Source organism: Hoplias malabaricus, chromosome 8 (assembly GCF_029633855.1).
Source record: "Hoplias malabaricus isolate fHopMal1 chromosome 8, fHopMal1.hap1, whole genome shotgun sequence".
In the NCBI taxonomy this organism is placed as follows: Eukaryota; Metazoa; Chordata; class Actinopteri; order Characiformes; family Erythrinidae; genus Hoplias; species Hoplias malabaricus.
In genome coordinates, this window is record NC_089807.1 from 37,460,862 (window position 1) to 37,532,950 (window position 72,089).

A 72,089-nucleotide genomic window follows, 5' to 3' on the forward strand; every position below is an offset into this window, starting at 1 on the left:
CTAGCTCCTGACCTCAACCCCAATGAACACTTGTGGGATCAGCTTGGGCGTGCTGTTCATGCCACAGTGACCAACACAACCACATGTGTGACCAGCAGTGTGTAACCAGGATGGTGACCATCATGAAGAGAAAGTCCTGGGCTGTTTTGCCTGTTTATGGTTCTTCCACACGCTACTGAAGCTCCTATTTGTTAAAAGAATACATTGTTAAATTGCCAATATGTCTTGTTTTTTCAAACTTCAGTCAGCCAGTCACAACTCATTGAACGAGTCAATGGCAGAATAAGCTCTTTGGCATCGGCAGAGAGGATTGGGCTAATGTTTCATTGGCACAACCCACATACTCATCTCTACTGCTCATCCCACAAATGCATGTTCCTTATAAATGTGGCACCATTTCGAAGGGAAATTAACATGATTCCAACAGTATAAGATTTATTGCCAAGAAGCATTGTTACAACAAATATATAATCTACCAAACAAAAATATCCTTATTTTTGTGCTATGTTTAGTTTTAAAATTTGTCTTGCCCATGATGTCATCTGATCTTCCCCTTACTGTATCCTCTTGTGTACAAAATTTTTATTGCAACTTTTTTGTGCCTTTATTTCCACATGCTATGTTACTAACTATGGAATTTTTATTTTTATAGATGCCTCATTGGTACAAATCCCCAGGGGTGGTCAACGTAAAGAGCAACCAAGAAGTCCTGAACCATGCATCCGTGTGTATCCTCTCTTTAAAGGAACTGATGGACTTTGAATGAAATTTTATTTACAACCCGGATTCCAAAAAAGTTGGGACACTAAACAAATTGTGAATAAAAATGAATGCAATGATGTGGAGATGGCAAATGTCAATATTTTATTCGTAATAGAACATAGATGACAGATCAAAAGTTTAATCTGAGTAAATGTAACATTTAAAAAATATATATGTTCATTCAAAATTTCACAGTGTAAACAAATCCCAAAAAAGTTGGGAAAAGTAGCAATAAGTGGCAAAAAGGAGGAAATTGAGCATATAACAAACAGCTGGAAGACTAAAATATTCAGAGAATCTGGAACAATTGCTGTGCATAAGGGTCAAGTCCGTAAAACTCTACTGGATGCTTGTGATCTCTGGGCCCTTAAACATCACTGCACCTCAAACAGGAATGCCACTGTCAAGGAAATAACAGAATGGGCTCATGAATACTTTCAGAAAGCATTGTCAGTGAACACAATCCACCGTGCCATCCGCCGTTGCCAGCTGAAACTCTACAGTGCAAAGAGGAAGCCATTTCAAAGCAAGCTCCACAAGCTCAGACGTTTGCACTGGGGCAGGGGTCTTTTAAAATGGAGTGTGCCAAAATGAAAGACTGTTCTGTGCTCAGATGAGTCACGATTTGAAGTTCTTTATGGAACACTGGGACGCCATGTCATCCGGACCAAAGAGGACAGGATAACCCAAGTTGTTATCAACGCTCCGTTCAGAAGCCTGCATCACTGATGGTATGAGGTTGCATGAGTGCTTGTGGCATGGGCAGCTTGCATGTCTGGAAAGGCACCATTAATGCAGAGAACTATGTTCAGGTTCTAGAACAACATATGCTCCCATCTAGACGTCATCTCTTTCAGGGAAGACCCTGCATTTTTCAACAAGATAATGCCAGACCACATTCTGTAGCAATCACGTCATCATGGCTACGTAGGAGAAGGATCCGGGTACTGAAATGGCCAGCCTGCAGTCCAGATCTTTCACCTATAGAGAGCATTGGGCGCATCATAAAGAGGAAGGTGCGACAAAGAAGGCCCAAGACGATTAAACAGTTAGAGGCCTGTGTTAGACATGAATGGGAGAGCTTTCCTTTTTCTAAACTTGAGAAACCGGTCTCCTCTGTCCCCAGACACCTTTTGAGTGTTGTAAGAAGAAGGGGGATGCCACACAGTGGTAAAAAATGGCCTTGTCCCAACTTTTTTGGGATTTGTTGATGCCATGAAATTTTGAAACAACATATTTTTCCCTTAAAAATGATACATTATCTCAGTTTAAACTTTTGATCTGTGATTTGTGTTCTATTCTGAATAAAATATTAGATGTTGGCACCTCCACATCATTTCATTTAGTTTTTATTCACAATTTGTTTAGTGTCCCAACTTTTTTGGAATCCGGTTTGTATTTAAAGGGTCATGTTCAACACAAAACTGACTCTAAGTAAGTAACATGTTGGGTTCACTGATGATATCTGAAATACAAAGTTTTAGTAATCCAGATTAAATATTTTTTATTACATTTTTCATGATGTTTTACGGTCACTATTTGTGTTGTCTGGTAAGATCAAAAGTCATGTGATATAACGTAATGTTTTACTATAAAGATTTGGGCACCTTTCTTGTAATTCATCAAGGCAATAATGTAATTGGATATTGTGAAGTATTTTTGGTTAGAAAAAAAAAGCAAATATCATAAGGGGCAAAAATATAAAGTTCAAGTAAAAACATAAATGATTTGAACATGTTATGTAGTACTTGAAATTTGTCCACATTTTGCATATATTCAGTTTTAATAAAGCGTGTTACTGATTTTAATTCCGAATGTAGATTTGGACTTCTTTTGTGTATGTTATGGTTATAGTATTTTTAAAGTATTCATGCTTGGCAGACTTGATTTTTTTTTTTTTTTTTCAATAGTAACACTATAATCTTAATACAAAAATATTACGTGCTGGTATTGTTCAGTATATATAAATAATTGAATGTAATTTAGATACTGTTTGTAATTAGTGTTCCTCTGTAAAAAGGTATTGTTTCTGAAAAAAGGCAGTAAATGGCTGGCAATTCTGCTGAAAGTATTACTGTACATTTAAATATTTAGAGTAAAACATTGTATTATGCAATTACAGTAGTATTATGTAAATTTTAAATACAATCTTGTACCTGTACAAATGCAGTAATTGGCTGGAAACTCTGTTGCCAGGTATTTACTGTAAATCCCAATATTTACAGTTATGTTTTATTCAATTACAGTAGTATTTTGTAAAGTTGAAATGCATTAATGTTCCTGTAAAAAAACAGTAATTGTCTGGGAGCTCAGCTGCCAGTTATTTACTGTAAATCAGTTTTTACAGTAAAGTATTGTACTATTTAATTACAGTAGTATGCTGTAAATGTGAAATACGGTAGTGTTGAGTCTCTATGTCACACCAGTGTTGGGTTTAGACGTTGACCCGATTTTCATTACAACTAAAACAACATTGGAGCTTGACGTCAACCCAATTTTCATTTCCAACTAAAAATCAACATCTATACAACAATGGAGCATGACATCATCCTGACGTTATATTTTGAGTAATATCTGACTTTGATTACTAACCATAATTCAACATCTAACCAATGTTAGTTCTTGACGTCACATCAATGTTGGGTTTAGATGTCAACCCGATTTTCATTTCCAACTAAAAATCACCAACTACACAACATTGGAGCTTGACGTCATCCCAACGTTAATTTTTGACTGATATCTGACTTTGATAACTAACCATAATTCAACATCTAACCTACGTTGGATCTTGATGTCACACCAATGTTGGGTTTAGACGTCAACCCGATTTTCATTTCCAACTAAAAATCAACATCTACACAACGTTGGAGTTTGACGTCATCCTGACGTTAATTTTTGACTAATATCTGACTTTGATTACTAACCATATTTCAACGTCTAACCAACGTTGAGTCTTGACGTCACATCAATGTTGGGTTTAGACGTCAACCCGATTTTCATTTCCAACTAAAAATTAACATCTACACAACTTTGGAGTTTGACGTCATCCTGACGTTAATTTTTGACTAATATCTGACTTTGATTACTAACCATATTTCAACGTCTAACCAACGTTGAGTCTTGACGTCACATCAATGTTGGGTTTAGACGTCAACCCGATTTTCATTTCCAACTAAAAATCAACATCTACACAACGTTGGAGTTTGATGTCATCCTGACGTTAATTTTTGAGTAATATCTGACTTTGATTACTAACCATATTTCAATGTCTAACCAACGTTGAGTCTTGACGTCACATCAATGTTGGGTTTAGACGTCAACCCGATTTTCATTTCCAACTAAAAATCAACGTCTGTCCAACGTTGAAAATTGTTGTCAAGGCAACATCGGGCTATGACGTCAACCCGATTTCATTTCCAACAAAAATTCAACGTCTGTCCAACGTTGAAGCTTGTTCTCAAGGCAACGTTGGGTTTAGACGTGAACCCGATTTTCATTTCCAACTAAAACTCAACGTCTGTCCAACTTTAGAGACCAACGCCTTTCTGACGTCAAATTGACGTCCTGTGCCTGCTGGGCAGTCTCTGTAGAGTGCAGCACTTTGAAGTGAAACTAGATCCTGTTGACAGTGACAGATGGTAGCAGGCAGAATTTTGAGGAATTTTTGGGAGGGAAGAAAGAAGAGAAACTGGTCTCTAGTTGATGCCCAAGTTGTCAAGAGTTGTTATGGCAACGACTCTGGCAGTCTTGAAGGTAAATGATAAATCATCATTAAAACTAGGAGCTGTTAATGATTAAAGTCATAAAAAGAAGGAAGTCAAACAGTCCAAAACACACAGCAAAAAAAAGCAATGTACAAAGTTTACAGATTAGGTCGAGCAGTCAGCAAGAAAACGAAAGCGAAAGCAAAAACGTAGCTTTGCCCATCCGGTCTCAGCAGTTTTTTTTTTTCCCTCTTAACTTAAATGCAGCATAATTCTTTGTTCCCTTGTCTTTTCTACTTTTCACCAACTGGATTAACACACGTTCCCAAAACTTGGTAAGAGCATGAAATAACTAATGTTTTGTAAATGTAAAATGTAAACATTATGAATTTTATGAATTGAGTTCTAAATTATTTTCTAATAAATTAGAAATGTAAAAATGTATTTAAAGTGAATTTTGTTTGAGAAAACAAAACAAATTTTTAATTTTGTAGTTGTCATTTTGCAATGAGCTAAATCTCAAACACAGGGTCTAAGTTTGGATTTACAAGTACGCTTTATATAAGTGTATTTTTACATTCTAACGTCCTATGCAATGGACCTCATGCCTGAAAGGACATTAAAGCAAGTTGTATTTGCTTCAGTGAACTGATTTTATCGTTATAGAACTGCTTTTATCGTTATAGGTTTGTGAGGTACAGTGTTATTATTATGCTGATTTTCTCAAAATTACTGGTTTCTCTGCTGTGTGTGGTTGTTTATTAGAAAACTTCATCTGTGTGAAGATCACGATGTCTTTGATCTGTGCTTTGCTGTTTCTGTTGACAGTTTCTTTGTCTGAAAAGAAGGTAGGTGCCAAATATCTACACAGTGATAAAATCTCATCTCCATCCTTGAAACACTAACAGTGACAGTTTCCGTGCCAAAGTATTTTTGTAACAGTAACATTTAGAAATGTTTTGAAAACATTGCCAATGAAGGATATGGAAATGGGAATTGTTGATAAAATTTTGAGAATAATGAAAACATTCAAAAAATGGCTTGTTAGCAATTCAGTTTTTGACAAAATTTGGGAAGTGCCTTTAAAGCCGATTCTTCATGTGAACATTAACAGATTCATTAACAGATACAAACCCTATTTCTGGAAAATTATTAATTTTTTTTTGTTAAAGGCCAAGGGTCAAAATAACAAAGGTTTACAGACTACTTAAGTATCAAGGCATACTGTTTAAAAATAGTCTACTATGATGTAAATGGTATAAAAGGAGCATACACTGAAGGCTCGGTCTTGGCAAGTCTTTTAGAGAGTTTTCAATAGTCACACGGATCGCAGAGTACTTTGAAAAGCTGATGACAGTTAACACAACAAGAAAATCAACTGCAACAAGAAAATCAACTTGGAATTTTATTATACAAGAAAAACACCATTCAATGCAGAAATGCTCTCATGTACTCAATTACAATAACAGAAGTAAATTTAATTAGTTACTTTCTACCTCAGTAAATAACCATACTTACTAACATACTTTTGTTGTTGTTGTTGACACTACACTTCGTAACACCCCAACTTTTTTGGAGTGTGTTGCAAGCATAAAATTAAAAGGTTGTTTACAATCAAGTTTATCAGTGAAAATATTTAAAATTTTTCTTTGTATTTTCAGTTAAATAAAATTGCAAGGAAAAAAATAATCACAGATTCTTGTTTTTGAATCCTTTTTATTTCCTATGTAATACAATACAGAAGTCAAGAAAACATCTAGAATTAAATAATTCACTAAATGTTTGATAGCGCGTCACACGACTAAATATAAATGATTTCCTGTTGGGTGTGGGAGCATAAGCCATTGTTTCAGGAAATACATAGTGCAAATACAAATAAGGTAACTTATTTTAAAGGCAGCCTGTTTTAAAAGAAATGCTGTAACTTTTCAGCACTTCAGAAGAGAGTTGTGTCAAAAGTGGTCCAACAGTTATTCATGACAAAGAAACATGGCCTCTAGCATCACAGACAATATGGCAAAACAAATAAGAAAATAATAATTAAAAAACATATAAAATATACACAGAATATACTCATAATTTTGGGAATGTTTCATCTGATCTGAAATTAGAGGTGGAAACATGTTATATTTATTAACCATTAACTAGGCAACAATGTTTATGGCAGAAAATAACAATACATAAAATATTTTATTGCTACAAACATTGATGTATAAAGCCTTTATTATTAAAGTTGCTGTTATGTAACACATTAAAAGTAACACAGAGCATCTGACTGTGTTCTCTTGCAGGTCAGTGGTCAGGGTCTTCCCTTGGACATGGCTGACAACTCAGTGGATGATTGCTATAATGGCTGTAGAGAAGCCATGAACAAATTAGTGGTGTCAAAGTACAGTGAACAAGAGAAAAAAAACACTCCTGGATTCTCAGCTGCCTGGGAATCTGCACTTATTAAATGCAACAAAAATGGACTCGGCATAAACCAGTCTGCTGCCATATACATGTATACACAGCAGCCTCAGTGTAGGAATGATTGTTCCTATACAGAGTTTAATATAGCAACACGTAATGGATCAGAAGCCTACAAGTCAGGTGACTTTCAGTTTTACACACTGCATTTCTTTCTGACTGATGCCATTCAACAACTCAAAAGAAATCAAAAAGACTGTGTGACCACATTTCGCCGAACTAAAGTTAGGTTTGTCACCAATGTTCTCAATAGAACAGTGAAATTTGGGTCTTTTACTTCCACCTCCACAAACCAGTATTTGACCCAGTTTGGTGAAGAGTCCTGTTTCAAAGTGAAGACTTGTTTTGGAGCTGCAGTGGATAAATACTCAGCTTTCCCAAGTGAGCAGGAGGTGTTAATCCCTCCATACGAGGTTTTTTTAATCACTGCCATTAAAGAGAAAAACGAGCAGAACAACCTGTGGTGTAATGTAGTGTATGAACTCGAAAGTGTAAATACATATAGTAATCTCTGTTGTGCAAAAGTCACCAATAACTTATTAGGAAGTCAGTGTTACAACAGCTCACAGGTGCTAGTTAATTCATTTTTTGTGATGGCTCTGCTGATTGCTGTTGTGTTGGCTATTTTAAAGAGTAATGAATAAGTTTTTACAAACAAAGGTTACCAAACAATTTCCTTTTGCGCCTTTTCTGATATATATTTTATGAATTGTGCAAATCAGATTTGACCAGTGGTCTACATTTTTTGTTGTCTTTGAATGAAATAGTTTATGCTCATACTTTATGGTGTGGGTTTCCCTCATGGACATGATTAAAATATCATCACTGTCTTAATAAACACATGTATCTCCCAAAATAGTAACTTTACAGAAGAAGGAAATAACCTTGTTAACCTTCAATAGAAGTAAATGTAAACAGATTTAATTTCAAGTTTTTGAAATTACTCTGTAGTGCTCTTTAGTGGAGCATTCCCTCTTGTAATAATAAAAAGAAGAAACACCTTTATTGATCCCCTTAGGAAAACTGATTCTCTGCATTTAACCCATCCATGGCAGGGAACACACAAACACACACTAATGAGCAATTCTTCACACACACTAGGGGTAGTGAACACACACACAACCTACAAATAAATTATTGTATATAATAATATAATAATAACATTATTACTATATTGTTGAGTTTTAATGGGTTTTTACTGGTTGGAGTTATTGGGCTGAAGTAATGATAGTGTTCATCACATGCTGTCACTGGTTAAATCACCTTATGAACACCCTGTATTCAGATGATTAATTCCTATATGCATCGTTGTTTTGTTGTATTGGTTTATTGTAATCGAGGTTTTAAATACTTCAATGATCAAATGTTTTATGATAAAAATGAATAAATACAAGTCTTTCCTATGAATAAATGTCAAAATATGTGTTTAAGAAAGAAACAAAATGGTCTATTATTTCCATCTTTTTATGTAAATTACTTTTTCTAATTAATAATTATTCAAATGTCAGAAAAAAACATGGCTGTGCTCATGTTTTTTTCATATCTGTTTGCCAGTTAGTTGCAGGGCATGACTAATTTGCTTTTTACTGATTACTCTTTTATTATCTTTAAAACCTCATGTGTCTGCTTTGCTATATACAAATATTGAAACTTTATTTACCCCCCAGACATTTCCAGTATATTTTACTTTATCTGTTATCATAAATTCTGTTGCATGCTAAACATACTTAAAGACATAACAATATAAAACAATAACACAGTTAAAACTGAACAACACAAATGGAAAGAAATGTTAGATTAGCTAAAACAACCAAACGAGCTAACAAACAAGAAAACAAACGCCAGCTTATGTGAGTTGAACACTAATATCAGAGGGCTTCTGTTTCGATAAGGACATGTCCCACGTTGTCATGACATTTGCGTGAACTTCACTACACACCCATTTGACATGTCTAACCTTTGCAATTACCTTTTCTGTAGTTAAGCAAGTAACAAAAGAAATTGTCATACTTTATATGACACTGATTGCAATAGACATATTGAGTTGAAAGCAGGTAACCAGTCTGACTAGACTGTGTGGCCATACAGAATACAGGGGTTGGAGAATGAAACTGAAACACCTGGTTTTAGACCACAATCATTTATTAGTATAGTGTAGGGCCTCCTTTTGCGGCCAATACAGCAACAATTCGTCTTGGAAATGACATATACAAGTCCTGTACAGAGGGATTTTAAGCCATTCTTCTTGCAGGATAGTGGCCAGGACACTACGTGATACTGGTGGAGAAAAACGTTTCCTGACACATTCCTCCAAAACACCCCAAAGTGGCTCAATAATATTTAGATTTGGTGACTGTGCAGGCCATGGGAGATGTTCAACTTCACTTTCATGTTCATCAAACCAATCTTTCACCAGTCTTGCTGTGTGTATTGGTGCATTGTCGTCCTGATACACGGCACCGCCTTCAGGACACAATGTTTGAACCATTGGATGCACATGGTCTTATTGGTGCAATGTGCAATTAATGAAGACTGGACACCAGGCTGCTCCAATGTAGCCATGAAACCTCCCACACTAAAATGACAGGTGTTTCAGTTTCGTTGTCTAACCCCTGTAGATGCAGAGCCAAAAAAACGAAACCTGATATAAACCAGTGCTCAATAAATACAAGCCAAAATAAGGCCATGTTAATACGCCTGGCCAGAGGTCCTACAAATTTTTCTTTAGTGAGTTGTACATTTTGAATTACCCTTGTGGGAAAAGGGTTTAATAATGTGTGCCAGTTTGCTTTCTTTCTCTGCTTTATCTCTAAGCTTTAACCCTCTCTTTTACAGTTTGGCTTTATCAGCTTTCACTTGCTCATACTGCTTCTGCAGCCTTTGGATCCTCTCTTCTTTCACCCTGAGATCACAGTCTTTTAGTTTCAGCTCAACCATCATCTGCCAAAGCTGTGTCTCCATGTCTTCTTTTTCCTTCAATTCTTTCTCATATTTTAGCCGCAGTTCATCATGTTTCCCACAGATGGCGCTTTCCACCTGCTGATACATCTCATTAGTGTAGAACGTCCCTTTGTTGTCCTCAGTCATCTGCTTTATCTTATCAAGCAGCTCCAAGACCTGATGTGGGTCTTGGCTCATATTGTTGAAAACATGGTAGCGGTTCTTACACATTTTGAGGAGCTCCTGAAGATCCTCGGCAGCCTTTCTGAGGAACTCTTCAATGTTTACATCCTTCAGTTTATCTCCATTGGTGAACAGGACCATTGTATGCCTGGAAGCTCTCTCTCCAAAGATGTTCTGGATTCGCTCCACAGCTTGCTTCTCCTCCTTGGTGAAGCGGCCCAGTGCAATGACCAGGAGAAAGGCATGGGGCCCTGGAGAAGAGAGAGCGATGCACTCCACCAGCCGGTTCATGAGTGAAGATTCTGAGAGCTCTGTGTCAAAAAGGCCAGGTGTATCAACCACTGCAATCTTGCTTAGTGGAGTTCTCCACTAAGACTCTGCCATCAGTTTGATGTTGTTCTACAAGAAATTTTCCTTTGTAAATCCTTTGGTGAAATATTTTTATGAATTATACTCAGCATTTTTATTCAAATTGAAAGTTTTAAGTGTCCAGATACATTTTGGGCCTCTGTCTCTGTACTGATGGTGGTGGTGTTTTGCTGTGTCTTCTCATAAAAACTTCATTGTGATCATACGGTGTTCCTGCTGTAAATGAAGAACCACACTCTTAATTGTTAGTCACAGAAGTGGGTTAATTTACCCAGCAATTTACTGGACGTTTGATGTCAAAAACTACATTATATTTTATAAACTTCATAAAATAAAGAATTCAAAGTATAATGTCAAAGGTTCTACATGCTACATGTTCTACATGCTGTCTATGCTTGTGTTACGATATATATATATATATATATATATATATATATATATATATATCCTGGCTGTAATTTACATAATATAAGGATATATACAACAATATCTTAACTACACAAATGAGATATTTGATCATTTTTCAAGTGGACACAGAAGGAGAGGGAGACATGTTAAATACATAATCAGAGAAGTTCTGCGATCTCACTCTGAGCTCCAACTTTCAAAATAACTCCACATTTGAGCATGAATGAGCAGAAATGAAGCAGCCGAAAATTAATAGACATACCTGCTGGATTTTCATCTTTTGAAGTAGCCATTATTGTTATTGAAGTAGCCATTATTGTTACATTCACATGTAAATTGTAAGTTACTTTTGATGTACTGTTTCTATCCTTTACTCATTCTTCCATAAGTGGAAGTAACCAATTACTGATTATAAAACCTATTGGTTTAGGTGAAATAAAATAAAACTGCAATAATTAAACATTAATTAGTATTAAATCTGACACACAACCCAGTCACCAAGCAACAGTGGTAAGATCCCTGACTGAGGTGTTTTTGTAATTAGCAAGCTCAACAGGAGCCACAGTGTCAGAATATACAGCCATGATCCACATAATGCGCTTCAAGCCAAAGCCAGATGGCTCAAATGAAATTTACTCGTACCTAAAAGATATAGATTTCTTTTTGCAAAGGTTCCTCGGAGCCACAGTAGATGACAGAATCTACCTGATCAGAATGACATCCAGCAGGGAAGTCAGCAGTTTCATTGAACGGCAACCTAACTATGTCAGGAGACAATATGATGTGCTCTGTGACGCTTTGGAGAAGGAGTTCTCCAATCAGTTGTCACAGGCAGGATTGATGACAGCACTGCAAGTTAAACAACAAAGGCAGGAGTCACCCCATCAGTACTATCACCGCCTTAGACAAGCTTATTTCTGGCCCCGAAATGAACCAGGAATGGAAGAAGAGTTGAATTTCAAAACACTCTTTCTCTTAAATCTCCATCCCAACACTAGTTATTATCTAGGGGTTGCAGCATGTCCACGCACCCTGTCTAGCAAACAGCTGCGTGACTTAGCACTCAAAGTCTTTTTAAAAGATCAACAAACTTTAAACCAATGGCCACAAATGCCACAAACTTTTAGCCATTATACTCAGCCTTACCCTATCGAGCTAGAGGAAGCCCCTAGGGCTGAATCATGGTATCCAAAGTCCACTCCATCTCACAGGCTTACAGAAAATCAGGAGAATAATAAACCTTTACAATCCAATAGGAGTTCTCCTCACTCCAGTCCTCACTGGTCAGGTGAAACCCAACACCACTCAAACCCCTGTGTTAATCAGTTAATGTCAGGGCACACTCAGAATAAATTCCCCCCCAGTAGGCATGAGAGTCCAGCACCCAAAGAAAATATGTAGGACCACGGATGACCCCAAAACTCGCACACACGGGACGAAACCCTAGACAAAAGTCCATGTTCTAACTCGACTAACGAGAACAGGGATGAGAACTGGCACCATTGTGAAAGCTCAGATGATGCGAATGAGTCTGAAGTACCTTGCATTATTATAACAAACACATATTGTTATGTGTTTAGTACAGTAGCCCAGACATAAGAAACAGACATAAGAAACACACTTTGTACATATATTATATGAAAAGGTGTGAGATGACACTTCTACTTAAGTGCTCTTCAGGAAACAAATTATACACATTAAACAAGATAATAAAGAGAAATAAAGAGACATCTGCCTAAACCCTGTATTATGTCTTTATTTTTTAGGTGAAACACTAACACTAACCCTTGTGTTGCACTAAGCTATTTTTTAAATACGTAAGCTCTTTATTAGATGAAAAGAGCTTCAGATCTTTGAAATATATCTGAATAATTCAAATGACCTTGTAACTACAGTCATTGATCATTTAGTCAGCTCCACTGGCAGAAGGTGCAGTTTGTAATTCTGTAATTACAGACTGAAAGCCATACATTGTTACCCAGGAAAGGTTTGGCTGGTGAGACATTCTCAGTAGTGAATCATTCTGTGGTGGTGTGTAAGTTTGTGTTGTACTACAAATGTGTCAGACAATTGTTTATATCTTCTTCAGATTTTTTTTTCTCTTGGCTCTCTTTGTGTAATATAAATTACTCATTAAACAACCTACCGTGTCCCAAATAATGTTTATGAGTGTGGGCCAATCTGGGTAAATGGTGATTTTTAGATTTGATTCAGGTCTAAAGTCATAAAGACTTGGATATGACAGAATATGAAAAAAGCCAAAGGGTTTTATTATTATTATTATTATTATTATTATTATTATTATTATGTAGGTTATACATTTCCCTTGTACTTTAGAATTCAGATATTTCTAAAACTTTACTCTTCATATGGAAAGGAATGTTCATTCATTCATTCTTCTGCTCCTTGTTTTTTCCTTTGAATTACCACAAAGCTCTTGCCCCAAAAAAGTGTTTCATGAAGTATTACATTTTTCTCACACTTGATTATCACAGCTTAACCAAAAACACAGAGGTCTCTCTGCATTTACATTTAAGGCATTTAGCGGACGCTCTTACAGCGACCTACCATAACTAGTGTGTATAGGCTAAGATCCAAAAGAAACATCAAGCTTAGATGCTGCCAAATACCACAGTCGGCTGCCTAGATACACAATGCTCACATTCTACACTTTGCATGAATGTCAAATAAAGTAAGACATGAATACAATTTTAAACCTTTAACAAGTTCAAGATAAGTGCTGATTTAAGTACTCTTGACAGAGATAGATCTTTAGTTGGCGTTTGACGACAGCAAGGGACTCTGACATTTGGATATCCAGGAGAAGTTAATTCCACCTCAAAATTGACAGGACTGAAAAAGTCTGGGTGCTTGGGTCAAGCTGAGTGGGTTGTGGGACACCAGTGGAGAATCTACATGGAACTTATGTGGTACCTTTCCATGTCACCTGAAATAATAATAATAATAATAATAATAATAATAATAATAATACATTTTTATTTGAAAGCGCCTTTCAAGAGACCCAATGGCACTGTATAATAGATAATAAAAGAAAAAATAAAAGGTAAATAAAAAGGTAAATACACATGCATAACCATAAACACATACACATAATATCATCCATATGCATTTGAGTCTGGTTTTAAAAACAAATACAGATGAACAAGCTCGCAGTTCATCAGGAAGACTATTACACAGCTTTGGACCCGCCACACAAAATCCTCTATTTCCAGTGGTACTTAGCTTAAAATGTGGGACCTCAAGCAAATGGAGGCTTGAGGACCGAAGAGTACGCACTGGAGAGTATGATTGAAGTAAACTACTTAGATAAGAAGGGGCAAGGTCATGCAAGGATTTAAGCACCAACACAAGCAATTTGTATTGTATACGATACTGCACTGGGAGCCAATGAAGACGACTTAGGACTGGAGTAATATGCTCCCATGATCTTATATGGATCAGCGCCCTAGCAGCAGAATACTGCACATACTGCCGCCTGCTCAAAGCCCGAGCAGGGAGGTCACACAACAGAGCACTGCAGTAGTCGAGTCTGGAAGTTACAACTGCATGGACTATGGTCTTAGCAGCAGTGAATGAGAGAAAAGGGCGAATCCTAGCAATATTTTTAATGTGGATAGAAGTCCTACATGTGTTGTTAATATGTGATTCAAATGATAATTCATTCATTATCTGTAACCACTTATCCAATTCAGGGTCTCGGCGGGTCCAGAGCCTACCTGGAATCAGTGGGTGCAAGGCAGGAATACACCCTGGAGGGGGCACCAGTCCTTCAAAGGACAATACAGACACATACACATTCACTTTTGAGTAACCAATCCATCTACCAACGTATGTTTTTGGACTATGGGAGGAAATCGAAAGCACCCAGAGGAAACCCACGCGAACACACCACACACCTCACAGACAGTCACCAGGAGCGGGAATCGAACCCACAACCTCCAGGCCCCTGGAGCTGTGTGACTGCGACACTACCTGCTGCACCACTGTGCCGCCCTCAAATGATAATGTAGAATCAAAAATTACTCCAAGATTTCTCACCAGTGTTGAGGTAGAGACAACAAAACCAGGGATACAAACAGTAGTGTCACTAAGCCTCCTGACTGTTGCAGGAAAAGCAATTATGTAGAGAGAAAGAGAGAGAGTTTCACTCATTCTGGTAAAGTATAATCATTTAAAGAGCTCTAGCAAAGTAACAGCTATGCTAGGTTAGCATCTCAGAGAAGACAAGTGAAGGAGTAGAGGAGGATAATAGTTAACCCATTCTGTATAAAAAATTCAAAGTAATATTACATTATTAACAGTAATGTTTTTGACTTATTTCAGCAGGTCTGGGTTGCAGTTACATACAAGACACCTTGCTAACAATGTGAATGTTAACCAAATATCAAAAGAAGTACTGGAAAATAAAATCATACAATAACATTTGCACAGGCCACACTTGTGCTTTTCCAAATATGTGAAAATCAATAGATGAACGGTACCAAAACATTTATATATGATACAATATTTTGTTAGACTGACAATTTTTTTCCCACACAAGTATCCAACTAACATGGAGTATGTTCATGTTCCCAAAGATTTAACTGTGAATTATGAATGTTGTGAGGAACACTAATGCAAGTATGTATTTTATTATATTGTAGAATTAATAATAATATTTTTAAACTTATAAGCGGTGATCAGATTATTAATGAAAGCATACAGGTTTTGAGTCAATACTGTCCATCCTCCAGCACACCTTGCATGTGTCACTCAAGCAAAAGCTAGAAAATGTGCCACTTTTCAATGTTGCAGAGATCTGAAGGTTTCAGTAATTTTATCAGGCAAGGAAGTCAACAGATGCATCAACAGCATTGTCACCAAATGCCCAGTGCTGGTAGCAAGTGAACCAACATCATATAAGTATTATTGTATCTTTTATAATTCTGAAAATATTTATGGTTTTGTACAGATCACAGTGACTGGCATACTAGCTATATATTCGTTTTTTTACCGCAAGACCATTATTAATATTTTTTGTCTACTATCGTTTCCTTATTCTAGCTTATTTGCGCTACACTATTGTATTTATTGATATAATTTATTCCCACCTTAAAACACCATGACATTTCTCCAGAGATGCATTTTAAACATTGCATAGTTGCAGAGTGTGACTCGAGTGATCAACCTCCTGTACTAAACCTTTCATGCCTCCACTGAACCAATGCACACAATTCCTGCATAGAAAGTTTACCTTTGCCAAATTCAAACAACACATTGGCCTGTGCGTGGACATGTACAGTATAACCTAAGGTATATCACTGCCAGTACACTATTTTCTAAGTTTCATTCATACACTGACATATTTTTATTAATTAAATATATTGGGTTAAACAGATTAAAAAAAAGGTAAAAATTTAATGTTTATTTTAAAATGTCAGTTTTGCATATTTCCTCTTCATATGGATTTTTATTAATTCAAAAATTGCTATATTTTTGATTTTGCTTTTTTACTTAAGTAATTGTTTTGTACACTGTTGATTATGGAAGCTTATCAGTATTAAAATTAAAATTAAAATGTAATATGCAAAATGGCAATAAAATCCTAAGTTTGAATTTAAATTTCCCTTTTCGTACATGCAAGTTTTATCTCAAAATCACAATTCAATAATTCCATTTACATCTGGACTTCTATTGACATTTAATTTTTTTAACTGATGCTGTATTGTGCATGTTTACAACTAAATAAAGAGCACAGAAAGTCATTATGAATAGTTGTGTGAATAATTCTGGTACACTTTAGTCAGCCCAGGGTCCAAAATTGTTTGTCACTGGGGTGGTATATATAAAGCTAATGTTAATGATACATTTTAGCCCCTTATGGTTTCAAGTATATTAACTAGTACAAAAACATGGGTATATGAAAGAACTTACACTGAAAGGTACTGTATTGTACCTAAAAGGGGTACAGCCCCAGTGACAAGCTTTTGTACACTCTGTACTTTGTACTTTGTTCAAATCTGTACTTCATTTTCTTAGTATGTAAATTTTTGTTTTATTTACAGGTGTAATCAAATAAAAAAAATATATATTTTTTTATATTTTCATTAAATATATATATATTTCAAATACATTTATACATGTAATTGTGTGCCATATTTGAGTCGCATATTTTGGGCTAATTACAAAAATTTGCAAATATGTTTATAAATGTTTTGCTTTTACCTATGGGTGTAATGTTTTTTCCAACCGGGATTGTGAACTGACAGGTACAATTAAATACTAATAGAAGTGTTACATAATGGAAACTATTAGAGAAATAATGGTTAAACTATTAGGAACCATTAAGTGCTAATGGGTTATGTGAAGGAAACTATTAGATGTAGACACCAGTAAAAACCAGTCTAAACCATTCTAGTCAAAAATTCTTAATGGAACCTACTGTACTTTGAAAGTACATTTGTAATGTAACTCTGTTAGTCGTCTTTTCAAAGTTTATGTTTGGATGTCTTTTCAACTTTAATTCAATGTTTATTGAATGACATTTAGGTACGTGATTTCAACGTTGAAATAACGGCTTTAAAAGAACGTCTTTAACGTGACTTTGTTAGTCATCTTTTCAACGTCTGTGTTTGGACGTCTTTTCAACTTTCATTTTCAACCTTAAGAAAACGTTGATTAGACGACAGTGAAGTACGTTATTTCAACGTTGAATCAACGGCTAAATGTTTAGTGGGTAAGCGGTTACAGATAATGAATTAATTAATTAATTAATGTAAAACATTAAGAAATTCTTTAGTAAACAGTTACCAGAATTGATATGAATATTAAAATCACCAAGCAGCAACAGATCACAATAAACAGGAATAAATGTGGAGGTTAGCTCATAAAACTGCCATAAAAACATGACGTTTGGGGGGACGATAGATAAGCAGAAACAATACTGTTTTAACAGCAGAGCACATTTAATCATGATCATTGATCGGGGCGTGTAGAGATGTTGTATACGTAACATAAGTTCCTGTTATTTATGTGATCAGTTGAGCCTGGCGTCGTCTGGGAAGATTTACAGCGATACGATGCCCACAGCCGTAACAGCCCAGTAAAAGCCAGAGAAATAATCCCGAAATAATCCACATAGCACGGGCAACACAGGTGGTACTCTCGCGGCAGGTGTTAAGCACACAGTCACATACGCTCCACTCTTAAAAAAAGAGCTCAGAGCCACAAGGAGAACTCCACAAGGCTCATATTAGAGTAAATCCAGTACAATTTTCGATACAATGTGTTGGATTCCGCAGCACTTTTGCACACAGCGGGTAGAAAAACCGTTATAAAAACTTTATCACAGGGGGAGAAGCCAAACGCGCCAGCGTATCTCTCGCAACCCGGAAATCACCTTCGAGCATGGTCCAGGTACAGTGCACACCACCACCATTCAAAGCGGATGATTCCAAGACTGCTGAGAACTGACAGGAAAATCTTGTGATCAACTGCATCAAAGACTGAAGAGAGATGAAGGAGAATGACGACTGAAGACAGTCTGACTTATCTTTTACAGAATGGAGCTTTTCTGTAACTGTAATCAGACCAGTCTCTGTAGAGTGCAGCACTTTGAAGTGAAACTAGACTGCGTCCTGTTGAGAAAGAGTGACAGTTGGTAGCAGGCAGAATTTTGAGGAATTTTTGGGATGGAAGAAAGAAAAGAAACTGGTCTCTACTTGATGCCCAAGTTGTCAAGAGCTGGCTTCTTCAATATGGCAACGACTCTGGCAGTCTTGAAGGTAAATGATCAATCATCTTTAAAACTAGGAGCTGTTTATGATGAAAGTCATAAAAAGAAGGAAGTCAAACAGTCTAAAACACACAGCAAAGAAAAGCAATGTAAAAAGTTTACAGATTAGGTCAAGCAGTCAGAAAGAAAACGAAAGCAAAAACGTAGCTTTGCCCATCCGGTCTCAGCAGTTGTTTTTTCCTCTTAACTTCAAATTCTTTGTTCCCTTGTCTTTTCTACTTTTCACTAACTGGATTAACACGCGTTCCCAAAACTTGGTAAGAGCATGAAATAACTAATGTTTTGTAAATGTAAACATTATGAATTTTATGAATTGAGTTCTAAATTAATGCAACGTTAAAAACTGAACTAATTTTTCCAGGAGTTTTTCTTCTGATGTTGCTTACTATACCGAGGTCAAACTGTCGAGCTTCTTGAAATGTTGGCATCTTCTTTTTGGTCTATACAAGCACAGTTAATATTACATTGGCAAAGATTAGTAAAATGGTCAGGTGTTTTGTGATGGATTTGGTTAATCTTGAACTAAAAATATGAAAGAAATGTAAAAATGCATTTAAAGTGAATTTTGTTTGAGAAAACATTGAGACAATTTTTAATTTTGTAGTTGTCATTTTGCAATGAGCTAAGTCTCAAACACAGGGTCTAAGTTTGAATTTACAAGTACGCTTATATTTTTACATTCTAATGTTCCATGCAATGGACCTCATGCCCGAAAGGACATTAAAGCAAGTTGTATATGCTTCAGTGAACTGATTTTATCGTTATAGGTTTGTGATGTACAGTGTTATTATTATGCTGAGTTTCTCAAAATTACTGGTTTCTCTGCAGTGTGTGGTTGTCTATTAGAAAACTTCATCTGTGTGAAGATCACGATGTCTTTGATCTGTGCTTTGCTGTTTCTGTTGACAGTTTCTTTGTCTGAAAAGAAGGTAGGTGCCAAATAACTACACAGTGATTAAATCTCATCTCCATCCTTGGAACACTAACAGTGACAGTTTCCGTGCCAAAGTATTTTTGTAACAGTAACATTTAGAAATGTTTTAAAAACACTGCCAATGAAGGATATGGAAATGGGAATTGTTGATAAAATTTTGAGAATAATGAAAACATTCGAAAAATGGCTTGTTAGTAATTCAGTTTTTGACAAAAAATTTGGGAAGTGCCTTTAAAGACGATTCTTCATGTGAACATTAACAGATTCATTAACAGATACAAACCCTATTTCTGGAAAATTATTACATTTTTTTTGTTAAAGGCCAAGGGGCAAAATAACAAAGGTTTACAGACTACTTAAGTATCAAGGCATACTGTTTAGAAATAGTCTACTATGATGTAAATGGTTTAAAAGGAGCATACACTGAACGCTCAGTCTTGGCAAGTCTTTTAGAGAGTTTTCAAAAGGCAAAAAAAAAAATTATTTGCAATCTTGCATTTACAAATGTTAGCTTTTACTTTAAATGCCATTTTGAACAGATTCATGAGATCAAGAGAGATCTCATTATATGTAGGACAAAGCTGGAAACCAGTCATGCTAACGTGATAAATATAGTCACACGGATCGCAGAGTACTTTGAAAAGCTGATGACAGTTAACACAACAAGAAAATCAACTGCAACAAGAAAATCAACTTGGAATTTTATTACACAAGAAAAACACCATTCAATGCAGAAATGCTCTCATGTACTCAATTACAATAACAGAAGTAAATTTAATTAGTTACTTTCTACCTCAGTAAATAACCATAATTACTAACATACTTTTGTTGTTGTTGTTGACACTACGCTTCGTAACACCCCAAGTTTTGTGGTATGTGTTGCAAGCAAAAAATTAAAAGGTTGTTTACAATCAAGTTTATCAGTGAAATTATTTAAAATTTTTCTTTGTATTTTCAGTTAAATAAAAGTGCAAGGAAAAAAATAATCACAGATTCTTGTTTTTGAATCCTAATTATTTCCTATGTAATACAATGCAGAAGTCAAGAAAACATCTAGAATTAAATAATTCACTAAATGTTTGATAGCGCGTCATATGACTAAATATAAATGATTTCCTGTTGGGTGTGGGAGCATAAGCCATTATTTCAGGAAATACATAGTGCAAATACAAAGAAGGTAACTTATTTTAAAGGCAGCCTGTTTTAAAAGAAATGCTGCAACTTTTCAGCACTTCAGAAGAGAGTTGTGTCAAAAGTGGTCCAACAGCTATTTATGTCAAAGAACATGGCCTCTAGTACCACAGATAAAATGGCAAAAGAAATAAGAAAATAATAATTAAAAAACATATAAAATATACACAGAATATACTCATAATTTTGGGAATGTTTTATCTGATCTGGAATTAGAGGTGGAAACATGTTATATTTATTAACCATTAACTAGGCAACAATGTTTATGGCAGAAAATAACATAAAATATTTTATTGCTACAAACATTGATGTATAAAGCCTTTATTATTAAAGTTGCTATTATGTAACACATTAAAAGTAACACAGAGCATCTGACTGTTTTATATGTTCTCTTGCAGGTCAGTGGTCAGGTTCTTCCCTTGGACATGGCTGACAACTGTCCAAAGCCATGAACAAATTAGTGGTGTCAAACTACAGTGAAGAAGAGAAAAAAAACACTCCTGGATTCTCAGCTGCCTGGGAATCTGCACTTATTAATTGCAACAAAAATGGACTCGGCATAAACCAGTCTGCTGCCATATACATGTATACACAGGAACCTCAGTGTAGGAATGATTGTTCCTATACCCAGTTTAATATAGCAACACGTAATGGATCAGAAGCCTGCAAGTCAGGTGACTTTCAGTTTTACACACTGCATTTCTTTCTGACTGATGCCATTCAACAACTCAAAAGAAATCAAAAAGACTGTGTGACCACATTTCGCCGAACTAAAGCTAGGTTTATCACCAATGTTCTCAATAGAAAAATGAGATTTGGGTTTTTCACTTCCACCTCCAAAAACAAGTATTTGACCCACTTTGGTGAAGAGTCCTGTTTCAAAGTGAAGACTTGTTTTGGAGCTGCAGTGGATGAATACTCAGCTTTCCCAAGTGAGCAGGAGGTGTTAATCCCTCCATACGAGGTTTTTTTAATCACTGCCATTAAAGAGAAAAACGAGCAGAACAATCTGTGGTGTAATGTAGTGTATGAACTCGAAAGTGTAAATACATATAGTAATCTCTGTTGTGCAAAAGTCACCAATAACTTATTAGGAAGTCAGTGTTACAACAGCTCACAGGTGCTAGTTAATTCATTTTTTGTGATGGCTCTGATTGCTGTTGTGTTGGCTATTTTAAAGAGTAATGAATAAGTTTTTACAAACAAAAGTTACCAAACAATTTCCTTTTGCGCCTTTTCTGATATATATTTTATGAATTGTGCAAATCAGATTTGACGAGTGGTCTACATTTTTTGTTGTCTTTGAATGAAATAGTTTATGCTCATACTTTATGGTGTGGGTTTCCCTCATGGACATAATTAAAATATCATCACTGTCTAATTAAAAACATGTATCTCCCAAAATAGTAACTTTACAGAAGAAGGAAATAACCTTGTTAACCTTCAATAGAAGTGAATGTATACAGATTTAATTTCAAGTTTTTGAAATTACTCTTAAGTGCTCTTTAGTGGAGCATTCCCTCTTGAAATAGTAATAAGAAGAAGCACCTTTATTGATCCCCTTGGGAAAACTGATTCTCTGCATTTAACCCATCCATGGCAGGGAACACACAAACACACACTAATGAACAATTGTTCACACACACTAGGGGCAGTGAACACACACACAACCGGAGCAGGGGGCCACCACCTCAGCACCCGGGGAGGTTATGTGCCTTACTCAAGGGCATTTCAGCTGCAAATTAATTTTATTTTCTTGCCTGTCCTGGGAATTGAACCAGCGACCCTCTGGCCTCATGATTGCTTCTCTAACTTCAAGGCCACAGCTGCAGTATACAATACATTATTGTATATAATAATATAATAATAATATAATTACTATATTGTTGAGTTTTAATGGGTTTTTACTGGTTGGAGTTATTGGGCTGAAGTAATGATAGTGTTCATCACATGCTGTCACTGGTTAAATCACCTTATGAACACCCTGTATTCAGATGATTAATTCTTACATGCATCATTGTTTTGTTGTATTGGTTTATTGTAATCGAGGTTTTAAATACTTCAATGATCAAATGTTTTATGATAAAAATGAATAAATACAAGTTTTTCCTAGGAATAAATGTCAAAATCTGTGTTTAAGGAAGAAAAAAAATGGTCTATCATTTCCATCTTTTTATGTAAATTACTTTAACACTCCTGTTTTGTTATGAACTAAATGACTTGTAGAAACATTTTCATTCTTGTAATTCTTGAACTTCAGTATCTCATGATGATTAATAAAATGTAAGGATCTTATATTTTCTGAGGACTTGTACTGACTTGCTGTGTTGATCTTATATTTAATTTGATTTGACAGGACCAACATGAGTCACTGAAGTAAAACCCGATGAACAGGATTCATTCAAATGTCAGAAAAAAACATGGCTGTGCTCATGTTTTTTTCATATCTGTTTGCCTGTCAATTGCAGGGCATGACTAATTTGCTTTTTACTGATTACTCTTTTATTATCTTTAAAACCTCATGTGTCTGCTTTGCTATATACAAATATTGAAACTTTATTTACCCCCCAGACATTTCCAGTATATTTTACTTTATCTGTTATCATAAATTCTATTGCATGCTAAACATACTTAAAGACATAACAATATAAAACAATAACACAGTTAAAACTGAACAACACAAATGGAAAGAAATGTTAGATTAGCCAAAACAACCAAACGAGCTAACAAACAAGAAAACAAACACCAGCTTATGTGAGTTGAACACTAATATCAGAGGGCTTCTGTTTCGATAAGGACATGTCCCACGTTGTCATGACTTCACTACACACCCATTTGACATGTCTAACCTTTGCAATTATCTTTTCTGTAGTTAAGCAAGGAACAAAAGAAATTGTCATACTTTATATGACACTAATTGCAATAGACATATTGAGTTGAAAGCAGGTAACCAGTCTGACTAGACTGTGTGGCCATACAGAATACAGGGGTTGGAGAATGAAACTGAAACACCTGGTTTTAGACCACAATCATTTATTAGTATGGTGTAGGGCCTCCTTTTGTGGCCAATACAGCATCAATTCGTCTTGGGAATGACATATACAAGTCCTACACAGTGGTCAGAGGGATTTTAAGCCATTCTTCTTGCAGGATAGTGGCCAGGTCACTACGTGATGCTGGTGGAGGAAAACGTTTCCTGACTCGCTCCTCCAAAACACCCCAAAGTGGCTCAATAATATTAAGATTTGGTGACTGTGCAGGCCATGGGAGATGTTCAACTTCACTTTCATGTTCATCAAACCAATCTTTCACCAATCTTGCTGTGTGTATTGGTGCATTGTCGTCCTGATACACGGCACCGCCTTCAGGACACAATGTTTGAACCATTGGATGCACATGGTCTTACTGGTGTAATGTGCAATTAATGAAGACTGGACACCAGGCTGCTCCAAATTAGCCATGAAACCTCCCACACTAAAATGACAGGTGTTTCAGTTTCATTGTCTAACCCCTGTAGATGCAGAGCCAAAAAAACAAAACCTGATATAAACCAGTGCTCAATAAATACAAGCCAAAATAAGGCCATGTTAATACGCCTGGCCAGAGCTCCTACAAATTTTTCTTTACTGAGTTGTACATTTTGAATTACCCTTGTGGGAAAAGGGTTTAATAATGTGTGCCAGTTTGCTTTCTTTCTCTGCTTTATCTCTAAGCTTTAACCCTCTCTTTTCCAGTTTGGCTTTATCAGCTTTCACTTGCTCATACTGCTTCTGCAGCCTTTGGATCTTCTCTTCTTTCACCCTGAGATCACAGTCTTTTAGTCTCAGCTCAACCATCATCTGCCAGAGCTGTGTCTCCATGTCTTCTTTTTCCTTCAATTCTTTCTCATATTTTAGCCGCAGTTCATCATGTTTCCCACAGATGGCGCTTTCCACCTGCTGATACATCTCATTAGTGTAGAACGTCCCTTTGTTGTCCTCAGTCATCTGCTTTATCTTATCAAGCAGCTCCAAGACCTGATGTGGGTCTTGGCTCATGTTGTTGAAGACATGGTAACGGTTCTTACACATTTTGAGGAGCTCCTGAAGATCCTCGCCAGCCTTTCTGAGGAACTCTTCAATGTTCACATCCTTCAGTTTGTCTCCATGGGTGAACAGGACCATTGTATGCCTGGAAGCTCTCTCTCCAAAGATGTTCTGGATTCGCTCCACAGCTTGCTTCTCCTCCTTGGTGAAGCGGCCCAGTGCAATGACCAGGAGAAAGGCATGGGGCCCTGGAGAAGAGAGAGCGATGCACTCCACCAGCCGGTTCATGAGTGAAGATTCTGAGAGCTCTGTGTCAAAAAGGCCAGGTGTATCAACCACTGCAATCTTGCTTTCCATCTCACTGCTCTTTTGGCACTGTTTGGTCACCGACTGGGCAGCAAAGTCCACCCTGAACTCATTACTGCCCAGAATGGTGTTTCCAGATGTGCTCTTTCCTGCTCCAGTTTTTCCAACCAGCACAATCCTCAAGTCCCTCACTGCCACAGACAGAACAAAGGCACAAGTTTTATCTTTTTTATTAGGTATTTACACTTTACTGTAATTTTAGTGGCCCCAAAAGTATCTGGACAGTGCTTTTTCTTTCCTTCTTTCTTTCTTTCTTTCTTTCTTTCTTACTTAAGGAAACCCGTTTGTTTCAGATCATAGTGACTATTAACATATTATAAGAAAAACAACCAGAGACTTTAATGTTTAAACCTTTGTGATTTGCAGGTGACTTTAGTGCAGTCATGTTACAATGCTCCACCAGGAGTTCTCCACTAAGACTCTGCCATCAGTTTGATGTTGTTCTAGATGAGATTTCCCCTTGTAAATCCTTTGGTGAAATATTTTTATGAATTATACTCAGCATTTTTATTCAAATGGAAAGTTTTCAGTGTCCAGATACATTTTGGGCCTCTGTCTCTGTACTGACTGAGACTTACTGTATGGTGGTGGAGTTTTGCTGTGTCTTCTCATAAAAACTTCATTGTGATCATACGATGTTCCTGCTGTAAATGAAGACCCACACTCTTAATCGTTAGTCACAGAAGTGGGTTAATTTACCCAGCAATTTACTGGACGTTTGATGTCAAAAACTACATTATATTTTATAAACTTCATAAAATAAAGAATTCAAAGTATAATGTCAAAGGTTCTACATGCATGTCATGCAATCCAAAGGCATTTGGATTAATGTTTACACTTAAGCACATTGATAAGGAATCTAGAAAATAAACATGGGCTAAAAAAACAGGCCAATTTTTTCTTACTTTTTCACTGCATGGTTACGTTTTTCTCTTTCTGCTGTCTATGCTTGTGTTACGATATATATATATATATATATATATATATATATATATATATATATATATATATATATATATCCTGGCTGTAATTTACATAATATAAGGATATATACAACAATATCTTAACTACACAAATGAGATATTTGATAATTTTTCAAGCGGACACAGAAGGAGTGGGAGACATGTTAAATACATAATCAGAGAAGTTCTGCGATCTCACTCTGAGCTCCAACTTTCAAAATAACTCCACATTTGAGCATGAATGAGCAGAAATGAAGCAGCCGAAAATTAATAGACATACCTGCTGGATTTTCATCTTTTGAAGTAGCCATTATTGTTAGGAAATATAGCGCTGATTCTGCAATAGCTCTTGTTGTTCTCTCCAGTATTCTCTGAAATATTCTCGTGACCTTGAATGTGTTAGTATACAGAACATAATACATTAACAATGTACCCAAAGTTAATACATTAACAGACCAAGCGTTGTTCCTTCTTCCAAAGTCTTCTATAACAAAGAAAAATTTGAGGAGGTGAGAGTGGTGAGAAAAATTTCATACAGACTCAGTACTGATTTCACTTTCAAATTTTCATACCATGAAGAACAGCCAGAGAGAAAGAGCATAGTGTCCTGGACCATTAAGGTAAGATCATATTTGTTTCAATTTACGTTCAAGACATTAGGTAGACACTTTCATCCAGAGCAATGTACAATTACAATTGTGTCACAGAGGTAGGTTAAAGAAGTGTTTGCACTTTTAACCAAGAAATAATTGGTATAGAGTTCTGCCTGAGCTGGGAACTGACCCCAGTACAAGGTATACACCAAAGATTTTTTTTAAAGAAACCATGAGGATTAGACCAGCTTATCACCACATTTATATGGGATGGGAGAGCCCAGAGGGTGGGTAAATCACTGTTACAGCAGTTTAAATTCGATAAAGGCCTGGCTCTTCCTAATTTTCTGTATTTTTATTGGTCAGCTCATATCCAAAAAGTATTGTGCTGGCTTCACTCTCCTGATCTGTGGTAGTCCAAATTGGAAGTGTATTCCTTATCCGCTTCATCGGCTTTGGCACCCCACCCCTACCACTTAAACTTTCTAAATACACCTTTAATTCTTTGGTACTTTCTACTCTCCACATTTGGGAAAGTTTAGAAAGTGTTTTAATTAAATCTTGCCTTCCTTATCGCATTGCCCATATTAGGTAATCATTTTATCATTTTTTTATGTGGGTTGGTGGGTGTTAATATTAAAAACAGAGACAGCTCTTGATTTACTTGTAAGGTTTTGTATGTTATGATCCAACATTTTATATATATATATATATATATATATATATATATATATATGAAATTTAAAGAGCCTAGATATACTAAAGAACCATATATATAATTGAATATTATTTTGTATTTCGTTACAGGAGAAGAAATAAAAAAATAATAAAAAGGCTCTGCTGTCACTAGTATGTGCTGATAGTAAGCACCTGAAATTGAAGATGTGTTCTTGGTCATCTTTAAAACCATGGCAGAGGCTGGTAACATTGCTGGTAAGTAGTCCATCTTAGTTTTTGCTGGACCTGCTACCTGCCTAGAAGAGGCATTTTCTCTTACTCACTGACTAACTGATTTCTAATGTTGCATGTGTGAGTAGGAACGTTACTTCACCTTCCGCTGTTAGTTCAGCCGTGTTTTACATAGTGGCGCTACTACACCTCTGTTGTTAGTTCAGCCATATTTCACATTCTGGTTTGTGAACTAAATTTTGAACCATTCGTCGCTTTCCACCGACATAAACTGGTTCTCAAACCAGAAAAATTAGTTCCCAGATGGAAGCAAAGAACAGTAGGTTCTTCAGCGCAAACTGTGGCTTCCTCTGGGGGCATGTTGAGGTTCAGTAACCCAAGAAAGAGCTCAAAGCCTCACACACAATGTTATCGTCCAGTGGAGCTGGAAATTAGACAGGAACTCGCTCCGTTTGTGTGTGTTTCTGGGGCTGTGTTTGGTGCGCTGTGTCCAATTCATAAATACCAGCACAACACACATTAACACACCACTACCACGTCAGTGTCACTGCAATGCTGAGAATGATCCAGCAGTTTAATTATACCTGCTCTGTGGTTGACTTGTGGAGTCCTGACCATTGAAGAGCAAGATGAAAGGGGGCTAAGGAAGTATACAGAGCCACAGATGGATTACAGACTTGGAGCAGAGAAAATATACGATTTTAGGGAAAGGATCTGAGCATCACTGGATCACTCCACAAACTGCATTGTTCTTGTCCTGCAGGTTATCAACACCGGTTCGGAATAGTATTGGTTGGAAAAGTAGGCTGTGGGAAAAGTGCTTCAGGAAACACCATCCTGGGGCAACAGCACTTCACTTCATCCTTCGGTTTCTCGGCTGTGACCAAGTTCTGTACTGGATGTTATGGTCCCGTCTGTGGACGGAGAGTTCATGTGGTGGACACTCCAGGACTGGACCTGCCTGAGCTCAAAACAGACGAACTGCTCAGAGACGTGGATTTGTGGGCTCCGGTGGTTCATGTCTTTCTGCTGGTCATACAACTTGGGAGGTTCACCAAAGAGCAGCAGGAAGCAGTGGAAAAGCTGGGGAAGGTATTTGGAGAAGCTACAAGAGATATCACACTGGTCCTCTTCACCCATGGAGACAGCCTGAGGGGCAGCATAGAAGACTTCATCGCTAAAGCAGGAACTCCACTTCAGCAGATAGTTAAAACACATGGAAACAGATACCACGTTTTCAACAATGAATCTGATGACCACATTCAGGTGGTTGAACTCTTTCAGAAACTTGACCAGATGAGGGACCTGAACAGGGGAAAATTTTACTCTGTAGATGGTTAGTAGAGTCTTGACTCCTTATAGTGCTTGTAACTCACTCAATCGCATTTAACAAAAGCACCACAGTGCTTCGCTTGCTCAGGATGTTTTTCATCGTCTTCCATTATACTGTGCCTATCACACACTAAACACACTGTAAACAAGTTCACACACTAATATTCTATTCATTATACATTTTATCAACTCCACTTACCATATCGATTCACACTAGTTCTACAATTACAGCCAATTACAGACCACCACAAGGCACACCAACACACCAGCACCACTTCAGTGTCACTACAGCACTCAGAAAGTTCCACCTATGATCAGAGGAGGTGAATAAATAGACATTGTTTGTAGAATATTGTGCCAGGTGGCGTATAAACACAGGAGGTAACAGTATGTAAGCTACACATCCTTTCAGTTTTGGACCATCTCACAGTAGACGGTTGGACAGAAACTGAACTGTGGATTTTTAGCAAGTGTGAAGCCTGTTTTGCTGGTCTTCCAGGTATTACACATTTGTTACTCTATTTTCTCTTCTCTTTTAATATCTTTGCATGTAACTTTTACTGATTTATCTTACAGGTGGTAAATGTTTGAGGATTATTCTGGTGGGAAAAGCTGGCTGTGGGAAAAGCACCTCAGGAAATATTATTTTGGGAGAGGAGAAGTTCACCCATTGTAGCTTTCGGGCTGTGTCCAGACGCTGTGACTGGTTTTATGGTCAGTTTTGTGACCGAAGGATCCATGTAGTGGACACCCCTGGGCTAGACTCTCCAGAGGTTAGCACAGAAGAGCTGCTCATTGACGTGGACTGGTGTGCTCCAGTGATTCATGTGTTTCTGCTGGTTGTGAAGCTGGGGACATCCATTCAGGACAGGGAGCAAGTGGTGGAAAAAATGGAACAGATTTTTGGGGTCAGAAGCAGAGACTTAACCATAATCCTCTTCACCCATGGAGACCAGTTAATGTTGCCTGAAGAAAGGTTTATGGAAGAAGCTGATGCTCAACTGAAGCATCTTCTCATGAAGTACAGAGGCCGATATCATATGTTCAAAAACACAACCGATGATCCAAGTCAGGTTCAGGAACTCTTTCTGAAAATAGATAAACTGAGGCATTTAAACGGCAACACAGCATACATATTTGAGGAGTCTGAGCTACAACAGTAAGAGTTCAGTATATAAACAAGTACCCTGTATCCAGTTTACAAATACATTCACTGAGAGTATATGGATATCTCAGCAGCACTCTGTTCATCACACCACATCTATTAGTTTCATATTGTCCTGCTGAAACCACACCGGTTTCATCAAAAACATTACATTTAATGCAAAAAAAAATATTTTTTAAAAGCAAATATGAATTTATAAATAATATATATATATATATATATATATTTTTTTTTTTAAATAAAAGCTTTGTTTTATTGATTTGGTCAATGTACTGTTTTCATGTCTCACCACAAGATGGCAGCAACACATTTGCAATTAATTTAAATGCTTTTTGCCAGACTGCCTACTGGGCGGCTTAGAGAAGACATTTTTGCTTCCTGACTGACTCCTAATGCTGAGTAGGAACTGTTAGTTCAGCCATATTTCACAGAGAGACTTAAGGTGGCACTACTGCACCCTCTGTTAGTTTAGCCATGTTTCAAATTCCAGTTTGTGAACTAAATTTGGAACAGTTTGATGTGTTTCCACCAACAAACTGGTTTGTGAAATGAGAAAAATTTGCTCACAGCTGGAACCAAAGAACAGTAGGTTCTTCAGTGTGAAGAATAATAGGAAATAAGACAGGAATATGCTCCATTTGTGTGTTTCTGGGGCTGTGTTTGGCTCAACACCATGCATTCTGGCCAGAGCCTGGGCTTGGCGTTGGTTAGTTCACAAGCTCAGCAGGACGGCTTGGATCTCTGCAACATTTACACATGTATTATAACTCACAGAGAGAGGAGGACTCTTATTTTGCATGAGTGTGTGTCTGTGTTGGGGAGTCATGTTGTGCCGTTTACAAAACATATCTGTGCACAGCACCATTAAACTTTGTGTTAATTGAATAGAAAAGTAATTCTTAAAAATCAACAAATTGTTCTTGGTCTTTGGTGGTAGATCATCTAGTATTTATTTTTAAATAAAATGAACAAGAAAAACACTGATGCCGGTGTTATATATTATGAACAAAATTTTGTGGTCCATTTCTGCATTTAGTCCTGCCCTCCATATTTTTTTATTGTGGATATACATGTTTTTTCTGACAGTGATATTTTGTGTGTGTATGATGGTATGATAAAATCAAAACAAACTGTTACATTCAGTCTTTTTTTAATATTTAAGACAGTTTCATAAATAACATGAATCATTGACATTTATTAAAGCTGATTTTCCCCCAATATTGATAACGTTCATTGTGATAAGTGCTTTTAAGGGGAAAAATTAAAAAACGAACCTTGTACACAGTAAAATCAAATTTCCATCTTTACATCCATCGTGTCAATTAAAAAGTTCCATATCTAGCGCTCAAGAGCTGGATCCTACAAATATCCTTACATCATTTCCCATTGCTTCAGAATAATACCCATACAATATTAATAAACCTTTCAACAACAGTTTATCTAAAATGTGAACACATTTTTTAAGATAAAAAAATTTGTTGAAGTCAAATCCTACTCAAGTGACCAGCACAAGCTATTTGCATTTTCACCTTGAAATTAAATACATTGTCTGTTCTATTTCATAAAAGATAGCTTATTAGATTTACCAACAGGCTTTTGAAGAGCTTCTTCCTACCACATCCATATCTAACTTCCAACAAAGCACTCTACAATACCACATCAGAAAAGGAACCTCTTCAGACACACTGGCTAAACATGGCAGTCTGCAGATAAAGTACCATACTGAGGATGCAGTGAGAGGTGGCTAGTGTTGGTCATGCATTGATATGTACACATCAGCCTTTAGCACATTTCTCTGCATGCAGAGGCATTCAGCACTCGCATCGTGGGCTTGCTGTGGGAAGGTGTTCTTATACAGGCTTGAAAGAATTCTTTGGATGGACTTAAGGGGTTTGATCAAGTTTAAAAACAAAAATCATGCTGTTACATTAGAGAAGTGGACCAGAATACAAAGGACACTAGACAGATGTTTTTTTTTTTAAGCCTGAAGACCATACGTCTAAAACTTCAGTAGATTTCTATTTTAGTGCAGAATGGAGGAAAATGCCACATAATTGGCACCGATCTAATGATGAAATTTGCATCCAAAGTTTCCAAGTAGGTTAATCACATCCCATCTAAAAAAGAATAGTTCTGTAACGATAATTCCTCAATCTGAAGATATGCCTGTCCTGTGTGATCTGGTAGTTTTACACTTGTCTTGATTTAATACACATACAAAACAGTACTTTAAACTTAAGCAGCAATAACCTGGCCAGCAAGGATCCTCTCTGCCACTAGAGGGAAAACTGACACACTTTACAACATAAGCAAAACTATTTTTTCCATTCATACTCAAATTGGTGCATTCCTCATTTCATTTTAAAAAAGGGATCTATGTACAAAGTAGTTCATCAACACTGGCTTATTGCACACATTACTTCAAAACACATACATTCTCTCACTCACACTCAGTCTTTCACACACACACACACACACACAAAGTAGGGCTGAACGATTAACAGTTGTCATATCAAAATTGCAATTTTAAAAAAAAGTGCAAATCATGTATCTCTTGAGCTGCAATTTGAATTTTGTGCTACATTTTTAAGCTTTTTTTTTCCTTAAAGGGGAAATTTTAACCTTACAACACAGCTGGTAATAAAAGCCCAAATGTGGAGCTTCATTAATAGAAATAATCGCATATAACCGAAAGGAATGTGTAGATGCAATATTACTCTGAAAAATTGCATTTGGATACTTTCCCCAAATCGTTCAGTCCAGACTCAAAGTGAACAACTCTGAGTTTAAGAGTTGTGATTCTCAAAGTAAATAAAAGCTTAAACTTCTTTCCTGCCATCCTCATCCAGCTCTAGTTTCTGTAGCACAGTGGCTTCTGAAGATGGTCTGTAGCCAAAGAGCACCTTTCTTTAAATTCAAATAGTATGTTTTTTTTTCGATGTAAACCAAAGCATCACAGTGCAGCGACAAAGATTTTTCCAACTGCACATAGCCCTCCATTCATTTCACCAGCACATTTATGCACACACAAAGGCAACTCCTACTGCTTTTTCCCCCACCACATCACAGTAACTAACAATGTTGCCATAGCACTGTTTAGCACCGCCTCAGTGCCAGGGCTAAGAGGTGTGCAGCACGTTGCATCACCATTCAGCCAGTGGGTGCTTACTCTATGTCTGTGCCTCTGGAAGTGGCAGCCCTGGCTCACACGGCGCTGTGGGAGGAACCAGGCCATTTGCTCCTCTGCAGAGCAGTCCCTTGGTAGCTGTAGCAGCAGCTGCTGCAGCCTCCCCTCCATTAAGGTTCCTGTATGCACGAGGCAGAGGTCGAGTAGTTGAAGCTCCGCGCAGGCACACGGTAGGAAAACTAAAGCCCACCAGACAGCAGCTTGGACAGGATATTACCTCATCCTGCTCTGCAGGGGGCACTAAGGGCTCTTGAACCCGACGTCCACGGTAACCGTTGAGCCGAGCCCACTGCGGTGTCCTGATTGCCCCCAGCAAACAGCTGTTGTTGTTGTCCAGACGAGGCAAGGGAGGTAGAGATGGAGGACCATTTGAAACTGGCCGTGGCCAGCCATTTGGCTGCCGACAGGACGAAGAGAAGGATGAAGAGGAGCTGCTAACGAAGAGGGGCTTTCTTGATGTGCTGAGGGCACCTTCTGCTGCATCAGGTGAGCTACTGCAGTCCATAGGTTCAGAGCGAAACAGTCCCTCTGCCTCTCCCTGACCTTCGTCCTCCTCTTTCACTCGCTCCAGGGACACCATCTCTAGATCCAAGGCAAAGCCAGAGTCCTCGCCAACGTCACTGTAACTGTCTAGGCCTTTCCGGTGCTCCTCTCTCCCTCTATTGACCAGCACTTGCCCTGTCTCTTGTTCCTTGTCCACAGTCTGAGTCTCAGGCTCTCGGAACATTGACAAAGGACGTCCTAGTTCAGGAGTACAAGGCAGAGACTGGCACCTACGCGGTGGAGAGATTCCCCCCAAAGGGGGAGAGGCGCATGGGTCAGGAGGTGGGGGTAGAGTGAAGGTAAGGGAGATGACAGATTTGCTCGGTGTGTCGAACAGTTTGATGCGCCCTCCGTTTAGGTCATGGCGGAGGGAGAAAGGGTTGACACGTGCCGGTGTGCCCAAGCATGGAGAGGAGGCTGGTGGAAGCATGTCTGATTGACTCCGCGACAAACGCTGGTCACCAACAGGACATGGTGAACTCCTCCTCCTGTATGGGCTCTCATCAATGGCAACAGGTTCTGAGGATATAAGAAGACAAAAGTTAGGAATTAACAGCGTGCAGCTACAATGTTTTACAGCAATATATTTCTCCATGCAAATTCATAGATCAAATGTGCAGGACACCACTTCAGATTTCATCAATCAGCAAAAACCAAAGTTTGGTTCCTCAGTTCTCCAAAAAGTACACAACAACATTACTTTGAAGAAGAGAAAAAAAACCCCACACAGAAACACAACACTAGTGGTAGCCATCTTCATGCCTTATTCACATCAAAGTGAGTAAAGGCCACTTACCAAGGATAACTGGTGGCTCAGTCTTTTCCTTCTCTCTTTCCATCCTTTCCAAGCTAAGAACAATGTCTGAGAACGAAGGACGACTCTCTGCACACATCTACAAATGGTTGAAAAAAAAAAAAAAAAAAACCATATTTGAAAACAAACATCCACAGGCAAAGTCTATTTTCAGAAAGAATACAGTGTGGATGGAGGAGATGTGTGTGTGTCTCTCTCTCTTACATTGCAACAGTTAACAGCCAGGCTAAGGAAAGTTGGTGGACAATCCCCAACCATCTGCTCAAAGGCCTGCACATCCAGTCCAAAATCCTACACAGAAACAATCATTTGCATCACAGGTTCTATCATCACACATTATTTACAAAACTCTCGCACTTTGAAAGCAACAACATTTCAAAATGACACAGAGCAAACAATGGGACAAAAATGCACTTGGGTGTGTTGTACTAATTGGCATCAACAGGGGACCCTGTTTCTTCTAGAGTTTCATCTGCATGCTTTACACAGCAGAAAGTCATGAAAAATTCAACACTCCTGCTGCAGTTACTAGGAGATCTTTCTTCATAGATACTTGCAGTAAAAACATATGAAAAATGCATATTGCGTTACACAACATATATATGCGCAGGGGTTTGGGAAAGTGGGTTTGAGTAGTGCAAGGCAGACTAAATCATTACCTCTTTTCGGGGGAGTACGTCTGGGTCAGCCTCGATTCGAGCAATGATCTCACACAGAATGATGCCATATGCAAATACATCTACCTGTTGGGCAAAAGAAATATTTCAGGAGTATGTTTAGTGCATGTACTAATTCAAATGCCGCAAACCCAGACAACCAGGTTTTTTCTTTTTGTGGTTATTACATTTGAAAAACCTGAGTAATACACATGGAGTAACAAGAAGTCTAGATTTTGATGTCTGTCAGGCAATTGTCATCAACATAAACAATGTAAGGATACTTTAAATAAAAATGCCTAAAGGATATAGAGTAGCGACACGATTCTCTCCTCTTCACTGCTTTGCACTGAAGCTATTAGACTAATGCAGCTACAGAGCAGAGGAAAGCTTTCACCCCATCAATCAGCAACAACATAAATGAGTCAATTTGAGATTGCTTAACAAATCAATGCCATTTGAGGCCAGGATGGGATTATCTTGGCAAAGTAACAGGCAGAGTGCACATTTTCATTATTTGTTGAATGCATTAGCAGCAAAACTCCAAAACTGCAACCGCAACAGTTGTGCGACTGCTATAAACTGCTTGTAAAAGGTGACACATACCTTCTCATTGTAAAACTCTCCTCTCAGTACTTCTGGAGCCATCCAATAGGGGGAGCCCACCACAGCCAAAGGTTGTTTCTCTGCACCATCACTGTAAAACGGCATGACATAACCATTACCTTCGTCATTAACAACGGCACAAGGCCTGCAGCTTGTATTGAACACACTGTAATAAACATACAATGATGTTAACACTGCAAAAATTGTGCAGAACACAAATAACCCCAGCGATTTGTCTCTAATTCACCTAACCAGTGACAAATATTGATTACGTTAAGTTTTAGGTTATACCAGTAAATTCACATTTGAATTATGAATTACATGCTATCCCATCACAGTAAACAAAATCAAGGAGAAAGTTAATCACACAGGCATTTCAAGAACACTCATTTATTTTAAAAACCTGCATGTTGGCCAATATTCCAATTAGGTGCACTCAGATCTGAGATCGTGAAAAAGAGGACACGTTTGGGGGAGGGGGGGGGGTGTGATGAGCTCTCGCCCCTCGCTGCCGATGTATGCTTAGCTGAACCTGTGTGTGCTTTTAGGTCCTTTACACCTTTATTTGCTACACAAAACATGGGAATTTCTTTTTTTATTCATCTGAGAACTTACATTTACGTTTCGGCATAGCTGCTTGAGATGGGGGTAGGTAAATGAGCTTTGCCTGATGTAAACAAGGACTACTGACGTGCAGACTGACCAATTAAATGTTTACAGAGAAGGTTATCAACCAATAACGGTAGCTCTACAGTCAGACCGTCCAATCAGAAGATTTTAGGCTACTTCACCACACCCCCTTCTCACTCAAGCGAACCAATCAGAGTAGGGGAGGGCAGGACTAGTTTGTGAACGAAACGCTTCTCGAAGTTCTATGTAAGCTCTAGAAAAACAAAATCCCGGATGTTTGTGAAATTCCGCCCGGACAGTTTTTTAAGTCTAAAAAAAAAAGAGGACATGTCCGGGTAAAAGAGGTCACCCTATTCAGTAGTTGTACTGAAATCTTCACATTTGTGTATTCTTAACCCTAATCATCCACTTCAAACCACATTAGACAAAAATACTTTAATGTGAAAATATTCAAATGAAGGCAACATGCTTCCAAGTTCTTTTCAAATGTAATTTTAAAGTTCTGAAGTGTGCAGTACTTCATGAAAATGTGTAAAAATTAGAAAAGGCACTAACCTGCAATCTGGGATTTTCTCTGCCAGCCCAAAGTCTCCAACGACAGCTGTGAAAATGCCATTCTCACATCGCACAAGACAGTTCTGTAAAAATAAGATGAAGAATTTCCAGTCACAATGTAAAAACTAGGGATATACATGATTTGTTGAATATGCAGATATCCAGTTTAATCTTACTATTTATTTACCTACTGGGGAATTCAAATGGATCATGGCTTTATACTTAAGCAGTATGACAAAATTACATATTTTAATCTGTTTATTTTGTTTATCTTTGAAGCACACCAGCTGCTTGTAATAAATGTGTGTGTACCTTGGAGGTGAGGTCTCGGTGGAAGATTCCTTTACTATGAAGGTACTGTAGTCCCCGTGCAATGTCCAGCGATAGGCCCATCCTCACGACCCATGACAAGTACATGTCACTGTCCAGCAGCTGCTCCAGATTACCCCCGTTAATGTACTGTAACCATGAGAACCAGACAGTGCATTACAGCTCAGAACAACTTTATATGCTGTCTTCAGTCTGCTTTCTGTTACTATGGAGACAGTGTCTCACCTCAGTTAGAGCATGAAGCTGGCCCTCATGGACACACACCCCCAAAAACCTGAAGGAGAACAAGACAGAAAGAGCATATTTTTGCTGGTCATCCATCTATTGAAATTCTAAAACACCTGCACAAATAGTCAAACACTCAGGTCAAGTCTCACACCACTCTAAATAACCACAGTAGGGTTTTTTTATGATGACAACAGTTGTAGAAACATGTGGTATACCTCAGGATGTTGGGGTGGCAGAGGCGGTTCATTAGCTGTACCTCTCTCAGCATGTTGGCTTTGTTGCTAGCCAGAGTGTTCATCTTCAGAGCCATTACCTGCCCAGTGATCCGGTGCTGGACCTGTGAGATACAGAGACCAAGGCCTTTAAAAAAAATAGGAAGCATGGCTGAGTATATACTGCGTGAATATGTGATGCTTTGTGATAGGTGAGTAGCCCGTCCAGGATAAGTTCCTGCCTTACACTCAATGATTCTGGTTGACAATGGACTCACTCCAACCCTGATCAGAATCAGGTAGCTAAGAAAATGAATAAATGAAAATTGAGTGTTGGGTCCTTTACTGTTTTACAAACCCTGTAAAACCTTATATGACGGCTCAGTGTAAAATAAAATAAATTTGGTTTAAAAACACCCAAAAATAATTCAGTGTATATATTGTCAGCATTTAGCAAACACTGCTCTGTAATGTATGGTTGGTGAATGTAGTGTTACAATGCTTGCCTAGTGACCATTCTAGAGTGGGAAGTGAACTGGTCATTACACACACACATGCACCCCATGTGAATCAGTGTATGGCAAGGAACAATTAACATTTCCCATTTGTTAGTGAATAATGCATAGGCTGCCAGATAGAGAAGGCCACACTCTGATACGCTGTACTGGGATGTCAGTTTGCCCCAACTGTGCACACTTGACAAAACTGATCCTGATTACAGGTATAGTTCTGCTTTGCCCGGCCTCCATAATCTTCATAGCTGGCACTGCAGCACAGCAATATGCTGATAGGTCATGGCCCCATGTGTGCATGATCTCCACTCAGCTATACATCTATAATCAGATCTGTCTGCTAAAGATCCTTCTGCCAAGTATTATGCTGGCTAGAGCACTGGTAAAAATATGCATTAAACTGCTTTAGGCTGTGTAAGCATGGGGACTGAAGATGATGAAGAATGGCAGCACAAAAAAAAAAAAAAAAAAGAGGAGAAGGGAGGAAGAAGAGGCATGTACAGAGGCAAAAAGAAGAAAGGAAAGGTGAAACAGCGTGCAGCAAAGAGGGACTGTGGCAGATATTTGAACAAGAAAAGCTCTCGAAAATAAATATATATATATAATAATGCTCTGTGGGTTTCAAGGTTTGGGTTAATGATGTGCAAAAAGAAGTGTATGAATAAGTTATTATAACAAGCAGAGAAAAGATTTGCACAACAAACAAGATAGTGAGAGTAAAGGACCATTTGCACAGTCAGTACGGTTTGGGGGTATTAGTGGCTGCTCAACACTAATAGGCTTTCTGGATTTCCCAACATCCCACATGACCTGCTGGAATCCAGGGCATCGTCACAATGACATCACATACGCTGACCACAGACACTCCCACACAGACCTGCTGGTCACTTAACAAACCTCTCAGCACATACAGACAAAGCAGTTGTAGCAATAGGAAGCAGACTGTTTCTTTTAAAAGGGGCATTCCAGATTAAAATTAGAGTTTATGTCTTTTGTAATATGGTATTTTGAAACCTAGATTTACTTCCCTCAGGACTGACACCACCAGATGTGTCTTTTGTTCTGCAAATACACCATACAACCACTAGAAGTCCATGTGGTGTCCACCAATGCTCACTCCTAGCCTAGCCACTCATCCATAATAATATATAATTAAGCTAGCATTAGCATAATGGCTACTTGGTTTTTTTTAACAAAATTTTAACAAACATAGCAATCCTAGATTTCTAAGAAGCCACACTGTTGTGAGACCTTGCAAACTTTAGGTTTTAACTTGCTGTAGGCCTCATCTGTGGAGTCATTTTCACTGTAAATTTTCTCCAATACAGCACATTGTTAGCTACATTTATATTAAAAAAATATTCAAGGGTGTTAACCATCAACCTGCCTTCAGCAATCCACCAGCTAAGTGTATTCTCAAACAACTACTACAAAGCAGTTGCAGCAGTCCAAGTTTATATGTTTCTCCCACTTTCAAGATACATGAAAAGTTTTCCTATTATTTATACAAGTGTGTACATTTACCACAGACGTAACAGTAATCATTTTGACCTGTGTCTCTTAATCACAGTACCCGTCTTTCAAAAAATGCTTAAACTGCTTTATTCACTGCAATTTTACCATCTTTGCATACTCAAATTCTTACTATAGCTTTTTTCCTGCATTATTGAACATTCAAAACAAAATATCATGCTAAGCATAATCTAAGTAAATGAATCATTTAGTAGCCATTACACAGGCTATGGCTTTTTCAGCTTTACTGAATATAGCCTATTGAAAGAAGACATTCTGGATAAAATTCTTAAGAACAGGCTGCAAATAAATAAAGTACCCATTTCATTTCTGCTATGATTTGGTTCCTTTACTAGAACTGCACTTAAAAACAATCAATTCTGATTTTGACCTAATTCCCACTGAGTACCATCTGTGCAGGCAAATGATATTCGGCTCTGGCAGTGTTCCTATTAAAACAGCATAAATATATGATGGCAGAGAACAATTGATCCCATTGAAAGATGAGACATTTCATGAGGTGAATGTCAAATGCAAAATCATCCTCAATATCATCATAATTTCCAGGGTCAAATGCAAAATGTCACATACAAAAGCCCCAATTAGAATTCAACCTGAAGAGATCTAGAGTGAGATTAAATATTTGTTTCCAAATTGATTGGTAATAATGGAGAAGAAAAGCCATGATTATTATTTTAATCACTATTGCCTAGGAGGGAATGTTATTAACAAGAGTCAAAAATAAATTAAATTGCTAGCTTCTTAGCAGTTTACATGGTCTAACTGACCCTGCTGTAATTAATGAACTTGAGTTATTGCTGAACAGGCCTAGAAGAGGCATATGCGCTTACTGACTGACACCTAATGTTGAAACACGTGTGAGTAGGAACTGTTAGTTCTGCCATATTTCACATTCCACTTCATAAATTATATCTGGAACTGTTCTGCGGTGACCAGAGGTCCTCTGTTTCCTGGACAAGTACTCTTTTTGGGACCTAAAAAATGTGTCAATGATTAAGAGGTCAGAGTTGAGAGCTGAATTGGGACACACTCGCCGCTTCAACGCTGCAGGTCCACCATTCACCGCGGTGATCAGCTCAGTGTTTTGCTGGAGCCTCGAACATAAATGTTGAACGTTATTGAGGTAATGTTCATTATAGTCTCCTCTTTATGTTTAGAGAATGTTTCTGTGACACGGCCTTTTGTTTTCTACTATATATTTAACAAGCAGAAATCTTGTCTGTCTCTATAACAACACGAATACATGGTCACATCTTACCATTACTAACTTTGAGTAAATCACAGCTGCACAGCTTTTTGTTTAACTTTAAACAAAACCTGACAAAATCTCGGGATTATTAAAGCCAGAACACCAGAGCGAGGTGTTACTCAAAATAAACTGAGGCATTGATATGAAGCACCAAAGCTCCTCCAGACCTTCCAATGACAAGGGTATGTATTTTGGGCATTTCCTGTTGAAATGCCAGAAAAACCTCTGTGACAATGGCTATATGGCTAAGGGCACTCCTGGTAAACTAGGCATGCTTAGATTCTCTTTGCTCTCGTTTTTCAAGTACTCTATATTTTGGTAGGGTGTCAGGGGGAAATCCCTCTCTCTGAAAAGTCCCCCAACTTTCCAATTTGCTACTGTTAATTCAATTCAAATTAGATTTTCAATAGGCTATAACAATACACAAAAATTGTTAGGGCTTAAGAAAAACTTGACCTTTAAATCTGGAATCAACTCTTACTAATTTGCACACGCTTCTGTTAATCGTTTTAGGAGTCAGCCAATATCAAATTCATACCATTTACACTTCACAAGATGTTATGGAAATCACCCAAGTTTAACCTGCTTATCTCCTCTTCTATTTTTCTTTCATTTTTTTGAGTTTCAACTAAGAAACACTTTGCAGGTACCACCCCAGAGATAAATTAGTCATTTTTCCTGTGAGAATCTGGTTCTAATTGTTCTTCAAATTTAATTGTTAAATCATTCGAATATCGCAACATTAACATTACCTGCATGTTTCTAACTGCTTTTTTGTAAATCATTTTTCCAATTCATTCCATGTTAAGCTGGTCAGTGACGATCTCAAATGATAAATACAGTCTCGTTTTTTTTTTAAAATAAAACACTGCATAACATTAATGACGAAAAAACCATCACTCATCATAAAACAAGATGTGAATTACAGTTGGAGTTAACCACATGTATTTCCATTTCAAGTGCAGTGCTTTCCAGTTTGTTACCCAACATGAATTTCACAGTTCTCTATCCCACAAAGTTCAAGACTTTTTCATTTGATTCATTTGACTGCTGTGACGCAACAAGCCTCATATCAAGAGCAAACAAGGTAAACGTCATTCAGTGTTTGCCCGTCATTAAATATGACCCTTTCAACAAAGAAAATGAAAGAGCACAACGGAAAGACTGAGTGCTCAAGGTTCCTATAACACACTGTACAGGAACATAACGAAGTCCACAAAGGTGTGCCTTGGTGCATGTTAATTATTACTGATATGAATGAACTAAAGAAAGGAAGCTATAGCTAAAGGGAGGAGATGGAAAAGAATATGATAAATATCCATGTGTTAAATTGAGTAAATAAAACTTCTCCATTAATTGTGCTCATCGTAACCTGAGTGACAGGTAAAATAACTTTGTTCACCAACAAAATAAATGTTTTAACCAATGTCTTAATCAATTTCATCTGATTTGTAGATAAGAAAACACATACTTTTATAAACAGGTTGCAGTGTCACTGAAAACATTTCCCCCCCTGGGGTTTTTCTTCACAGTCCATTCCTTGATAAGTGCTGCTTCTGAGAAATCTTAGGGCTTGAAACTCTCTGGGACTTCCCAAATTACTCAAATTTATTAGTAAACAAATTCTACAAGCCCACAGTACTTCTCCCAGGATTAAGATCATTGCCTACAATTATTTTAAATACACAATGCATTGAAAGCACCTTAATTCATAGCAATGTATCTTAAACACTGGCCATGGAGTGAGCAAAACACGTGTTTACACAAAGACACTATACACACACACACACACACACACACAAGTGCCGTTGACAGGTCTGTCTGCTTAGGCCTGGGATGTAATCTGATTAGCTTGATAGGTGGGATGACCTGTCTTGTCAAGCAAGCACCAACACTGATGTCTATAATGATACATGCGCACAAACGCACAAGTGAGCATTTCTTTAACCGCATGGCATACACCAACAGTGAAAGCACATGTACAGTCCCAAAGGACGCTACAGAGAATTTAATAGCTATAAAACTATTCAATTATTGCCATAATCCTACTTTACCCATATACTCATTGAAGTGCAGGTGTTTTTAATTAATCTACAGCTATATAAGAAGGTTCTTCACTCTTGCTTTTGGTGGGCTGGTGTTCAGCATAATTTGGTAATCCCCAGACTAGCACATATCTTCTAACCCTGCCAATTAGCAAATGAGTTAAATCAGGTTTGCCTGAGCATGGAAGTCACCCAAATTCACTGGGCACCAGCCCTCTGCTGGAAATGAAGAACCATTATCTATAGGGTAAACCATTATTTAGGTCTTTTGCTAATTCATCATTTGAAATTTACTATAGAAAATTATCTTAATATACAAAGGCACATTGCAGTAGTAGAGTAACATGGCATGGAAAATTTAGGTCATACTACTTTTAATTCACATTGCACATAATGTGTCACACTAAGCAAAATTAAATAGGACTAGTTATGCTGCCTTTTCAGAAAAACAGGCAGCAGGTCTTTAGGTGCTGACAATACACATGGTCATATCACCCATCTCAATTTATAAAACCAGCACTAGAAGAACGTGTGGCTGAAAGGGTGTTTTTTACCTTAAAAACTTCCGAGAAGAAACCGGAGCCAATCTTCTCACAGAAGAAATCATCGATGCGGGCTAGGCTGGACACGGCGCTCCTCAGGGCCCGGTACGATGAAGGCCTGACCCGGTTGGGTCCATGGAGGCCATGTGGGGGTGGCTCCCACACCTCCTGACCGGGCTCCTCTTGGTCCATGACAAATGAGTGTGGAGCGTCAGTCAAAACCAAATCTTGCTTGATTGTGACACCATTGTAGGCGTCTCATAGACAACCAACAACCTCACAAGGTGGAGGATGATAAGGTCAGCAAACATGAGGAGCATTTGCATCCCAAAGCTGCAAACCACCAATGGAAGGAATCTGGTGATGGGGAGGCAGAGGTAAAATAAACAAATAAATAAAATAAGCTTATTCCACGGGTTGACACCTCACATGGTTTTCTTCCCCACCACACTGCACCAATGACCTCTGCACCTGCTGATACAGACAGACAAAACAAATGCAGTTATCTATTGATTGTAAGCACCATTGTACCATCAACATCAGCTGCTTTCATAGATTTAGACTCCAGAAAACGAGGGTGAGGGGCATCACAGCCATAATCATACAATCATAACACTGCCATAAGGTTAATTAGGCTAATAATTATGGTAAGTGCTCAAGTTATATTTTGCAAGCTTTTTAAAAAGGTCTTTAATAGCTTGATCACTTCTTTCGTATGGATGCCCTTGGGCCCCCAAAAAAGATGGGTTAAACCCCTCCAGTGTTTACGCCCTTGGGCTGCATCAAACCATCAGATTCATCAAGTTTCTGCAAATGTTCTGCTGAAACATAAATATACAGTTTGACTATAATGGTAACCATATTCGATCTCATAACAGCCGACTGTTTTATAGTAGCAATCGAATCGAATTTTCCGTTCCACCTTAAACGGTGCCCCGGGCGCCAGGGTGCTGCAGCATTATTTAAGGTGGAACTGAATATTCGATGAAGAAGTTGGAAAATAAGCGTAGTGCAGAATGATTTATATATATATATATATATATATATATATATATATATATATATATATATATATGCTGGCGTTGATTGAAGATGCATCAATTTCGCTTTAATTTCTTGCTCGTTTTATGGTCGCCTGCACAGACCAAGAGCCCCGGTGTAATGAGCTGCTTCAAATAGCTTTCTTAGGGTAGGGTAAATAGTTTTCTTAGGGTTCCAGCATCAGGTTTGAGAATGCACACCGGTATATCTGACCCCAGACTCGGAGAGATGCCTTGATGCCTTCAGCGTCCATCCGTGTTTCATCCATTAGACTCATTAGTGTGCACCGGTCTGCGGTGTAAAGTGCCTTTGAATTAATCACTGGGAAAAGGCGAAAAATAAACGCATCTTACCGGCTCTGTATCTCCCTGGACCAGCTTAAAACTGTCTCGACCGGCGACGGTGAAGCCTCCGTCCCCGTTCGCTCTTTCGGCTCTCCTCAATCCTCGGGGCTTGTCGTTTTGTGTCGGTTAAACGCCTCGCTCTCTCTCATTGGAGAGCAGCCGAGGCGGGTCTTCTCTGCGCGCATGCGCTGTACCAGTATGACACATTTCCAGTTTTTACGCGGTTCGCAAAAGGGGGTGTGTATCAAATCCGCCAATGGCTCCCTACGCACTAAACTAAATGGGGGTCCACACACACTGTTATTAAAGCCATTGGCCCATTAAGCTCTAAATGAGCCGAGTCACCGCAAAAGCAATACCGGCTCTGAGCGTACAGACTGGTTCTAAAATGAAATAGTTACAAGGTGCTATTTATTAATATAATTAATTATAATACATTATACTTATAAAGCGCTCTTCGTGAACAAAGCAGAACAAAGGTAGTGAGTTCCAGATTGTAGAAGCATTAACCCAGTAAACAAGGAACGTCCCTGGACGTTCAAAATCGGTCTAAAAGTAGTCTGTCCGTCAAGGACATATTTTAAACGTCAATGGACGTCCAAAATACGTCTAATAGTCGTCTTTTCAATGTCTGTGTTTGGACGTCTTTTCAACTTAAAAAAATCAAATCAAATCTTAAGAGAACGTTGATTAGACGGCAGTCATTACGTTATTTCAACGTTGAATCAACGGCTAAACGTTTAATGGGAAAGCATAAACCTCATCCTATTATATTATTATTGTATTATAATTAAGTGTCCTCCATTTGACAAGAGTCAATCCATTTGTATATATCAGTCAGATGAATAGTTCTTCTCTTCTATTTGGGTCTTTAGGCTTCTTGTTTATTGTTGTCTTGTTGCTGTCAGTCCTTGCCAATGACCCCTACCCTACATATGGGTTCAGGTAATAAAGTGTTACATTCATATTAACAGCAATCTCTTCAGCTACTTCATAAGTGTTTAATAATTCATTTATTTAATGTCTGTCTTACAAGTACCTACACAATAAAGCAACAGATTTTACAACATTTTTCCAAGGAGATGTACACCCCCCAAACCCCTAATATATATACACACACACACACACACACACATTTTTTCAGTCCAAAGACGTCAGAGTGATGTCCCTGTGAGTGATGTAATCCACATATTTCACCTTAAAGTGAAACAAAGCATGCACTAACCTTTGCATGACATCATCATGACTGGAACTGAAACTGAAATTGAAAGCAACTCTTCACAAATCTGAAATCACGTGTTCAGCATCCATTTGTTTTGCATCATTTTTAAAGGCACGTGGAAAAAAAAACCTTTGGAAGCATTGTAGAGTATACAATTCATTTTTGAAATATGCTATTCAATCCATACTGAAATAAATGTACCACTAGCCAGGGTTCATCCATGTGTTTGCTATGCAAAGTTACATTTATTCTTTTTGCACATACATGTACAAAATACATACATCTTTCAGGCATCCAGCAGAAGGTTCAGAACCACTAAAAATTGTTTATATAACATTTACATTACAAGGCTTTAAACATATTGCCACCACTGTGAACAATTCTCCTTCAGAAACCTCTCATTGGGCTGTTTACATCAAACTATTTATTAAAATATTGACTACTAGGCACATATTTTCAAATACTGATTGAATTGTGGTTTTAAACATCTTATATGTACAAGTAGATCAGCTGTGGAGGGGAGGATGTGTTTGAGGACAAGCTCCCTCTGCTGGGAAGAGTAACAATGACGACAATGTGTTCTGCTAACCTGTAATCTGTACATTGGTCAAACATCTTTAACTGATGTACATGTAGCTCATCTGTTGACCACTGCTGGTTCTTCGATAGTTTCAAGTTAATGTTCCTTCTTATATTAGGAGAAAGGATCTAAACTAGCTCATGTCAATAGTGTGGTCCCCACATCAGAAACTCTATGTGGGAAAGATATTATACCTTATTCCATTGAATTCATATATTACTTTTAGTTGCTTTGACTTCATGAATTCATGCTTTTACACATGGCTTTTATTTGTTTTCCTAAATAATTTAAGGTGCATAACTGTACTTAAAAACTAGAGGCTAAGCATTAAAATAATTTGTATTCCTCATCCGAAAGGTATAAAAATACATACTGGGTGTAAAAAAAAAACATTAACATAAATTAAAATGTGTTCTCAGCTATATTTCTTTAAATATATAATTATCAAATCACATATAATTTGGAGTGGTATAGATATTGTAAACAACAAATGAATTTACATTCATCAAACAGAGTTTTACTATCACTCTCACTACAACATTTTATCACTACAAATACTACTACTTCCATGTATGCAGCTTTTGTACTGGGCTGTGATTTAAATTTTAACAGAGTCTTCACATCAAAGTCTTTATTTTTTTAAAAAAAAGCAAGGAAAAGGTTTCTCCCTGTGATGATAACATACTCCTGCATGGGTATATTGACTGGGTACACATGACTTCCCAGTTTAGACAGATATCTTAAGCTCAAATTTGAACCCTGTGCTATTATAATGGCGTTCAGCTCCATTCCTAGTGGATAGGCTTTAATTTGGGCTTAATTTACCTGGCCAAATCGTTAAATCCTGCTTTGCGGAATACCCCCTGGTCATGGTAATGTGCATTTTCAGCTCTCAGTTGCACTATGCTACATCATGGGGGCAGTGAAGTGTCAGGATGTAAAGTAGTCTATTTCGAATCAGCCTACGGAATTAACGCTAAACCGACGCTCTGTCGTCGTCCAGATCCACTCGCCATGGCCATGAATCGCTGTGAAAGACTCCTGGGCTTGTTTCTGAGAGCCGTTGTGAGAGTTTGTTTCGCCTTCTTTGAGTTTTTTGTGTCTAAGCGAAAAAGCGATGTACAGCCAAGACTGCCTCCCATCACCAACCCACTGCTCTTAGTCCCGGCCATTCAGCTCGCCCAGAGGATCCGCAGGAAAGAGGTAAGACTCAAAAACACTTTAATAAAACTTTTCTAAAATGTGTAGATAATCTAATATGGATATTTCACTTCTTAAACGTCAATTTAGTAGTCGTCATTGCTTGGTGTTAGGGAGAGAATCAGGCTAGCAAGGTGAAATGCAGTGTGGAATTATGGGAATTGTAGTCATTTGGCTGATCAAAAGCTTTTAATACAAAAAAAGCGTTTCACACAAAAATGTTTGCAAAGTCATTGCTTAATTTTTTATCGCTCAAAATATCCGTGTGTAACACAGACCAGGGCCTGTTTATTTAAGTAGAGGCAGTTCACGTGTTTTTGCTGAAATCTGTTGTTTGGCTGAGTGGAAAGGTCAAGAAAACTGAGGCAAATTAGCAGCTATTGTGAAAGGCTTATGCTGTAATTCTAAGCTTGTGTTTAATATGTGGTAACGGTTTACAGCCTCTGCAAACATTTTATACTTTACAGATTGATCAATTAATACTGACCTTTATTATTTTCATCCCTTACATGTTAACAGTCTGTTTTTGTTTTGTACTTAATGCTGTTTTTTAAAGGAGCTTTTTTTCTGGCTAGCTGTTGTGCCTCATAAAAAGCAGTCAAGGTTGAAGCATTCTTAACTTTTAATGAGCAATTTTTGTAGCCTGAATAGCATACAAACATGCATTTCAGGGCTTAGTTTATCAGGCTGGAATTGAATTATATTTTGAAACTTTGACAATATTATCATGCTTATTATATATACACACTTTGCAGTTCTTCAGTTACAGACTGGCACATCTCAGTCCTTTTTTAGCTCCTTTTCACATTTTAGATCATTTTTCTCCCTAAAGGCACAACAAAGCAGAGTATTCAGAGTCATCAGTGAGAGGGCACAGTGTTCAAAATCTCCAGCAGCACTGCTGTGTCTGATCCACTTGTACACAACATATATTAACTCCCCACCACCATGTCAGAATAAGCACAAGGTGGTTTTGTGTGGGTCCTGGCTACTGAAGAACAGCATGAAGGAGGGATAACAAAGTATACAGAGCAACAGAAGGAAAACAATCAGGCAAATGTAGAATTACAAAGGGCAAAAAAGATGAGAGAAAGCCATGTATTTCAGATTAAACAGTATATAAGTGTATGTACAATGTGTGCTTCGTTGGTCATAATAAATAAGTGGAGGAAAAACTTCCATTCATTTTTGCAATCAATCTGCCTCAAACTCAATCAATTAATTTTAGAATTATTACATAATAGTTTATAAACCTGTGAATGATTATGTTTTACCTGGGTTCTAGGTAACAAGTGTTGAGGCAGTTCAGGCCTACATTGATCGTATCCAGGAGGTAAACCCATTGATCAATGCTTTGGTTAAGGATAGGTGAGTAATAAATATATAATCTTCTCTTACATTTATCTTCAGTCATCTATTATTTTCTAACTCAGTATGTAGTCTATGTATAAGCCTCTCTCTCTTTCTCTCTCAGGTTTTCTGCAGCACTTCAAGAAGCAGCACAGGTGGATAAGCTGATAGAGGAAGAGAGAGGAGGGGAGGATGTTTTGGAGGACCGGCTCCCTCTACTGGGAGTGCCCTTCACTGTGAAAGAGGCCTTTTCTCTTCAGGGTAACAGTGATAACAAGTCTCTCCTTCTTGGATTTTACCCTTTGGTCAAACTTCATGTACTGATTATACATGTAGCTAATAAGTTGACCCCCACTGGGGGAACCTATACAGGTTCACGTTCATTTACATGCTTATATTTATACAGTCTTCTGAAAAAAGGTGTAATTAAAGGAATATTTGTATTAGACACCACTTTGTGGAACTGGCTTGCAACTAGTTCACTCACATTGAAAGTTCATTGATTAAATTAGTCATTGATTAAACCTGTAAAGCTCCTCTTTGTTCATTATAATTACATATTTAGAAGCATTATCAGGTTTATAGCAAAATATCACAAAGAAATGACAAACTATTAAAAGCACTATATTGTATTATGGTACTTAAAATGTAATTGCACTAACATTTGGTAAGTTGGGCCAGGCTCTGTAACACTAACATTTGGTATGTAATTTGGATCACAGTGATATTGTTTATGTCCATTATCTTAATTTACATTTTGACCCAAGTTTAATGGCAGTTTTTTGCCCTTCTGTCTACATCTCTCACTTACACCATTTCTTAACTCCTTCCACTCAGGCATGCCCAACTCCACTGGACTGCTGAGCAGAAGGTCAGTGATTTCGGGGATGGATGCTCCATCTGTAGCTCTGTTGAAGAGGGCAGGGGCAATACCTCTGGGTGTAACTAACTGCAGTGAGCTGTGTATGTGGCTGGAATCTCACAATCATCTGTATGGCATCACAAGGAACCCCTACAACCTGGAGAGGATAGCAGGCGGCAGCTCTGGTTAGGATCAATGATCAATATCTATACTTTTAGAATACTGGAAGACATTTTACTGTAAGATATTGGGGGTGGCATGTTTGGTGCATTCTCTCCATATCTGACTCTAAACAGGATCCTGACCCTAAACGAATGAATGAATAATTAATTTGTATTGGAAGTTGAAACAAAATGAAGCATTATGAAACAATTGTGATAATGTGTGCAATATTAAAACCCATTAATTAGAAACAGCTTTGCTCACATCCTTGCATTGTTGAGATCAAAACTTACAATTGCTCTGTGCTTTTACTTGGTCATGCAGATAGTCCATTATTGTAATGTTTATTTTCGTGACATGCTTCATAGTATTTCTCTCTCTCTCTCTCTCTCTCTCTCTCTCTCTCTCACTCATTCACTCACTCAGGAGGGGAGGGGAGTATAATAGGAGCTGGTGCCTCTGTAATTGGAGTGGGATCAGACATTGGGGGAAGCATTCGCATTCCTTGCTTTTTTAATGGTATATTTGGACATAAGTCAACAGCAGGTAGGTGTGTAAATGTGTGATGTCAGTAAACACTGAACATTTGATATATAAATGCTGCATATTAAAAATTATTTGTTTATATTGTGGCCGGTAATAAACTGCACTGTGCATTTCCTGTGTTTTTGAGTTTGTTTGTGTTTACAGGTATAGTGAATAATGCTGGTCAGTATCCTCCACCCACTGGGCAGCAACCAGGCTTTATCTGTACAGGACCTATGTGCCGCTATGCTGAAGATCTACTGCCCATGCTGAGGATAATGGCAGGACCAGATGCAGAAAGGTAACTCAGAGCCACCACACTACTGACATCTAGAGTATTCTGATGTTTAAATTTGTCTGCAGTCATAAAACAGGTTCAGAATGATCTTTGTGGCAGATATATTTTTATTTTTGGAACAGTACAAAAGAATAATAGTAATAACTTAGTGATAGAAGATGACAGAAATGTAATAATACATCTAATCATAATTCATGCATTGTAACATTTTGGAACTATTTCTGAAGTTTAATCTTGTAGGTTTTCTTAACAAAATACAATATACTCAGTATTATAAAACAGTATTTTAGTAATTTAATTGATAATTAAATGTTCAGTGCTATTACAGTATAATTTGTCATATAGCCCACACTTACACTACTTATTTTTTGACTGAACTGAAATTCTCTAATTTCTGACTAATTTCTGATTAATGACAAGCACAAAAATCTAGAGAAAAGCTTGGTCTAATTTTTTTATTGAGTGTATTCAAGTCTGTTGAGAGGAAATTGTCTTAGTATAATTATAAACCATTACTTATGGGGTAATTATTCTTTAATATTTTCTATTTATACCATATCACTCACCTTTATACCAGATTATCACTGTCTGTCAAAGTGGACCTAAAGAGACTCAGATTTTTCTCTGTTCCTCATGATGGAGGATCACCTCTCCTCTCCCCAGTAGACCCACAACTGATCCAGGCACAGAAAAAGGTATATTTGTACTACTAACTCTATCTTAGTGGCAACAGAAGAACTAAACAAGCAGCTTCCAATAATATGTTCTTGTATTCCAGGTTGTTGAACGGCTGGAGGCTGACCTTGGGGTCAAAGTTCAAGAACTGCGTATCCCTCAGCTCAAATACTCTTTTCAGATCTGGGGAGCTATGATGTCAGCACCTGGTAAAGATGGAAAGGTACTGCACCGTTTGTGTTCACTGTCACGTTATTGCTGTGCTTTGTTTCATAAAACTAGTAATCAGCTCAAGGCTGTGTGTTTACAAAGATGTTACCTCTCTTCACATCATGTGAATGCTGCAAGGTAGTGGGTAGTATTTTTGTGTGGTTTATTGCTCAAGAATATTGTTCAGGTAAACAAAGAACAATTGTTCCATCTTTAAACTCAGTATGATTTATTGGAATCATTCTGACATACAATCTAAGTAGTTAAGACGCGTTTTGTACATTTCAAACTATTCCTTAGCATTCTTTATACTGCAAATAAGAGCTAATATGTAACAATGAGATCAGTAGGTAATGTAAAACACACTGAGCTGTAAAAGAAACATTAAAACAATAAAAACCTTAGTGCTGTTTCATCACATCTCAGTGGACGGTGGGATAGTTAAAATACACATATTCATTACATTATTGCAGATATCATGATTTTATTTTGTTTCTAAGAGCTTGAGTCATTAATAAATTAACTGAAAAGCACTAAATGCTGAGCATTATGATATGCTCTCACTCATATTGTATTTAAAATAGTTTATAAAAACGTGTGAGGCTAAGTGTAAATTGAGGATTGTTTTCCTTTCAGTCACCTACCACATTTGCTGAGCTCATGGGTGAAGGAAAGAGGGTGTGGCCTGTATGGGAACTGTTCAAATGGATGCTAGGACTGTCCTCTCATACTATAGCTGCTATAGGTATGTGTGTTTCTGTTTTGAATATTCAGCCTTCAATTTGGAAGATATTATTAATATTGCTCAGGAATATTGAGTCAAAGTCTTTTTCAACACTCAGCATTTTAGATGTTTAAAATCAGACCTGACTTCATAGTCAACAGTTATGTACAGAACCTGCTGTTCTACTTTTACAGAACACAATTACTGACCTTGTTCCTAGTGTGCCAAATTGAAAATCAGAAATAATATGGATTGATTTTAATGCAACCTTTCATTGGAAAATTGTGCATTATAGAGTAAATTATTCATTATCTGTAACCCTTATCCAGTTCAGGGTCGCGGTGGGTCCAAAGCCTATCTGGAATCATTGGGTGCAAGGCGGGAATACACCCTGGAGGGGGCGCCAGTCCTTCACAGGGCAACACAGACACACACTCACACCTACAGAAACATTTGAGTCGCCAATCCACCTACCCATGTGTGTTTTTGGACTGTGGGAAGAAACCGGAGCACCTGGAGGAGACACAGGGAGAACACACCATACTCCTCACAGACAGTCACCCAGAGCAGGAATCGAACCCACAACCTCCAGGCCCCTGGAGCTGTGTGACACTGCCTGCTGTGCCACCGTGCCGCCCTTAGAGTAAATTACTGACAACAAAATGTTTATGTTGTGATAGGAACAAATAATTGTACTGAAATTTATATGCAATTTATGAACTATTTAAGACAACAAATGAACCTGTAAATTAGATGATTCTGTCTTATAGTACATTGCCCCTACCTTTTCTCCATAAATGGCATTTAGACCCAAAAAAAATTTATCTCAGAGCTATTGTTCTGATAAATCATATCATAAATCTGAATCAGGCATCAGGAACTGGGCTTGTAACTCTAATATACTAATTTCTGATTTCTATCATCGCCACTGTGAACAATTCTCTTTAACAAGCCTTTCTGTAGGGGAGCATTTTACACCTGTTCTCACTGAATGACTGTGTACATTTTAGTATTTTAAAAATGCTCTTTTGAGATATTAATGTAATTCCAGTTTATAGTAAAGGAAATAGGGTTGAATAATTAACAAAAGTAATAAAAAATAAAGAGAGAATGAAGGGCATGAACGTATCATCACAGCTCCTCTTCAAACCTTCCGATTCTCTTTATCTGCCTCTGGGTATTCTAATTGAATCAACTGTTTCTCAGGGCTGGCGCTGGTGGAGATGTTCCAAAGTTCACAGCCATCTCAGTTTATCCTGCAGCAGAAGGAGAGTTTGCAGAGAGACCTTGAAGAGCTGCTGGGCACAGACGGTGTTATGTTGTACCCCTCTCACCCCCAACTCGCTCCTAAACACCATCACCCCATATTTACTCCTTTTAACTTCTCCTATACAGGTGAGTTTTCCGGATTCTGTGGTTATCATTAGAAGAGCTTGGATCTGGCTTTGTCTGGAGTTTCAGTGAAGCACAGTTTAGGGACTTGTCCTTTTCAAACCCATTCAACCCAACACTGTTTCATTCTTTAACTGTGTATTTGTATGTATATTGTGTATTTTTATTGTTTTTGTCAATGTCCAAAGAAAACAATGTTCTCCCTTTTTATTAATATTAATTTTTCACCATCAGTTGAGTTCATAATCTGCTATTTGGACCAGTATAAAAGCAACAGAAAGACTCTTTCCTTTTCTTTGCAATAAATTCTGGTCATGTTTGCATTCTCTTGTGAAGTCACCACTTTTGGAAATACATGATCGTTGTTGTTTTTTTTGACAGTTTCACTGAGTCTATTTTGCCTTCAGTCTGCATCACCCTCTTCTCATTCAATCTCCCTCTTTTTCTGCAGGGATTTTTAACATCCTGGGTTTGCCAGTAACACAGTGTCCATTGGGGCTCAGCATGGAAGGCTTGCCTCTGGGGCTCCAGCTTGTGACAGGAAAGCTGCAGGACCGGCTTTCTCTGGCTACTGCTTTGTACCTGGAGAAAGCCTTCAGTGGCTGGAGAGACCCAGGAAGCACAGCAAATATGGAGAAAACCCACCCTGACTGCTCTAAAATCCAGCAGTAATACCACATAAACACCAGTCATACATAATATAACCACTCTAACTGCCCAAAGCTAACAGTAAAGGTTGTCGTTTACACATTGAGTTCACACATAGTGCATGTTTAAAAAAGTCTTCATCGGTTTAACAGATTTTTTTTACAGACCAATCAATACAGACGTAAATTAGCACAAGACATATTTAATATTTACATATTTGCTTCAAGATACAAACTTAGAATCCAGTTTGAAATCAATGCTATGTCAAAAGTCATGGCTTCTAAAAGGTGTTTGCCTGCAATTTCTCTAAAAGCAAGGTTGATCTCCCTTAGTCAAGTTTGTATGCAGAATTGCCAGATGGAGAGCAGTTGCCCATTGGTTTAAGCTGTTTTTATTTTGGGAATAAATAGGGTTGCTGTGATTTGGAAGACTTATTAAAAAATTAATTAGATATCTACAGTAATATCAGAATCATATCAGCATCAGACAGCTCAAACACATGCTCACTTTACTACTACAAGGAAGAAACAGCTAATAACACAGTACCATACCGTGTGGATAGATTTGTTATATGATTGGATTCATTTTTCCCCTCTGATATCCAATCCAGCTGTTTCAGCCTAAAACCTGTACCTTATATTGAATAGGTGGCACTTCTAGTTGACTTAGGAATGTGGAATGTCTGTTTTGGTTTTGAATATTATTTCATATGTTTAAAAATCTACTGGATTTTATGCTTTCAGTTTATGGAACAGTTCTTTGGCTGGACAACCAATCAGGCAAACCTGCACTTATGTGAAGGAGTGGCATAATCAGACACTTTTAGTTTTAAGCAATTATGTTCATGCATTTGCTAATAATGCATGTGTGGTTATACCGAAGTAAATGCTATAGCACACTGGAAGAGATGTGTGTTATTTTCATGCACTATGTAGATAGAAACCCACATGGGGTTCCAGTAGCCAAGGGTAGGCTTACATTTGTAGGATTAATGTAAATATAATATATAAACAAATCCATAAAATAAAATGCACATATACCTACACATTTACACCTCAACACAGTATAACCATCCTGCCTTTTTCAGTCAGCTGTTAAACACTGCTGAGCCTCAGCTGTACTTTTCAAAAGAATCTGCTTTACAGATGCTGTCTTAAATTGACTCAAATTGTCATCTGAACAAGTGGGGGGGCGACTGAAAATTGTAAACTTTGTAGTGTTTGTGATGAACAGAGTTTGATGAATTCGCTTTGCCTGATGACATTCAAATGCCAAGAAAAGGGCATTAGGAGGTTCCAAGCAAGTTCTTGAATGGTGGCCTTAGTAAGATTCAAGGATTTTTGGGGCATTTTAAATATAGCTTAATAATCAGTAGTGCTCTGAAGTCTGATCAAATGTATCTAATTTTGTGCAATTACAATCTAAAACCTCTAATCAGGCATTTCCTTACAGAAAATGTCATAAATATGAGTAGATGGTCAATCACTGGATTCTATTTAATAAATGCTTATGACTTTATGACTGGTTTCAGAATGTGGCTTTGAATGAGAAAAAAATCTACATTACCACAGTGTGCTACTGCATGTGTTTGGTACATTAAAATGTCACTTTTTCTGTTATGTTTCAAATTCTTTTTGAGTCACACCACAAAAACACACAACAGTGTTACTGATGACCCAACCAATCCCCGTTTTCAGTGATCCAGTACGATATATTAGGATTTATACGTGTTCACCCTTTTATTACATTCTAAAAATTATAGCCCCATAAAATACATGCATTTACAGTAACATTTATTGCACAAATAATACAAAAATTGGAACAAGGTTTACTGCCAAATCATTAAAAAACTTTTAAAAAACTTCATCATTGGGGGAGTTAGAAGTACATTATTCTGTGGGTGAAAATTATGGCCATGTATATATTATAATGTAGGACAATCATTGGATCTATCTTTGACCACAGTTTCCAGCATTATTTTCTAGTGACTTTCCCATGAACTACTAAACTGCCTTTTTCAATTACTTAAATATTTTCCTTGAACATTTTTATAAAGATATTACACATACGTTTGACCATTTAGCATATTTTGAGTACTAATTTTGCAAAGCTCTAATGTTGGCCAACTGTCTTTTGCATTTAAATGGGCCACAACAGCGAAACTGTCTTCAACAATGTAAAGCATTTCTATATTCTTCCATGAAACCTCTGTGTAATTTGGGAACAAAATAATTTCTGCTGTACAAGTACTCATTTTCAGTGCTTACAATTTAAGTACTTGCTTGATTGAAAATATTCAAACAAGACCTTTTTTTAAAATATGGACTTAAATTATTTTTATATATTTCAGTTTAATTTAGTTATAGTTGGACAACTGAGCTAGTGTAAGGTATGTTTCATTTATAATAGGCTTATGAAGATCATTCATTATTCTTTTAGAGATTAACAATCTACAGTTAAGTCAGGGACCGCACTTTCATTTACTGAACGTTCAATCAAAATGGCCACTGAATGACATTGAAAGCTATGATATTGTCTTATTTACTACATGGTGTCCACATTTTGCTTTTTGCAAGAGCTGATTTTAGTTTCTAAAATAAATCCACAGGGATGTTTTCCATTCCCCAATGTTGAGTCTTATAAGTTGGTTATATTTAATGCTCCTCATTATCCCGGTAATCCCAAGCACCATCACTTAGGTTTGGCATCTACACTCAGTTCAGTTACTGTGTTCTGGTCCGAACAGTCTTCTTGTTCTTCTTTTACTTTTGTCTTTCTTTTTCTTCTTTCTTTGTTTTTGTCCTTACTTTTCTCATTTCCCACAGTTTCTACTTCAGAACGGCTATGCTGGTTTGTGCCAAGTTCTTCCAGGGACCATTCTCTGTAGGTGCATATCACTGCTGAAGTGGAGCAACCGACAAGCCTTGCAGTTTCTGTGATGCTTTGACCAAGTTCTCTGGCCATAATTATTTGACCTTTGTCAAAGTCACTCAAGTTTTCACAACTGTCCATTTCTCCTGCGTCCAACATGTTGATGGTTTGCTTACTGTAGTAGATACCAGGATGCTTTTTATTACCTTAAACTCATACAGTTATTTACTCACAATAAACCCAATGATTATAAACCAGTCTATTTAAGCTATGCAGAATCTAAGACTGTCCTCTTAAATCCACTGAGGTTATCAGGACTTGGGTGAAACTCCCTCCCTGGAGATCAGATTTTTAGAGTCTGCAGTTTGTCATGTAGCTCAGTGGAGTGGTTCGCCATCTTGTCTCCAGCGTCGGTGTGTGCAGTACAGAAAGGAGAGACGAATCAAAGAAGTGAAGCCGGTCTGTTATCAAAACCAGGGTCGTGTTGTAATTATACATACCTATAGATAAAATGCACATACACAGTCAATATTCAGTTTTACACGACTTTTATACAGAGGCTGGAGGTAGCTTCTTTGTCGACCTTTCCGTTACACCTTAAATGGTGCAGCAGTTACATCAAAAATATTAAAGCCTCAAGTACTATTGAAGATGGAACAAAAACATTTAAATAAGAAACTGCCAAAGCAAAAACTTTATACGTCTCTGAGTTAAATGCTGCACCATTTAAGGTGGAACGTAAAATTCAAACGTGGTTTTGTACATACCACCGCCCCCTTAGAGCAGTTTTTACAAATATACATATAGATACGTATATTCTTCAGAATATATCATAGGTTTGAAACAAAACCAGGTTCAGTCTTTTTAATAAAAAGTAAGACTAACTCACCAAACCAGTCCAGTTTTTCTGAAATTGTTGTGAAGATGTGGGCTTCCACCGGTCACTCGTAGTGCTTTGAACACAGATTCGATTCTCAAAAGACACAATTCTCTGATTCTCGACATTTGAGAAACAGGAGTCGACTCACTTGGTTTGAACCGCTACCCGATTTTGACTGCGCCTGCGCAGAACGTCGCGCATAGTACACCACGGTTGTAATACACAATGGTGGAGAGACTGAAAACCATAGGAGCCACAGTTCTAAAACTAAATAAGAATTAAAAATAATTTTACTGTGAAACATGAACCCGTTTATCTAGCGTTAACAGAAACTGATCTGGGGTAAATACAACCATAGCGTCTGTGTTGACTGAGGCTTAGTCAGGAACAAAAAAGCATTTATATCTGTTTATTTGTAACATACTGTTTATAGCGGGGGCGGCACGGTTTGCGCAGCAGGTAGTGTCACACAGCTCCAGGAAGCTGGAGGTTGTGGGTTCGATTCCCGCTCCGGGTGACTGTCTGTGAGGAGTTTGGTGTGTTCTCCCAGTGTCCGCGTGGGTTTCCTCCAGGTGCTCCGGTTTCTTCCCACAGTCCAAAAACACACTTTAGTAGGTTGATTGTCGACTCAAAAGTGTGTGTGTTGCCCTGTGAAGGACTGACGCCCCCTCCAGGGGATTTGTATCCAATGATTCCAGGTAGGCAAAAGTGCAACAGAGATTTAAGCTCAAAATTACTTGTACCTATGCTAAATCATTCACTCACTCATTGTATGTAACCGCTTATCCAGTTCAGGGTCACGGTCGAATCGGAGCCTACACTGAATCACTGGGCACAGAGCAGGAACACACCCTGGAGGGGGTGCCAGTCCTTCACAGGGCACCTATGCTAAACATATTTCACTTTTGGAAAGGTATTACACCAGCCTTTAATGACAATTGAAATTTACAATTATTTGTCTTTATAAAGGCTTATTCCACCAAACCCAAATTATAAATATGCTAGCACATTTAGTGACACATTCATTTTTCATTTTCATGTTCAGGAATGGTGACCATGGGTCTATTTCTCTTTGAGGACGTATACTGACATCACTAGCTCTTCACAGGGTGTCATCAGATAGACACCTCCCCTCATGTGTTTCGCTGAATTAAGCCCATAGCACCTCAAGGCTCAAGTCTGGCGTTCCAGACCCACACTTTACAGGTTCACAGCTGTTTGGAGGGGTGTTCTGCTCCAACAGAATGCTTTCATTAAGAAATGTAATTTAGTATTGTTTCTATAATTCTTCAGTAAAATACAGAGTTCGTAAAATTTTATTGTATTGCGTTTGAAAAACCAGTAAAAGTGACCTTACAATGTTAAGAACTAAAATCATTTATGAAATCTGTGCAATAAATTGTAGAAGAAAGCAGTCATTTCTGCTGTTTACTACAATAGACAGTAAAATAAATATTCAACTCATAAAAGACAGGAAATAAATTCTTACAAATATACAAGTATAAATTTAATAGAAAAGTATACAATCATCCACAAAAAAAAAAAGATAAATTGCTTCAGTATTGTGTTCACCCCCTGAATCTTTGCCTTTTTAAAATTAATTTTGGGAGAGTTGTTTCAGATTCTGTTCCACTCCTCCATACTGAGACTTAAAAATGGGTTGCAGAGGAGTTGGTGTGTTCTCCCCGTGTCTGCATGGGTTTCCTCTGGGTGCTCCGGTTTCCTCCCACAGTCCAAAAACACACATTGGTGGGTGGATTGGCGACTCAAAAGTGCCCGTAGGTGTGAGTGAGTGAATGTGTGTGTTGCCCTGTGAAGGACTGGTGCCCCCTCCAGGGTGTATTCCCACCTTGCGCCCAATGATTCCAGGTAAGCTCTGAACCCACTGTGACCCAGAACTGGATAAGTGCTTACAGATAATGAATGAAGTGGGTTGCATTTTCTGCTCCTCAGTCCATGTAGCAACTTCACACAGGTTACTGATCTGGGCTCTGTTCAGTTATGATGTTCTGCTCCCAACAGGGTTTTTGTTCTTCATTTATTTACGTCTCTTTCTTTTTGGTTTCTTTCTTTTTGTCTCTATCTCTGTATTCATTTCTTCCTTTTTGACCTTACAGTTCTCAGTTACAACTTCTGGAAGGCTATGTTGGTTTGTGCATTGTTCCTCCATGGACCACTCCCACTCCATGTAGGTGCTGATCACTGCTGTGGAGGAGCACCCCACAAGATTCACAGTTTCCGAGATGCTCTTTCCCAGTTGTTTGGCCATAATTATTTGGCCTTTGTCAAAGTCACTCAGGTGTTCAACACGGTCCATTTCTCCCGCAATTAACCAAAACCAGCAAAAACACCAAAATGGTAATTCATGATGAAAAAAATGAACAGGAATTTATATTTTTCAAACCGACCATGTTATCGCTTTAAGCCATGCAGACACCCAGATCTATAAGCGTTAAACTCCCTCCTTGTAGATCAGATCGTTAGTCTGCAGTTTGTCCTGGAGCTCAGTGGAGTTTATGTCCAGTATGATGATGATTATGACTCTGTGTGCAGTACAGAATGGAGATACAAATCAAAGAAGAGAAAAATGACTTATCAAAAACACAGCCATAATATAACTTAATATACTTAAAAAAAACAGTACTTGTCCAAAGAGTTATTCTCCTTTACTGGAATACTTTTATAACGAGGCTGCTTCCTGTTTCCCGTTCCACCTTAAAACGTGCACTTCAAAAGTACCTTAAGCACATGTTTATAACTACTATTATAGGGTGCAACAATATAAAACAATCCTAAACAAAACACAAAGAAAAGCATAGCAAATGGGTAACAGCTAAGTTTTATACAGTTAATTGTTTACTGCTACATTATTTAAGGTGGAACGGAGAATTCGATAATTACGTATTGCATATATTTGTTTGTTTCAAACAGTACCAGCAACATTTGCACAAAAGAAAAAAATAGACTAACTCACCAAATCACTCGTTTTTAAATAATTCATTGTGCAGATTTAAACTTCAGCTTCTACCGGTCACTGGTAGTACTTTGAACTGGAGTCTATTCTTAGGAGCCGATTCTCAGCATTTAGGAAGCAAGAGTCGACACCAAAATTTGAACTCGACTCCATACATATTGTACACTGATCATTTCCCGAGGTTGAGGCTCCGGTGGCGGTGTCTTCCACCTCTCCTTTGAATATGAGTTTAATTCGCATTGGGATGTGTATTTTATCAGATAAGACATTAGGTTCAGAAAAAAGGTGAAAATTAGGGGGAGTAAATCAGGACGATATATGATACACCTACATTAATATATTAAAAATGACCTTCTGGTTCCTATGCTCTCTGTACTCAAGTATTATTTAGATGGTAGATTATTCTCAGCATGCAGTGACACTGATGTATTATTGTAGTATTTATTTGCGTTGGGCAGGAACAGCCTAGACAATATATCAGTCCATATCAGCATTATGCACACACACATGGCCACTCTCCCATCTGTGGATAATTTCACAATGCCAATTTCCCTACCTCTGGGAGGAAAACAGCACCCAGAGGAAACCAGTGCAACTCATCACAGTTTCCCAAACTGAAAACTGAACCCAGGTCAATGGAACTGTGTGGCAGCAAGACCTGATCTCCAGTAGTGTATCCAGATAGGTTAGTCAAATAATATTTCATCCTTTGTAAATACACTGTAGATGTTTTTCAGTAGATTACATGTGTTTTATTATTATTATGAATTTACTGGGATTTAGCAGTGCCTCTATCACAAAACAACATGCCCTGCCCACTGTGCATAAGACAACGATGTGTAACAATGTGTAAGACCTGCAAACTTGGCAGAATATTCACATGCAGAGCAGCTTTATTGGTGCTGTTCAAATACTTGCAACTCAGGCACACAGGACTAACACAAGCAAGGGATAAAACCAAGCACATCACTGACAAATAAACATTGCACTTTTTTTTTTTTACAAGCCTATGAAATAATGACCAAAGTAACATCCGTTTCATTTATCCGGCACAGACCTGCAAGGTCTATATATGCCTTGTCAATTAGAACTTATAAAATACGTTTTGGTTACATCATACCCTTTTAATTTTCTGAGAAACAGTCCGCCATTTCTCTGCCAAAATAAATGGTGATACTGCTGCATATATAAATAAAATGGATGCTACATAAGTCTATAGGTGAGTACAGACATGTACAGTACAGGGTGAAAGTGTGGTAAAGCAGGAGCAATTAAAACTAGAGACAATAGGTAAACTATGCAAATTATATTGTGTAAAAAATGTCAGTTGATTCAGTATCCTTGTCAAATACACTTAGGCAAGAAAAATAAATTAAGCAAAGAACATATAAAAGAATGAATAACAAGTGTACGTTTGTTTGAAGTGCTTACAGGTAAGTACTTTATTCTACTAATGTCCATTTAATTAATATAACTCTTTTTACAGGTTAATATTATTATTTATATTTTAAAATGGTTTAGTGTAGTTAAGTTATAGGTTTAAAACCTAGGCTGTGGTACTGTATGTTTTACTTAGAAGGATTCAAAATCCTTATATTTAGGTTTAGTGTAGAGCTGTGCTGATATATTTAAAACAATAATCTACAGTACTCATTTTCTTAGTTACTTTCCAAATTACCATTAAGTACAAGTTAATCTTTTATCTGCATCTGGAAAACAATACAGATAACATTTCTCACAGAACATTACACAGAAGCATCAACAGCTAAATATAATGTCAATAGTTTCAGGATTGCATGGCCACCATTTGTTTATTACAGCTTTTCAAGAGACTTGATTTCAGCTTTTCATAGAAATCCACAAGGATGTTTTCCAGTCCTCTATATTCAGTCTTAGAATTTGGATGCCTGTTCTGCTTTTCCCAATCCAAGTAATCCCAAACACATTCACTGAGGTTGGGGCTCTGATGTCTGTTTGGTTTCAGTCTTCTGCTCTGAATTTGCTTCTTGTTCTTCCTTTATTTTTTTCTCTTTCTTTTTAGTCTTTTTCTTCTTTTTGGTCTTTGCTTTTCTCTGCAGCTGCCGCTTCACAGATGAACTTCCTTTACCCATAGCATGAAGTTGCCTTCTTACAGTGGAAGGATGCACAGAAACTCCTGTGGACATTTTCAGATCTGCAGCAAGAGTAGTGCTCGATTTCCTCATATCCATCAAAGATGAAACCTTCAAGTACCATTTATCTGATGGAGACAGTTTTGGTGGTCGTCCAGTTCTTGCCCGGTCATTAGGAGTCCCATTTTCTTTATACCTTTCAATAATCTTTTGAACTCCTGTTTTGGAAACTCCTGTTTTTTCACTTATTTTTCTTTGACTGTCCCCTTTCTTATGCAAGTGAACTACTTTATATCTAAGTTCTTCAGAAATACATCGTTTAGACATTTTGGGAACATAAGAATGGACCTGCAAGGTTGCAAATGTGTGTTTAGACAGTTGCTTGTGTGAGTGTTGGTGTCTGTAAAAGTAATACTATCAGATACTTCTGAGAGCAGCTGTCACTTGCTGGTTTTCAGAGTTGAAGGATGTGAGACTTAAAGTGGCTGATGTGCACAAAAAAACAAAAGCATTGACTTATTTAATGCTAATAGATTTGTTTCGATTAGTTTTAGTTAAATGTTGTAAAATACAGCTGTTATTCTTAGTCAATTAAAACAAACAGTAATAGCTAATGTGTGAAAATGGTGGTTTTACTTTTGTTTTAAACTTTTAAGTCTTATCGACATGTAAAGCTGGAATCATATGTACTTCTGAGATTAATGCATTTTGAAATATTAGGGAATGAATGTGCTTCCTCTTTACATAAAAGTGCTTATTGTTATTTTATCTCAAGGTAAACAACCTTAAACATTTCATCAATACAAAATACTCAAATAGAACATAAACCAAAATAAATAAATAAAAATGCACCGTATGAAAACAGCACTCAGCACTGAACCAGGAGAAGACTAAGTTTCAATTAGCCAGATCAAGCTCAGATGTCCCTTTAAGCCGTGTAGAAACCCAGACAGAGGTTTTTGTCCCACAGCAGAGTCCATAACGTGAAATTATCACGCTGAAACTCCCTCCGTGAAGATCAGAATTTTCAGCTTGTTAAAGTCTGCAGTTTGTCCTGGAGCTCAGTGGAATGGTTCGCCATTTTGTCTCCAGCGTCGCTGTGTGCAGTACAGAATGAAAAAAGTCATCAAATAAAATAAACCTGTCTGTTCACAAAAACATTTTTTCGATGCAAATACATGTCTATAAAAATAATTAATGCCCATAAAGTCCACGTCGTCCTCTACAAAACCTTTACAACTAGGCTAGAAGTGGCTTCTCATTAGAATTCCCTGTTCCACCTTAAATGGTGCAGTAGTTAGATACTGGCACATCAAGCATCGTTTAAGGTGGAACAAAAAACTTGAATAAGAACCTGGCGAAGAAGCCATCACCAGCTTCGCACATCTAACAGTTAACTGCTGCACAACTTAAGGTGGAACAGACAATTAGAATTAGACAATAAGAATCAAGCCTTAATTTCTTACATATAACAGCCATTCTTGAGCACCTTTCATTCAAGTACATATACACGCATATATTACACATTTTATCTGCGCTTTAAACAGTACAATTTTTAACTTACCAAGTCCAATCCAGTTTTTACTGAAACCGTCGGGAACACTTGGGCTGCAATCTTTCTCTCGTAGCCGTAGGCTTTAAAAAAAGGGTAAAACACTACAAAAAGCAGTTATGTTGTTGTAAGCAATCTTTAGTTTAAAACGAACAACTGTTTTCATGGGTATTTTGTAATGATGGCATAAACGAACGATAGAATCTCTAACGTTTCGATTCTTTTGGAACTCTTGTGTGCGTGGCACAGGTAGAGATGGGAGTCGATTCCAAAAAGAGTCGATTCCAACATATTAAGACGAAATCGGTCACATTTACCTTCAGTCTAGTCAACGCAGTCTCAGGTCATATCAGATGAGAGACATATAGGACAAACCTGAAGACGACTCTGGCCCCAACTTACATGGATGTTTTCATCTTAAGTAGTAGAGATTTCAAAGAGATATAGAACCCTCAAGATGAATCCACCACAATTTATGGTCGGGCAGTGATTAAAATTTTACGACACCTACATAAGCCTTCTATGAAAACTGAAATAAACCTACGTAATTATTTATAAAGTGGTACTATAACTTTTTATTTAGTGACGTGATATCATAATTACACAAACAGCCACTGACATTTTATTTTTGTCAGAATAAAGCTGTATAGTGTTTAGTTTTTTAGTTTTATTAGATGTAATTACATCAAAACACTACACATTTGTTTGGTTTATGATTGGAAAGGAGGGGTAGTCTCGGTCTGGAAAGTAAAGTCTCTAAAAAGTTTACTTTTCAATATATTAATTTCCATTTAGTACTCCAATGATTAAATGTATGTATGTTGAATTTAGCTTCCCAGATTGCATTGCTTAAATCAAGTATTTTTTTTTTTTACTTGAAGGGGGACATAAAATTATAATTGTAAAATTGTAAGGAAAGGTTTATTTATTTATTTGTTGGGTCCAGAAAATTTTGTGGAATCGACTCAATTGATTCACCTCGCTTGGAGTCGACTCCTACATTTGTGGAATCGAACAGAAGGCAAACAGTTCGACATGCACGTCTTCTGCGTCATCACGTATATGAGTAAACTCCAATCAGAATGACTCGCACTTCTGCAGCTGGATACAAATGAAGCATCTTAAGAATAGATAGACGATTACATACATTTTCTTTTTGATAACCAAGTAGCATTAAAGCTAAAATCTTTTCATTAATTCCTTCATTTATTCAATAATTCACTATAACTTTCACACCTATAGAACCACTTACAGAACCATATATTTAAGAGATGTGTCAGTGTGAAGGTAAAAAACAAACTTAGTTCTTCTATAACTTCGCTCCAAATACCCTTTGTAGCTCCTTGTACTGTGAAAGTGATACCTGTAAGAAAACATATGCAGACACAGGGAGAACACTGAAAATTCCTCAGAGATAGACACATTGTAAAGGTTTCTTACACACATAGAAATGGCAGTTTTTAATGATTTGACAGTGAAAACAAGTAATGTGTACAAATAAATAATAAAAGTAAAAAATACAAAACATTTACTACTAAATCATGTTTTAAATAAACCAGAACATAACATTACCACACATTAATTTAACTTTATTTAATTTTGCAGAGTGTGCCTGCAGAAAAGGTCCAGAAAAGCGTTCCCTACAGTGATTTGTTTTCATATTTAAAAAAAAGGGATACATAATCACCTTGCTGGTTAATTATTTAAAAAAAAAATGAATATGTACTTGAATTCATTCAGAATTCATTCATTCATTATCTGTAAGCGCTTATCCAGTTCAGGGTCACGGTGGGTCCAGAGCCTACCTGGAATCATTGGGCGCAAGGCGGGAATACACCCTGGAGGGGGCGACAGTCCTTCGCAGGGCAACACACACAATTTGAGTCACCAATCCACCTACCAACGTGTGTTTCTGGACTGTGGGAGAAAACCGGAACACCTGGAGGAAACCTACGTGGACACAGGGAGAACACACCAACTCCTCACAGTCACCCAGAGCGGGAATCATACCCACAACCTCCAGGCCCCTGGAGCTGTGTGACTGTGACACTACCTGCTGCACCACCGTGGAATTCTTGATGGAATCAATTACTTAAATATACATATACCTTATCAGTACCTGCCCAGGATGATTTGCCATCATAACAGCTGTTCAGTGATTGCACTTTAGAGGTCCAGACCACTGATGAACAGGGATTCACCCTGAGATGGGTGGTGTTTTAACAGAAATATAGGTAATAAAGTTCTGAAAGTGACATATTTTTCAATAATCCTTAATCTTCATTATATTAAAAACTGAAGACGTAAACATGTTAGCTAGATTGGTGTTAAGGAGAAAATTGTATACTTTTGATTGTTTGCTGAACCCCATGTTTAAGATGGAACTGAATCTTATTATTATTTAAAAACCATCTTGCCCAGATAGATTATCTGTTGGTTAAACCACAGAACCCAGTTAGGATAGTTTAGATTTTTATACTTTGTTTTAATGATATGTTTTTTATAGTTTGTCTGTATTTTTTATTATTTTATGGAATTTTACATGAAAAACAAAACAAAACAATATTTTTTGGAGATGCATTAAAGGCCATAGCATTGGCTCTTTCCCATTTAAGTTAACTTTAAAGTGTCTATTCAATTTGGTCTTGATCCGATTTGTAATGTGGGTTTTAAGGAAGTAATAAGTAAAGTATCTGATATGTAGTGTGGTGTTTTACCAGGCCATGTATCAACACATAAGCGATTAATAAGCAGTTGTAAATATACAGAAGGATTTTTGGTCACACACTGAGAACTCAAGCACTGCAATGGCTTCAAGAGTCCAGAGAGAGAGAGACAGAGAGAGAGAGAGAGCATCTGGGTAGTGCACAATACAAAAAGACTTCAAAGAGCACTGCCTAATTATAGTTATAGGTCCCATTATAACCCATCTCATCACCATTCTCATGAATTTTGCATCAGTGTTCAAAGAAAGTGATTAACATGTTATTGAATAGGAACTAATGAAATGCCACTGAACAGGATAAATGTAACAGGAAAATCAAAGGGACATAGGGAAGGGAGCAGTATATGGCTCTCAGTATGGAAATTACTAGGTCATATTTGGGTTACTTTTCTCATTGTAGAAACGTGTTATAATAATTTTAATGATATATCTTGTAATTTTGTGTATTGGTCCACTGTGCTGTAAAGAATTACTTTATGAAAGCTGGGCTTTACTGGTGTGATCATGTGTCCGTATCACATGTGGTTTTATTGTTTTGATTACTTACACATTAAATGAATCCTTTGTGAGTTCCAATAAATGTACTAATAAACCCTCCTTGTTCTTTTGCATTCAGTTGTGTTTATGCGTGGGTGGATGAGTCTCATTCACACACATCATTCTAATGGGACCGCATTGACAATGAGTGTACTTTATGGTCTACTCCTGGTTGTTCTGCATGTTCTCTGCTTCACATCTTGGGCTAGAATCTCATTTAGGAGTGGTGTCCTTGGCAACCTGCTCATTCATTGCAAACCAGACGTAGTTCAAATGAGAGATGAAAAGCAGGAATTGAACCTCTCATCAGACGACCATTTGTTTCATCATCTACGGGTTCTTTTCCAAACAGTCCTTAGATCATTGGATCTCAAAGTGGGGTTCAGAAAAATCTAGAACAAGTGCAAGACTACAGGAAATTTTGATATTTTGTTAGTAACTATTTTGGTTTGTTCTGTGAGTATGTGGTGAGAAGTGTTTTGTGGGCAAATAAACTCTGAATGTGGTGTAATAAAAGATAAAATCCCTGTTGTAGTTTCTAAGGGGAACCTCTCCAGTCAGTGTGTCTAATGAAGTGGTTCCCAAAGTCAATCTGAGGACTATATTCTCTGCTTTTTTTTGGCCTATTCTGAGACTCATGACAAATATTGTATCACCACAGGTAAATTATTGAGTTGAAATTTAATTTATAAAAATATTATCCTAAATTCTTTGAAAGGGTGTGATTCATGTATTTTATAAATTCTTACTCTTGTGGTAAATTACCCAAAGCCACGTGTCAAAGTAAGTGGAAATGTGTCTGATACAATCTTGAGAATAATACAAAAGCTAAGCCACAATTTGGGTCAGAAAAAAAAACCCTCTTTATCCAAATGTCCTAACTGAACACATATTGGTTGGTACCACATGTTGGTAGGTAGCCTGGCTATGCAAAAGTGTCCATAGCTGTGAGCGTGGGAGTGTGTGTTGCCCTGTGATGGACTGGCGCCCTGTCCAAGGTGTGTTTCTGCCTTGCACCCATGGTACAGGTTATGCAACACACCCACCTTGACTCTGAACTACATGGAGTGATTACAGAAAATGAATGAATGCATGCATGAAGATTCTTGAAAAACTGTTAATTTAAACTGCTACTGAAGATTATCTTCATTTTTCATGTGCTAAAATGATTCAAAGAGAAACATTTCATTTGGCCAGAGAGACATATTTCTTTAGTTTTCCAACAAATTGTTTTTGTGGAGATTTGGTACAATATTTGTTATTAAGTTCTAAACCTAATCTACAAGTTGCGAAGACTTAACTGTTTGCAGAGTAGGAAAACTTAGAATTGCAGCTATTTTATAATAATGTATGTATTCTTAATTTTTTGTGTGGTTCACATTGTCAGAATGTATATGGCTGCAACCTCCTGACTTTTCCTCTTTAAATTTAACCATAAGCATTATTGTATTCGATATTTCAAAAAAAAAAAAAAAAAACAGGCAGCACAGATATACCGTAGGCTTCAGTTGTTATAATGACTGCAAATATTGCAGGGAAGATGCAGAGCTAAAGTGTTTTTAGAGAGATTTAGTGATTGCTCCCATAGGGGCAGGGGTTTAATCAACACGCGCCAGATGTCCAAGTGTTGCAGACTGGAGTGGGACCACAGTAGAGGACACCACTGAGAGAGAGAGGACAGCTACAAGAGGAAGGTTTCCTTTGCCTTTTTAGTCAATATCAAGTCGCCACTATGATCATCGTCATTGAGGATCAGGTAATGGGCACAAATCTAACGAGATATTGGCTTCAAAGTGTGTTTATTATGAACTGTAAAGCAGAAGCTTTTCACTAGTGGCGGAGGACACGTGTTTACGCTGGGTTACCGTTAACTTGGTGTTTTTAATGCGGCGCCTGGCTAGCAAAGGTTAATTCTTAGTTTTCAAATCTAAAACACTTATTTATAATAATGATTTATTATTATCATCATACAAAACACTACGCGAAGGCAAGCGTTTGTTAGTCTGTGGAATTATTCAGATATATTTCTCAACCCGGTCCCATATAGCTAACTAGCTATGTAATCTATACAAAGCCGCGATTAAACTATTTTGTCTTCGGTTAAATAATTTTAACTCTCAGGAAAAGGCTCTGGATTTGTTTGGCGATTTGTTAGCCCCGAAATAACGGTATTTAGCAGTGGGGCTGACCAGTGCACTAGGCCTTTAAACACCAACGTTTAAACTGCACACTAGAAACAATAAGTTGTTTAAAACGGAACTTTATTCTGTTAATACACAATACTAGAACTGAGGCTCCGAAATAACATTAACGTTAAATATTTGAGATGCTTTTTACAAAAACGTTTTGGGCAATGTCGGCTTTGATATAGATGGCGCTATACTGCTAAAGCTAACTCATACGGGCACATACAGGCAACAACGCGGAAGTTATCTACCCCTGCTTGGAATTTTTCGTTCCACCTTAAATGTAGTATAGGGTGCATTTTCGCGCCCGAGCTTGACCTAATGCAGACGAATGGAACTGTTGTGATGTTTAAGGCAGAACGGAAAATTCCGCCCCCAACCTTTTTATTCCAATAGTCCGCGCCCTATATATTGTTAAACACGCATGGGAGTTGCCTTTTATGTTGTTTTGGGTATTATTAACTTCATGTTTATTTAACTAAGCTTTTAAAAAACGCAAATACGATACAGGACTTGTTGAGGCTTTTGAAAGGACTTGTTGATGCTGAAGCATTTGGGAATCCATAAAATGTCACATGACATTTAAGGTCATTTCGTTATTTCAATTTGTATGTTAAATTAAAAGCAATATAAACAACGGTGTGGGTGAAACGAAGCCATAGCTGTAGTTACATTTTAAATAGCAGCATAAATGTAAGTTGATATCTTTTGCTCATATAATTTGTTCATGTTGAGCACAACCATTTAGGAATGGCTACTGATAATTTAATTCAGACTAAATGACCACTATTGTTTTTGGAGAATGTTAAATTTCTCATGTTGTTACAGGAAGGCTTTGACAAAGCTCTGACTGAGGCAGGAGAAAAGCTGGTTGTGGTTGACTTCACAGCCACATGGTGTGGGCCCTGTCAGAGCATCGCTCCATTCTACAAAGTAAGTAAAGTTTTCTTTTTGTACTCAAGTACAATTTTAGTGTTGACTCATGATTAGCTGTCATATTGTGATTTATTGCATATTTTTTAAAGAACTTTTGGTCTTGCTTTCGTGTATATTCCTTAGTAGTATTAGCTGTTGTCTCTGACTTTTCAAACAAGAGGCTTTTGCAGGCTCTTTTTTTTTTGTTTCTTTTCTCTCCTCTCTCTCTCTCTCTCTCTCTCTCTCTCTCTCTCTCTCTCTCTCTCTCTCTCTCTCTCTCTCTCTCCCCTTTTCCCTTCTCTCTCTCCTGTTATTTGGGCTTTTTCTCAATTTGCTTTATGTTGCAGTTTTCTTTG

At 37.5% G+C, this 72,089-nt stretch overlaps 6 protein-coding genes and 1 pseudogene across 8 annotated transcripts in view; 4 read left to right on the plus strand and 3 right to left on the minus strand.

Annotated features, from left to right (window-relative positions):
• The first annotated feature begins 4,717 nt into the window (after positions 1-4,717).
• Positions 4,718-8,053, plus strand: LOC136706115 (NAD(P)(+)--arginine ADP-ribosyltransferase 2-like). Its single transcript, XM_066680045.1, has 3 exons — positions 4,718-4,801; positions 5,232-5,314; positions 6,758-8,053. The coding sequence occupies exons 2-3, from the start codon at positions 5,258-5,260 to the stop codon at positions 7,577-7,579; spliced, it is 879 nt and encodes a 292-aa protein (XP_066536142.1). The 5' UTR covers positions 4,718-4,801; positions 5,232-5,257; the 3' UTR covers positions 7,580-8,053.
• Positions 8,054-9,764: 1,711 nt separating this feature from the next.
• Positions 9,765-11,112, minus strand: LOC136705060 (GTPase IMAP family member 4-like). Its single transcript, XM_066678279.1, has 2 exons — positions 11,098-11,112; positions 9,765-10,427 (listed from the first exon to the last, which is right to left on the minus strand). The coding sequence occupies exons 1-2, from the start codon at positions 11,110-11,112 to the stop codon at positions 9,765-9,767; spliced, it is 678 nt and encodes a 225-aa protein (XP_066534376.1).
• A 305-nt stretch (positions 11,113-11,417) lies between these two features.
• LOC136705061 (uncharacterized) lies at positions 11,418-21,947 on the plus strand (annotated as a pseudogene).
• A 2,431-nt stretch (positions 21,948-24,378) lies between these two features.
• LOC136705063 (GTPase IMAP family member 4-like) lies at positions 24,379-26,419 on the minus strand. The gene is made up of 2 exons (XM_066678280.1): positions 26,389-26,419; positions 24,379-25,310 (listed from the first exon to the last, which is right to left on the minus strand). Exons 1-2 carry the CDS (start codon positions 26,417-26,419, stop codon positions 24,379-24,381), a joined length of 963 nt encoding a protein of 320 aa, XP_066534377.1.
• Positions 26,420-31,255: 4,836 nt separating this feature from the next.
• tesk1a (testis associated actin remodelling kinase 1a) lies at positions 31,256-45,303 on the minus strand. 3 transcript variants are annotated; one of them, XM_066679876.1, is made up of 11 exons: positions 45,144-45,303; positions 43,762-44,220; positions 37,872-37,993; positions 37,654-37,702; positions 37,411-37,557; positions 37,099-37,181; positions 35,914-36,004; positions 35,311-35,394; positions 34,856-34,942; positions 34,634-34,730; positions 31,256-34,356 (listed from the first exon to the last, which is right to left on the minus strand). In XM_066679876.1, the coding sequence occupies exons 2-11, from the start codon at positions 43,939-43,941 to the stop codon at positions 33,278-33,280; spliced, it is 2,019 nt and encodes a 672-aa protein (XP_066535973.1). In that variant the 5' UTR covers positions 43,942-44,220; positions 45,144-45,303; the 3' UTR covers positions 31,256-33,277. The 3 variants fall into 3 exon arrangements, with proteins under 3 accessions (XP_066535973.1, XP_066535972.1, XP_066535974.1); XM_066679875.1 differs by having other exon boundaries at positions 43,762-44,223; XM_066679877.1 differs by having other exon boundaries at positions 43,762-44,255.
• Positions 45,304-47,864: 2,561 nt separating this feature from the next.
• On the plus strand, positions 47,865-56,515 carry faah2a (fatty acid amide hydrolase 2a). Its single transcript, XM_066679854.1, has 11 exons — positions 47,865-48,139; positions 49,422-49,504; positions 49,611-49,747; positions 50,324-50,533; positions 50,937-51,056; positions 51,201-51,336; positions 51,911-52,028; positions 52,112-52,231; positions 52,855-52,963; positions 54,149-54,337; positions 54,786-56,515. The coding sequence occupies exons 1-11, from the start codon at positions 47,951-47,953 to the stop codon at positions 55,004-55,006; spliced, it is 1,632 nt and encodes a 543-aa protein (XP_066535951.1). The 5' UTR covers positions 47,865-47,950; the 3' UTR covers positions 55,007-56,515.
• Positions 56,516-70,209: 13,694 nt separating this feature from the next.
• The window catches only part of txna (thioredoxin a), a 3,015-nt gene continuing 1,135 nt past the window's right edge, over positions 70,210-72,089 (plus strand). Inside the window, exons 1-2 of the mRNA XM_066679062.1 lie at positions 70,210-70,388; positions 71,647-71,751. Coding sequence (XP_066535159.1) covers positions 70,365-70,388; positions 71,647-71,751 — 129 coding nt within the window. The 5' untranslated portion in view covers positions 70,210-70,364. The remainder of the gene's footprint in view (positions 70,389-71,646; positions 71,752-72,089) is intronic.

Excerpts from the sequence above, each read along its gene's own strand:
- tesk1a (XM_066679876.1), bottom strand. The coding sequence starts at position 43,941 with ATGGACCAAGAGGAGCCCGGTCAGGAGGTGTGGGAGCCACCCCCACAT. Across the intron at positions 34,943-35,310 it reads ACGTACTCCCCCGAAAAGAG|GATTTTGGACTGGATGTGCA; the intron begins GTAATGATTTAG and ends GTTTCTGTGTAG. Across the intron at positions 34,731-34,855 it reads TGGCTGTTAACTGTTGCAAT|ATGTGTGCAGAGAGTCGTCC; the intron begins GTAAGAGAGAGA and ends AACCATTTGTAG.
- LOC136706115 (XM_066680045.1), top strand. The coding sequence starts at position 5,258 with ATGTCTTTGATCTGTGCTTTGCTGTTTCTGTTGACAGTTTCTTTGTCT. Across the intron at positions 5,315-6,757 it reads TTTCTTTGTCTGAAAAGAAG|GTCAGTGGTCAGGGTCTTCC; the intron begins GTAGGTGCCAAA and ends GTTCTCTTGCAG.
- faah2a (XM_066679854.1), top strand. The coding sequence starts at position 47,951 with ATGGCCATGAATCGCTGTGAAAGACTCCTGGGCTTGTTTCTGAGAGCC. Across the intron at positions 49,505-49,610 it reads AATGCTTTGGTTAAGGATAG|GTTTTCTGCAGCACTTCAAG; the intron begins GTGAGTAATAAA and ends TTTCTCTCTCAG. Across the intron at positions 50,534-50,936 it reads GATAGCAGGCGGCAGCTCTG|GAGGGGAGGGGAGTATAATA; the intron begins GTTAGGATCAAT and ends TCACTCACTCAG.
- LOC136705063 (XM_066678280.1), bottom strand. The coding sequence starts at position 26,419 with ATGGCTACTTCAAAAGATGAAAATCCAGCAG. Across the intron at positions 25,311-26,388 it reads AAAAGATGAAAATCCAGCAG|ATAAAACTTGTGCCTTTGTT; the intron begins GTATGTCTATTA and ends CTAATAAAAAAG.